A 72089-nucleotide genomic window follows, 5' to 3' on the forward strand; every position below is an offset into this window, starting at 1 on the left:
TCTTTAGAGGTCTAGACGCAAGAAAAAATGAATTTCACTTTTTTAAAGCTTTAAATTTTATAATTAGAGATAAAAATAATTTTTTAGCCCATCACAATTTCTAGTTCTAGAACTACATCATTTGACACTCTTTGACGGTGGCCCTTCCTTTGATTGTTTAGGCCCATCACTACACCTTTTATTTTAAAATACAACAAAGTATTTTACAAAGCTTAAAATACTCATATTTGGCCCAAGGAGTAACTAGATATGATGCTCCCACAAAAACACAGTGCATGTGAGGTGTATTGACATTCTTGTTATCATAATATTTCATCAAGGAGTTTTATCAAGCAAGCACTTTTTATTAGACATTTATCAATAATTTATCAAGGATTTTAAAATATTTAAAAGCTATTCACTATGAATATTTTACTAAATAACAACCAAATATTAACCGAAACTATAACATGCTAGGATATGGATATCTCGGTTCATATTGGTCTACATCATTATGGATGTATAGATATATATCTCCTGATAAGGTTAGGTATCTAAAAGATAGAGACCAAGTTACTTGGTGATCAAGTTATCATACCATATTTTATACTATATTTTTATCTCCTTTAATTGTGTGATTTTTCTCTATATATAGGGGTACTTCTTGATGTAAATATTCATCAAAAAGTAGTGAAGATGTAGCCAGTTGGGCTTTGAATCCGTGGACGTAAAGCTTCGGCCTGAACCACATAAATGTTGTGTTCTCTCTTCTTCTATCTCTATTCTTTATTCAATATTTGTGCATGGGAGATGTATGTGCATGTATGCTCCCACGAATTCTAATATGGTATCAGAACCACGTAAATGTTGTGTTCTCTCTTCTTCTCTCTCCATTCTCATGTTGTGTTCTTTCTTCTTCTCTCTCCATTCTCATGTTGTGTTCTGTCTTCTTCTCTCTTCATTCTTCATTCAATGTATTTGCAAGTATGCTCCTACAAATTCTAACGTTCTATCATAACCATAGACTCCTCGGCTGAGATATGAACTCGCCAACCTGAGCTCACCAACCTTAGATCCGAGGTTAGGAAATTTCACGACCGTCTACCTATTGTTGGCTCATAGTCGTTCCGAAAATTTCGTGCTTTTAGTAGGAGTTAGAAAGAAAAAGAGAGACGGTTCCTCTTGCTGCTGCTGCTTCTTCCTCTCTTCCAGCGGTCAGCCATTCTTCATCAACAACTATGGAGATCAAGCATCGCAAGTTCAAATTTATATATACATTCAAATTCCAAAGAGCATTTACAAGTGGCCAACATAAGAGAAGGCGTGTGCCATGTCATTAATTGACATTGTACGGGTTACCACACCTACTCTCTCTCTCTACTGGAAAAGAGAGATGACAGAGAGTAAAAGGGAAAAGATGCCAGGAAAGAGTCCTCTTCAACAATGCCCTCATTTTACTTTCCCGTGAATCCAGAGGGTTAGAGATATCATAATATTTCATATTGGCAGGAGCAAATGTTAAATCCTTGAGCTTTATCATATGGAGATTTGTCTCTGCCTACGCTTGCGTGTTGAATAAGTCATAGACTAAAAATAGTTGCTGCTAAATATAGTCTTCTGTTAATGTATTAGTGAGTTTAAATTGACGGTGTGCCTTGGGGATGTAGATTGTTATTTTTATCACCCATGAAGCACTTGAACAATTGGGATTATTCTACGTAGAGAGGGAAGGCCCTCAATTTGAACAGTTGGGATTATTTGGTCTTTCAATTGAGTGATAGATTAAAAGACAGTGCAGGTTTATGAAATTTGATGTGAGAGACTAAAAAAAAAGAAAAGAAGAAAGATACAAGACAATGCTCCTGATTGTGATCCGCGCCGGTTGTGAATGATGAGAGTGGGTCTTATGCTCAAAACTGGATCACATGGAAACAACTATTCCCGTTGGTTTATTGTTGCTTGAGTTCTCTATGAACTGTTAATTTCTTTTGGTACTTCCAAGCGCCTCCAGTTTGATGATCGAATTTATCGATCCTGGTTGATGATCAAGGTTGACTATCAAGTTTTCCGTTACTTGATCCCGTTTGATGATAAAATTTTTACTCTATCCTGTGTGATGATCCTTTTATTTTAGAGAGAGAAAGCCTCTAGAAAAAAAAGAAGCCTCTGAGAGAGAAGGTCGTCAGAGAAAAAAACCTTTGTGATGATCTTTTTCTTTTAGAGAGAGGAAACCTCTAGAAAGAAAAGAAGCATTTGAGAGAGAAGATATTCAGAGAAGAAAACCCTATAGAGAGAAGTCTCTAGAAGACAGTAGAGAACCCAAGAAATATTGTTTCTTGGAAGATCCTAGAGAGAGAAAATCTCTAAAAAAAAGTAGAGAGCCTTAAAAAAGTTGTTTCTTGAAAGACCATGGTAACCTATGAATTTATCATGGCTTTGATTACTACTCTTTTTTTGGCAACTTAGTATTGTTCAAACTCCAGCAGCTTTGTGTCAAAGCATCTTGACATATTGAGTTTGAGGGGGAGTGTTAGGATATGGATATCTTGGATCATATTGATATACATAATTATGGTTATACGTATATATATATCTTGATAAGGTTAGGTATCTAAAAGATAGAGACCAAGTTATTTTGTCATCAAGTTATCATAGCATATTTATCTTCTCTAATTGTGTGATTGTCTTTTATATATAGAGGTAGGTACTTCTTGATGTAAAGATTCATTTAAAAATAGTGAAGATGTAGTCCGTTGAGCTTTGGATCTGTGGACGTAAGGCTTCGGCCTGAACCACGTAAATGTTGTATTATCTCTTCTTCTCTCTCCATTCTCCATTCAATGTCTGTGCATGTATGCTCCCATGAATTCTAACACCACGAATTCTATCATTAACAGATAAAAATTATGATAGTGTCTGCTGTATCAAAGATAAATGTTTTTCAAATTGAGTTTGATAATGCATTAATATAAAGCAAGTGAAACAACTACATTGCTTCAATGTTTATTCAAAAGTTGAATTGGGAGGCATCTATTGAGCTGCTAGATGTGATATCATTTCCCAACTCTTGGTCATTATACAACTCAGTGTCTTCAAAATTAATCGGCTCCATGTCCTTCTCTTTTGAATTTTTTTTTCATCTTCTAGGTAATTCAGAGCGAATAACAGTCCCCTACATGTTTTTTCAAATGGTTTAGGAGTTAGTTTTGTGAAGGTGTTAGTAGAAATGGAATCCGCAACGAGGTTATTAGGGTGTCGGGTTGCTACCACCATGATTCCAGCCCCTTTCTCTTCTAAAGTTGGTTGCAGGTAAAGGGTCATCCTTATGACCACAAATCATGCAACATTTGAGGCTCAAGCCTGTTTCATTTTCCAGTGCATGCTGCATTAAACACACTCCAATTTCTTTCACAGACTGATGCACTACAAGTTTGACTCGAGATTCTAGCAGCTATTTTTTTGCAATACTGGAAATGATCCACCACACATCTCACACCGCATTCATGGAAATTACTGTCAATAAATATTGGAAGTCGAAATAATAAAGAAAATTACTAATCGCAAAACAATGAGTTATGAATTAAATACTTCTATGATTTGCAGTAGTCACCATCTCAATGCCTATGCCATCAAAAGCTTCTGGGTCATGCTGCTAGTAATCAATGAGTTCCTAAGATTTAACCCTCTTTTTGCCTGGTTCCATCCTACCAATGACATAATCTATGTACCTTTGATATCCTTATCTAACTTTATTGTTCCATTATGCATGAGATATGGATTTAAAAATGTGACAACTACATGAATTTCTTTAAGCATTAATTCATATCTGGTCTTTAATGAGTTTCCCTAGATGAGCATAATCAGTTGGAATACCTTTGGAGCATTCATGTACAATTCCTTTTGCTTGTTGCATGGATGCAAATACTTAAAGTCTTAAACCATTGTTGACCTATCTGCATATACCATCCATAGAACACTCATTAATGGCTCAACCACAGATATCACATGTCTTGCAGCATCCTAAAATTTATTGTCTTGCATACACTTTGAAACTACAATACCATCCATGTTTATGGTGACAATCAATTCTCTCAATTCATTTGATACAACTGTAAACCTCAAAGATTGTTCTTCTCTTAAAACTGGCTAGGGGCATAAAAATTGGGTAGTGATTCTTGTCGCCCCAAACCTGTGTAATTTCTTCCCTTTGTATCAAATCGGATCCAACATCTATCGGTATTTATAAATTAAATTTTTTATATTTCGGGCCCATCCATTATTGTCTTTGCCCATGATACGTTATCAATATCATCTAACATCAAATCCACACAATGTGCGCACATGATATCCTAAATATGTATGGTGTTTTACTTCAATTATACTCCAAACAAGTAGAAGTTTGAGGCATTATCAATAACAAGTCGATTGAAATTAAGGTCCAATTTATGCAATTCATCATCATCATCATAACCTTTTCCCAACTACTTGGAGTTGGCTGTCGAATTTATTCAGTTATTGATTGTAAAATGTCAACCAAATACTGCCCAAGCCACCAACAATATTAACAGATATTAGGAAAACAATCGCCTTTGGCAAGTTGCAATCACATTAATACATGGTCGATGTTTCGAATCATGGCAAGTATTAGACATTATACTTCACCCACTTAATCACCAAGAGGCTTTTACCTCCTCAACATATTGGCATACTTGACTTTTCAAATTGTTAAATAAGGTGGTTCTCATAGTTTTAATGCTGAGAACATAGACTGGACCATAATTTGAAGTGGCTTCATTTGCAGCTCGATAATCTATTGACTTCAACATATTCAAGGAAGTATTATTCGCAATTAAAATCCTTGCTACAATTAGATCTTATACTTTTTTAATCTTTCTTATTAAATAATGCAGGATCAAATTTTAAGCTTTTGATGCATTTGAAGATGAACCAATATGAGATAAATTATTTTCATTTGTAGAAGACTTTAAAACTGTAAGAAATTTTTTCTACTTGGCTCTAAGTTTTTGCCTCTATTTCTTGGATGATTGCTTCAGCTACCTTATACACATCTTCTATAACCAATAGGAATTGATTTACTTCCTTTCTTGCAGTGCATGCCAAATGACATTTGAATCATGAGTTAGCTTTTTGAATGTATTAGTGGGGTGGTGTTAGTGGTGAGAATGGAAACCACAACGTGGTGATTAGGGTGTCAGGTGCTACCACCATGACCCCAAGCCATTTTTGAGATGCAAATTTTGCATATTGTATCCCCTTGGCATATTTCCACTAAACAATTAATTTCTATTGGAATCTATCGAGTGATTGTTTCAAAAACTAGCAAACTTTATTAGATTATCCGATATCAATAAGAGAAGATGCATATATTTATTTTTAGATGAAAAACCTATTCTAAAAGAGCATGAACAAGATAGCGACATACCTATTCTATGATTGTATTAGAGATAAAAACATATAATCCCCTCTTTGTAATTGTTATCCCAAATGAAATTTCAAGTCCATGAAAATCCTCCAAGTTAAAAGAAAAAGATATTCAATCCTCTAGATCTTTTTCATTGTCCTAATTACAATATCTATCTATTTTCTTATTCTGATCCATGACATTGACACCCAAGAAAATCGCTCTCTTTCTCTCCTTTTTTTGCCTTCAAACACCTATCTCTCTCTCTCTCTCAAACTCCATCTTTCACTCGTCTTGTGAACCTCACAACTAGGTTAAAAGAGGTATCTCAAGTTCCCCTTATATGATGGAGTTATTAGAGAAAAAGGATGATAATTTCAACAGTAAAAAAATTAAGAGATGTTAAATGTCGTTTTATTTTAACTTGGAGTAGGCCCGCTTTCCATGAACCCGAGGGTTATTTTGGATTATAATTATAGAGAGCGGGTTACACATTTGCTCCCTTGTATTTAATATTGATGCAGAGGTTCAATATATGGGCCTTTATTTGTCAACTAGAATGAATGTGTGCTTGAGAATTGAGACATAATAAGCAAAGAAATAAAAAATGGAAGATGGAAGAGTGGGAGACCAAAAAACCATGGAGATGGGGATTAAGAAAAAATGAAGATCGAGGAAGCTTGGTGTCTCCATGTGAATTGGAGACTCATCCACTTTTAGTTAATAATAATTGATGAAATAGTATTTGTGTATTCTTAATAAGGGCACTTATACTAGGGACCCCCCAAAATACACTATTTATGCAACTTACCCCCATCTAAACCTTTTCTCTCACTTTTTTCCCAAAAGTATACTTTCTATGCAAATACCCCCCAACCAAAAAAGTTCATTTTTTTTTTATGAAAATGCCCTTCCCATACCAAAAAATCATTTGGCGCTGACTATCAGACCCAAGTAGCACATTGCTGGAGTGCACTGTCTAGAACATATACTATCAGAGCGCCTTCGGATATTGCCAGAACACTGTGACTCCAAGACAAGTATTGTCGGAGCACACTGTCAAGAACATATACTGCCGGAGCGCCTTCGGATACTGCCGGAGTGCTGTGACTCCAGAAAAAGTATCGTCGGAGCACACTGTCTATAACATATACTACTGGAGTGCCTTCGGATACTGCCGGAGCGTTGTGACTCCCGGACAGGTATCGTCAGAGCGCCCTATTCAACTGTCGACGCGCCTTGTCTCCAAAACAAGCACTGTCAGAGTGCATTTTGCAAATGCTGGAGCGTTGTCATCTCCAGAACATGCACTGCCAGAACGCATGTGTCTCAAGTGTCGGAGCGATGTCTCTCGAGTGCCAGAGTGCCCTATGCAACTGCCGGAGCGCTGTGGCTCCAAAGCATGTATAGCCAGAGTGCCCTTGAGACTGTCGGAGCGCATTGTCTCCAAAACATGTACTGCCGGAGTGCCCTATGCAACTGCCGGAGTGCCCTATGCAACTACCGGAGCGCTCGATGCAACTGCCGGAGCGCCCTATGCAATTGCCGCAGTGCCGTGGATCCAGACATGTATTGCCGGAGAGCCCTTTGAGACTGTCGGAGCGCATGTCCATAAAAAAAAAGGGGCATTTTGTATAGGGATGGGCATTTCCATAAAAAAAAAAAAGAACTTTTTTGGTTGGGGGGTTATTTGCATAGAAAGTATACTTTTAGGAAAAAGTGAGATAAAAAGGTTTGGATGGGGGTAAGTTGCATAGATAGTGTATTTTGGGTTTTTTTTTTTTTTTTTGTAATTTCCCCTTATACTATGCTCATGTGGGAGCATACTATACATTTACTCCTTTAAGCAAAAGCCTTACTTAAGACGATTTTGTCCATCTGAAATTTGGGAACTACCTAAGAATCACTAGATGAATATTTTAAAAATAATTACTATAATTATTTCCAAAAGAAAAAAAATTAGATTTTGAGTTATTTACCTTTATATTTTACCCCCCTCGATGACCTCAATTCAATCTTGATTTCGAAATTTTTTTTATTATGGTTAGTGGGGCTACTAAAAATTTCCTAGATACAATTTAATCCAATGGAGTATATGAATAGCATGTGCTCCCATGGGAGCACAAAACCTTTTGGCATTTGGAAAAGTTCAATAAAAATATATTAAGATAACGCTTAGGCTGAAAAAAATAAAAAAATAAAAAGTAAAGCCACATCTCGAACAAAGTCGAAAAACGTTCAATCCATAATCTTGACGTTGACCATTATGGACATAAAAAAGAATAAGGTCGTATTATCTAGATCGCTTATTTTAAAGTGTTTATAAATCTATGAGATTTGTACTATTTTTTGATCTACAAAATTTATAATGGGCGATAGAAAGAAATTTAGAGCCATCACAAGTGTTTCTCATTCCCCGATATAAGTTTTAGTTAAAGCTTTATTTATTGGTACAAGTTTATATAAGGTTGCAACCTTAAAATGTAAAATCACAGATGCACCTAAAAAATCCATCGAAAATATTGTTTTAATGTTGAAAAAACTTTATAATCACTTATCATGACATTGAGATGTATGACTATGAATTATTATTTTTTTGAGTCCAGAAATAGTGCATCTTGTAACATATCATCTAAACTGTTTATATTCAAGATTTTCATATATTTATAGATCTACTTGATTTTAACCATTTTTGAAATTTAAAATTTTCTAATTGGGTATGAAAATAGATTTTAAGATAATACTAAGAATTTTTTATAACAAAATTATATGTTATGATAAAATTTTAATGTGCGTCTTGATTGGATTGTATAAGGTTTCACCCTCATATAAATCGCACCCTTACTTATTTAGTTATTTATTTGTGGGAAAGTTTTCTATGTTCTATCTTCTCCCACGTTTTAACCTTTGATTTAAAATAGAGGGATGAGATTCGTTCACTCAAGTACGCACCGGTAACCCATTTGAAATAGCCTACAGTAGATAGAGAAAGCGAGAGATGGTAACCCATTTTTAAGTTTAAAGAGAGAGAGAAAGCACGGGAGAAGAAGGGAGAAACACACAGTAAGATGGTCTATTCCACTGAAAAATTATTTCACTTTTTGTTTTTGTTTGCTTGAACTCTGATTATAGGTTTTATCTCCTCGCTTTTTCCTTTGCAATAAAAGCTCTGAATCTCCATTAATGGTGGAATTTACAAAAGGAACTCCCTGTGAATTACAGCTCTGCAGCTTCATTAAAATAAGCCTTCTTTATAGCAGAGCTTGTTCTTTGAGAGCTACTCTGAGCTTCTTTAATGACGGATTTGCAGAGGAAGCACTGAAACATAGGCAAGGGCTGCATTGCGGAGAAGCTGAGCTCTGTTAATGGCAGATTTGCAGAAGAATCTTTGAACAGGGGGGACCAATCTTACTCTTTTGTGGAGAAATGCATTGAGTTTTGTAAGAACAACTTGAAGCTTCATTAATGACGGATTTGCACGGGAAGCTTTGAACAGAAAGGTCCAGGCTCACATTTTTTTGCAGAGAAATGAATTGGGTATGGTAAGAACAGCTTGGAGCTTCACTAATGGCGGATTTGCAGAGGAATCTCTGATCATAGGAGCGAAAATATCGGATTTGCAGAAGAATCTCGTGCTTTCTCTTTCTCTATCTCAAAACCTAAAAATGGGTTCTTGTAGTTTATCTTTCGTCTCCTGAGCTCTCTCTCCTTAAAAATGGGTTACTTTAATCACACTAGTGCCGGCTAATTCAAATGGGTTATCGGTTGATTTATGTTCCTCATTTTGTGACAACTTTAGTGAATGAATATCTGCCCTCCATTTTAAATAGTTAAAAAGGTAGGAGATGATAGAACTTCTATGTAGGGGAAGCATAGAATCGCTTTCCCTTTATTTATTATAAGGGATTGATGTTGTTATAGAAACTGGTTACTCTATAATTGGATGATATAAAATTTTTAAATTTTTTTATATAGTTAGATGATATAGAAATTTTTGTGAACTTTATGACACATCTATGCCATCAAATTTCACATCAAATGTTTGTCATTTTATACTATCCCATCTTCGGATTTTATGACCATTTTCGGTTGCGATTTAACACATACCTAAAATATCATGAAGTTTAATTAGCGAGATTTACCGGGAAAGATCTAAATTATCGCGATTTTATCGGGGATCTACCAAACCCCCGTAAACCTTTGAAACGTAGGGTTTTATCCTTCCAGCTTAGCCGCTTTCAGGGCTCTCACGCTCCAGTTCGATATCATTTTTTCCGGCGAGCTCCAATATTCTGGCGATTTTGGCAACATTTTCCAGCAATGGGCTTGGAGTCTCACAAGAACACAGGTTCTAATCCTCGACTTTGGCTCGCAATACACTCACCTCATAACGAGAAGGATTCGAAAGCTTTCAGTTTTCTCTCTGGTACTTCATGTCTTGAAGCCATAGCTGAGCACAATGCAAGGGTCATAATCCTCTCGTGTTTGTCCTCACTCTGTTCACTTGGATGGGGCGTGATGGCTCCCTCGAGGCTTTTTCGAATATGTCGAAGAAAATGGGGTTTTTGTTTTGAGGATTTGCTATGGCATGCAACTGATTGTTCAGATGCTTGGTGGTGAGGTGAAGCCAGCAAAGAGAAGTGAATATGGGAGAATGAACATAGGTATAGATGAGGGCTCTGTGCTATTGGTAAAGCTATGGAGCAAGAGGTTTGGATGAGTCATGGTGATGAAGTTATTAGGTTACCAGAAGGTTTTCAGTTATTGCAAGGAGTAAGACGAATTCAATTGATTCTTTGAAGAAAAATGAAATGGGTACTTTGAATCAAAATGGAGTGGATTGTTTGCATGAAAACACCATTGCTGCTATCGAGAATCCTTCTAAGAAGATATTTGGGCTCCAGTACAATCCTGAGGTATGCAATTCAATTGTTGATTTTTGTTTTCTTTTCTTCTCTTGTCAAGGTTTGGAATTTATTTTTTGATTATTAATTTGCTGTTTGTTGATGGCAAGAAATCTTTTTATTTCATGGTTTAAAGGGTATTTTGTTTTTGGAAGTTTGGATTCTGATTTTTTTAATATCATTGTTGGAATTAGATTATTTTTAAAAGAAGGTTTGGAATTTGATTATTCGTTCATTATTCATTGATGCAAACCAAAAAAAAAAAAACTTTACTGGTTCAAAGGTTGCGAATGTTTGGAAGCTAAGATTATTTTTAATTGCGAAATAATTAAACATGGAAATTGCAATTTGCGGCTGATTTTATTAAATTGTCTTTCACTTTTCATGGGCAATAACAAAAAAGCTTCCATTCCTTTTTGATGGGGGATGGCCTGAAAATTGTGATCTGGTTCTTTTCCATTTGAACTCTTTACGAGATGAGATAAGGATGGCAGTCATTTGGACACTTTGAATTAGTTCTGCATTAGGCGTTAGATTGTTAAGAAATACGTAATGATAATGTCAAAATTTTCCAAAACTATATTCATTCTTTGGAAAAATGGCCAATATAAATATTTGTTGATCACTTTCACTTTTAATATATTTGTTTTCCATTATACTTTTTTTGGGTATTTGGCCAGTGCCTGAAATTCACAGAAATCAATACAGTGTTTTTTTTTGTGTGGCCAAAACCAGGACAATGGCTTATTACTTGTGATTCAGTACTATAACTAATTTGAATCTATATCTTACGATTTACTTAATTGTGGTAAGGCTCCATCTTTCATCATTTTTTATCACACACACACCTGGTCTTGGAAACCATAGCTGTAGGCCTAGGAAATTAACGGAATGGCTGTGCAAAATTTTTTACATGGCTTAGAAAAGAAAGGTTTTTATTGTGGTAATGGGATATTAGTATTATTATAATTATTAATGTACTTGAATGTTGAAATGAATTCGATACACAGGTATATACCATCGATACCAGATTTCTAAAACTCGGCCGAGGCAACTCGGACTTGGCCTCACCCTATGGGCAAGGCGAGTTTTGGCTGAGTTGGTCGTACACCATTTTTTTTAGTTTAATTATATTAAAACTTGCAACCTAAATCAAATATGTAAAAATGGTTTTTTGGTTGTTACTTACACATAAAGTTGAACCCGTCATGGTTCCAATCCCATTGCTGGCACCTTTTTTACATTGTACTTTGAAAACGTTCTCTTTTTTGGAGTTTAAAAAAAATTGGCCTCCACAAGAGTGGATCCCACGACCTCTTGTTAAGAGATCAATTATAGCGGAAACAATAACTAACACACCCATATGCAGCTTAATGATAAAAAGTGGCACTTTCACTATATATAACTTAATTTTATCTTCATTTTCTTAAAAAAAAAACAGCTGGACTCGGGCGAGATACTCGGACTTGCCTGAGTAAATTGCCTTGGCCAGGGCCCAAGTACTTTGGTCGGTCGATTTTTGGAACTATGATCTATACAAATTACAAAATTAATCCCTCAACAAAATGGGTCTCACAAAATAAAATTGGAGATCACAAGGTATGATTTTTTGAAATCCATCCTTCAGCAGTAAATCTGTAAGTTCGTTGGCCTCATTTCAAGATTGCTGGAATGAGACCCCAACTTTGATAACCATGTCAATAATTTTGTCAAAAATGCAACTTATATCCAAGGGTAAGGGCTCCTGTATTTGCCTATGTAATAATGTTATGGATCTGGTTTTTATGAGTCCCCCTACTCATACTATTCTAATGCTGGCTCCCTCTAACACCCATTTTTGATATAGATCTTGGATCCAAAAGAATATAAAAAATAAAATAAAATTTTAAAACAAATTTTTATTTTTATTTTTTTTTCCTATCCATTGGATAGGAATCTTTAGTGGTGGAGGTTCATCTTAAAGACGGGTGTTTGTGAGTCAGTGGGTTAGTGAGTCCTCTGACTCACAAAACACTTTTCCTAATGTTATTAGGATCCCCTGGAATTTAAAGATCATTATTGGCACATTGCAGTGCAGAAACAAATGTGTCACTGATTTGACATCCCCTTTTTACATGTAAGATATGTGTTTGGGATTTGCATGCACAGTGGATCAGGTGATCTATTATCAATACTTTGTCAAAAATAAGTAGACAACCAAAGCTAAGGTTTAGGAGGAGCAGGAATGCTCCTAAACTGGTGGGACACAGACTTTTGGAGGGGTTATCCTGGTGAGTTGCTTGTCATCATGAACATGCCCTTACTTGCTGGACCCCATGTTAAGTAATCCTCTCCTCTAGGCTTGCAGGAATTCTTGTAAGCCTTACACTAGGCCTGTGAATTCAGCCATCTCCTTGTCTTTAAGAACTCCTCTTCTATGGCACTTGTACCTGAGCCCTCCATGAGATCAACAACTAACACATTGGGGTCAGAGGTGATGGCAAAAAGCCTTAGAGCATCATCATCATTCATCAAAAGCCTCAGATATGTTGCTTTTTATGGTTATGTGTGAATCCAGACATTTGACCAGAATAAGGTCTTCCTAAATCGACTTGACTTCTATCCCATCTCAATCTATGTCTATACTTGTTATTGTTTGAAATCAGTAAAGAATGGGTTCTATCACATTATGATTTGTGAAGAAATCTGTTATGAAGAGTTTGTACCCAATAAATCGTCGGCCAGGGCTGGCTTAAGTCTGCATAAAAACCAAATAAACTTCAGGAAAACCAAGTGAAAATAGGAGGAATGAGTTTTAAAGATTTTAGAAAAGGAGGATAAATAATAATTAGAAAATAAGAAAGAGAATATCCAGAGCTAGTTACAAATCAAACAATAGCAAAGTTAGGGCATCATCTGGAAGACTGGAACTAATATACCCATCAGTTTTATTATAAAGTTAATAGCCCTTAGTCCATAAGGACCTCAAGCAGTCTTAAGAATAACACTAAGTTCTCCATTTGTGTGTGTTCAGGTTCACAAATGTAAGTGTGTCGTCAGTGTGCTGGAGATATGCAATTGTAGGGCCTCTTACAAGAGCCATAAATCCGTTCAGCAACCCACTTCATATCTGCCTTCTAGTGTCTGACTAAATATATCAGCCACCATAGCAAATAGCAAAATGAAACAGGGATAAAGGATCCGCTGTCTAACTCCCTCAGAGCGTTAGAAGTAGCCCTTTGGTGACCCATTTATAAGGACCGAAAATTGGGTTGAAGAGAAGCAACCCTGAGTTTACCTTCTCCACTTAAAAACCGATTCCTGTAATACTCACAATCTAATCCAATAAAGTGCACTCTATGTGATCATAGACTTCTTCTAAATCCAACTTGCAAACTATTCTTGGGGACTTTTCCATTGATGCATTTCTGCACTATAAGCTTGCATCCAAAATTTTCCAATCTATGACGAATGGTTCCTGCTTTGGGAGATTACCTTACTGTTACTAAGCATCTCTCATAGCTAGGACTTTGTTGAGGATTCTATATACATGACCGATGAGTCGAAAAGTTTTAATACTTTCTTATATTTCAGTTTTAGGGATTAATACTGTCAATGAGGCACAGCATTATCAAATGCAGGGTGTTCAGACATTTAGATTTTTTAGTTGCAACTGTCTGAAACATTCTTTGTTGCACACTTACTGCTTCAGCATCTATAACTTCTTGCATAATCTAAAGCCTAAACCCCACCCAACCTTCCAATTGGAAACCATTCCACCACCCTTTGATTCAGCCTTGTAGGCATTTCTTCTAATGATATCAATTCGAACCGAAGTGGGCGGGGATCCTCTTTGTGGGTTCAGTGTCAGTCAGCAGTCAACATAGGGATATGCTTTGATGTAGGTTTCAGGGGGACCAAAAGTTGTTGTTCCTGGGAACTTGGCTTTCCACTCCATGGACAAGTTTTGACAGGATTTTGGTTATCGTGCTTATGTCAGACCATTTGTATTTGAACCCAACTAGCTTAATTTCAATTTGCTCATGTCTCGAGATTAAAGCCTTGAATTGCCTCATGCTGGCTGTTTGCTTCCCTCATTTATTTCTTTCATGTGACCATATTGGACATCAAAGTCCCTTTCCAAACACCATGTGATAGGATCTGAGTTGACCCTCTGATATTATCAGTTCCAACCAGAAATCTTCTCTAGTTCCAGGTGTTTCAGGTCCATAAACTGCAGTTAGGGCCCATTTAAAGTCCTTTCTGAACCCTAGTAGGAAAAACACGAGGAACCCACCCTAATCAGAACTAGTGAGTTACAAATTACATGAAAGCTTACTGAAGCCCCTTGAGCTGCCAAGACAGCCCATTGAGCGGGGTATCTACACCACATTGATCTCACAAGACAAGGTCAGGACATTTAAAATCCATCCCATTACTTCCATTGAGCATGGGTGTTTTCTCCTGTGTTCCTCTGTCACCTCTCTCGGTGACTTTTCTTGCCCCTGGGCATTTTGTAATTGTGTGTGTTCTCTTTTCCATCAATACAATGTTAACAAAATAAAATAAAAAATGGAGGTTCAAACTACGAGAAGTAATTGTTTGACTATCTCAGTGGGGTTAAGTAGCCATGTTCACCATAATTTCAATGCTGTTCATTTTTCTCTTTTTTCAGAATTTTAGAAAACTTTCATGTTTTCTCTTCCAAAGTCTCGGGCTATTTTACTGTCTTTGCCATGGCGTAGGGCTCCATTAGTTGAAGTAGTTTAATCCTGCTATGTCCCATGGGCATGTGGCTCCTATCTCTGGTGTGATGTTTGACTGAGCTGGACCAGTCTTTTCTTTTGAGCCTGCAAACTTGTGAGGTGCATCATCATCCCAGTTGCCTCTGCTTCTCTCCCTCAGCCAATTTCACTTCTTGCTTCTCTGCCGATTCCTTCTTCTTCGCCTAGCGAGCAGCTCTTCACCTTCTGCCCAGTCCATGGTTTCGTGTATATCATCTCTCTTTTTCAGTTTGATAGTGGGACTCCTTAGCACTTTCTTCTGCATCTTCAACATTTATCAGGAACTTGAACCATTGCCCTCTTCTACCATGGTTACTTATTTTGGGATAGGAACACCTTCCTGAGTCTTTATTTTCATGTGGACTGTATCAAATCTTGACCCAGCAGTGGAATTCCTGTCAAAATGTGTTAACCAACAGCACATCATCTGGATTTCACAACACCTCATAAGTCCAGACATGTAGGGGAATTCCCTTGACAGAGATCCACTTGCTGCTTTTTGCGGTACAAGAGCTAGCTGATTCAGGTCTCCAAGGTTTTAGCTTCAGCAGGGTACCCTCGTATCTCCATTGTCCGTGCTTTCAGACCTGCTCAGCATCTCCCAGCGAGTTTAGTTAAAAATGGTATCACCATAATTGAGCCACTTACACATGATTGGTGATGCGGTATTCCAGGTTTTGGAACCCCATGCTACCACGTGTCTGATCTAACGAGGGTCGGAAGTCTCTCTCATATGATCTTGAAACTGACATTAATGATTGACTCAGACACTCTATCAACCAGATTGATGCTGATATTCACTGTGCATGGCAATATTATGCATGCAGTTTACATAACTTTGTTCTAGTGTAGTCTATAATATAGATTGTGGTTTGCTAGTAGAAGTTGTTCTGAACTGGAGATTTAAAATTTGAAACTTTTATGTTTATTTTTATAACTTTTTATAACCAAACTTTTTTTTTCTTAACAAGGTCAGCACCTTTAGAGGTTCTAGATACTTTTGGATATGGGTAACGATTTTTCTATGTTCTGAATGTTCTTATGATTGATGAATTGATGGCAGGTAGCACATTCTCCAAAAGGAATGGAAACACTGCAATGCTTTCTTTTCGAGGTCTGTAAAATAACTGCCGATTGGGAGTTGAAAGATGTGCTTATAGATGAAATTAAAACAATAAATAATGAAGTGGGACCTGAGGATCATGTCATATGTGCTTTATCTGGAGGTGTGGATTTGACTGTCGCTGCTACTATTGTACATGAGGCGATAGGAGACAGGCTACACTGTGTCTTTGTCGACAATGGTCTCTTGAGGTAAACGGAGAAGCTACTTAGTTCATATATTTATTTTTTGTTGAATGAAGAATCTACTAGTGCATCTTTTATTTTTTGATAGGCCTAAAATAGCGCATTAGCAAAATAGTATAGTTTAGGATCCAGTACACTGGGTGCTAATATTTATGGGAAAGTATGCTACCATCCAATAGAGTATGAATCCATTGGGCATTCCTTATCCTGTGAAATGATGGACAATGAAGGAGAGAATGTGGGGCTCACTATTCTGGTCATAATCTATTGTGGATGCTTCCAATCTCTCGCCATAACCATCCATTTCCTTGGACTGTGATGACTCTAATAGACTAACAGTTTTCTGTAGTCCAGTGGCTTCTAGACTTCCAGTATACATCCTGCAATTCTGGGTTTAAAATAAAAGAATCAGATAGCTGTTTTTATGTTGATATTGTTAACATTTGGATGGATGAATGAGAATGCGAGCCCCTCAAAATGTTTAATATCCATTATTTTCCTGGTTTCATTTGTAATGGTTTGTTGTTTTATAGGTTTCAGGAGAAAGAGCGTGTGATGTCTACGTTTCAGGCGGATTTGCATCCATCTGTGATTTGTGTTGATGCAACTGATCGGTTTCTCAGCAAGCTAAGGGTGTGGTAGAACCTGAAATGAAAAGGAAAATTATTGGAAAGGAGTTTATCTCCATCTTTGATGACTTTGCTCATGATTTGGAAAAAAAACTTGGAAGGAAACCCACTCTTTTGGTACAAGGAACTTTATACCCAGATGTCATTGAATCACGTCCGCCACCTGGAAGCGGAAGAACCCATTCCCACACCATAAAGAGCCATCATAATGTTGGGGGCCTCCCAAAGGATATGAAGTTGAAGCTTATCGAGCCGCGTTTGTTGGACAGAGATAATTTAAAGTTTGTTTGCTGTTCATCTCTCTCAATTTCATTTTCTCAAAGATTTAGAGATGTAGTTTTGTGTTGATATGTTTATGCTTTGATGTTTCTCCAGGTTGATCACATATTTGTTGAGGCCATCAAGCAAGCTGGGATCTACGATTCCATCTGGCATGCTTTTGCCGTGTTTCCAAATATTAGGACAGTCGGTGTTCAGGGTGATCAAAGAACTCATTCTTATGTAGTTGCTCTTAGAGCTATAACAAGTGAGGATGGAATGACTGCAGACCGTAAGCTTTTATTGTTATATCTGTGACTTATAATTCATGGGAAAATACATCATCCCTAAATGGAATCAATAAAGCAGACATGATCAGATACTGGCAGTATGCTTAGTTGTATTAACCAAGCTTATGAACTGTATTTTGCATATTTTGTGTGATATCTTTGATTGTTGAAGTAGATCTTTGGCAATATTAACTAATTTTGTGAAATAAATCCTATCTGAAGAGAGTGTTGCTTTAGGCTATGTTTGATTGCACTCAAATATCTGAATATTACAGAATTTGAAGTGATTCAAAATAGTTTTAATACTGAAACTGAAAATACATGTTTGATAGGTCAAAATTGTATCCTCAAGTATCAAGATAAGGGCCTCAAATCTGTATTTCCAAAATTCAAGTACGCCTTCAACAATATCATGTGGCATCTAGTTTTCTCTTCCATCTCTCTTTGAGTATCAATTGGGTCTCTCTTCTCTTTCTCTCTCATCTATCCTGCCCCAATTAAAATCGAAGATGACAAGATGGAAAGGGGTCCCTTTGGGAGACAGTGTTGAATCCTTAAACTCATAGATTGGAATTGGTTCACAAGTACACTTCACCTGCAACTTTCTCTCTCTTATCTTCCAAGCAAAACCCACTCTCATATCCTGGGCCTCCTCTGCAATACCCATTTACATCTTGTCAAGGTTCCTCTCTCTAATACTGAACCAATCCTCTCCTCCTCATTCCCAGCAAAACCCACTTCCATCTTTTAAGGTTTCTCTCTCAAAACTCCAAACCTCCTATTTTCATTGCTTAGATGCGGATCCATTAATGCTCATGGAGACCTCTTGTGAATTCGCTCTTCAAGAACTGGAGGTTGTTAACCATGGATTTGCAGTGGGTTTTGCATCAAGAACTGAAGTTTTTTAACCATGGATTTGCATTGGGTTTTTATCTCTCTCTCTCTCTCTCTCTCTCGAGGCTCGTGGCCCCATTTGTGGCCCTCAACTTTGTCTAGCACTGTAGCTTTCATCACTTATGCTATCATTGGCCATCTTGGTTAAGTTTGATTTTGATGTAAATTGAGTAGGATGATTCTGAATGGACTCTAAGGGGCCGTTTGGATACCTGGAAATATATTGTCTGTGAAATATATTACTGGCGTAATACATTACCTGCAAATGGATTGTCATTGTTTGGGTAGTATTTAGATGCAACCTAGGAAATACATTGTTGCTGTTTGTTTATGTCGAAAAGAAATATGGGAAATGCATTGCCAACATTTTTTTTTTTTGGCTTTATACCCAAAACATGGTTGAGCGTACAATCCCTATTAGTATGTAGTAAACTTTATCCCTGTTAGTATGTAGCTTAAACTTTATCTCTCCAGAAAACTTCAAAAAAAAAGTTTGGAGAAATTTGGCTAGTAACCTAGAAGGCTTTATAACTGAATGAGATGTATTGGAGGAGAAATTATGTTGGGGCATTATAGGAGATTGAAGAGGTAAATTAATTTAAAAAGTTTTGAAAATAAAATCAAATTCAAGCACACTGATTTGACGATTCTCTGTGAGTGAACTCAAGTATTTCGAATTTATCAGCAAACAATAAAGCCCAAAAAATAAACAAACTGATCTTAATAGATAACCTCAAAAAATTAAATCTTGGATATCTAGAAATAAACAATAAATAAACAAAAAATTAAATCTTGGATATCTAGAAATAAACAATAAATAAACAATAGATTAAATCTTGGATATCTAGAAATAAACAATAGCTACAATAGGTTACGAAGATGGGGTTACAGAAGATGGGGCTGTCCTGTTGTATCTTGAGCTAAAACAGGTTATAGAAGATGGTGCTGCCGTTTTGTAGCTTGAGCTAAAACAGGTTATAGAAGATGGTTTACAGAAGATGGGGCTGCCGTGTTTTTGAGCTAAAACAGATAAACAGGGTTATAGAAGATGGGGCTGTCGTTTTGTAGCTTGAGCTAAAACAGGTTACAGAAGATGGGGCTGCCCTGTTTTTGAGCTAAAACAAGTTACAGAAGATGGGATTTTGGGTTACAGAAGATGGGATTTTTGAGATTTAAATATATGTGCGATTCAGTTTGAATTAGTCCCAGAAGATGGGATGGGGCTGCTGTGTTTTAGCTTGAGCTAAAACAGGTTACAGAAGATGGATTACAGAAGATGGGGCCGTCGTGTTTTAGCTGTGATTTTTGAGATTTAAATATATGTGCGATTCAGTTTGAATTAGTGTGTTTTAGCTGCTACTTGAATATTTTTTTTGTGGTTTAGTAGGGGTTGAATCATTGGATTTTTGGGTAGCCGAAAGATTTCCCCAAGAAATCTCGGGTAATCTTTTTCCATTTCCTTACCAGTAAAGTGTACCCAAACAATAGAAATGTCATATTTCCGTGTAATCTATTTTCATGTGATAGATTTTCAGGTTCCTAAACGACCCCTAAAATTTCATGAAGAAGATATCATAGTAGCACGTATGATCAGTGATTTAAAATGATTTAAAAAGCTGACCGTGCAGCGTGTGGGCGGGCGGCTGCTTAGGCGGTCCAGAAGGCCTGGGCGCATCACCCAGGCCTATCCACTAAATTAGGTGGATATCCTTGGGCGCTCGCCTAGGCACCCGGGACCTGGCCTAGGCGGCCGCCAAGGGCTTGTGCCTCGCCCAAGGGCGGAAATGATTCTCGTTGAGGGTATTTTTTGATCATTTTTTTAATATTAAAGTGGCAAAATTGTGAATTTTAGGTTCATTTGAAATATTTACCCATTAGAGCCTATCTTAGAAAGAGAAAACTAGTTTTTGTTGATTTCCATAGGATCGAAGGGTTTTTCAAAGTTACGAGAAATTGATTTAAGCATCACCCATTGATATTAGATTTAGTTTTGGATGTTTTATAAATCCATGAGAGTTTTTTAGAAGATTTTGAGTCCTTAGAAACATCTTAAAGGTGGAAGTTTGGAGATCGAGCAATCAAAGTTATTGATTTTTTTTGATATGGCCTTATGGTTGTGGAGTATGAAGGAGTTGTGCTATGTGGACTTATATATTATACATTTGATGTGCCCTAAACCCCTAATTGTTATGTGTTATACAGTTATACTTATACTATTAGACTATACAAGCATTTTTCTTTCTACTGGGCCACCCAGGTTCTGGGCGCCTACTTATGGTTGTGGAGTATGGAGGAGTGTGTGCTATGTGGACTTGTATATTATACATTTGATGTGCCCTAAACCCCTAATTGTTATGTGTTATACAGTTATACTTATACTATTAGTCTATACAAGCATTTTTCTTTCTACTGGGCCACCCAGGTTCTGGATTCCCACCTAGGCGTTGGGCAGCCTGGACTCTCCTGGCTGCTTAGACGCAGGTTAGTGCTGCTCACAATGTGCTTGGAGAAATGGTATATAGAGATAATCAAGTAGGTACAATAAAGTATATGTCTAGGTAATATATAATCCAAATAAATAAAAAGCCACCAACAATACATTTATTCAAATTTTGAAATATCTAAATATTGAAATTCTATTTTGTCAAACATACCCTTAGTGAATGAGAAAGATTCAATTGTGAAAACTGCAGTACAGGTACCAGGTTGAAGTGCAATGCTGACCTAACCAAAATAAAATAAATTGAAGCAGTTGCCTGTATTTTGACTATTTTCTGTAACTTTTATTACACCATATTTTAGTGAATTCTGATACTGGAAATACTTGCTGAGATGGTTGTTATATACTAGCTATATTACAAGACATAGATACGTGTGTCATCATCTGACATATACAAGTGTCAAAATGCCTATCCCATAATTAGCTTCTTGGACACGACACATCTGTAGATCATTTAGATGAAGAGGGATCCATGATTTTAGGTGATATTAAAATACTTTTATAAGTGAGATTTCAACAAGAAAATTAGTAAGAAATGTTAAAGTTTCTAAATGTCCATGTTTCTAAAGTGTATGACACAAGTGCCATGTCTTTAGCAGCTCAACATGAGCTAGAAACCATTGACATTCATGTCCATGTTATGTAGTGTGCTAGAACCCAATGGACTATGACATAGTCAAAATATGTTGGATTCATTACTGTTCAATACAATACATGATGAGGGAGAGAGATTGGAAGCTACTGGGACTAGGTGTGAACCAAAATGGCGCGCCTTACTTTCTCTCGCTATCATTATCCATCATTTGATTTGCTGATGATGGTGCCAATCCATGAATTTCAATTCGAAAGTAATACATTGCATTGTGGTATACTTCTCCTTACAATTGACGTTCTTGTTTGATTTTAGTGATATGCGGGATCATCGAATGCTATGCCTAGTGAAATTTGAGAGTGGGGTTGGGTACCACCTAAGCGCAAGTTAAAGGTCACAGCCTCCATTCTCATTGACACTTTAAAAAAATTGACTTTTTCCAAGTATGGGTAGGGGCCTATAATCCCCAGTGATCTACAAAAAAAAAAAAAAAATCGTAGTAAATGACTGCTGTTTGATTTGATTTCCTTTCAGGTATAATTTCGCTCTTTCAGGTATAATTTCGATCCCAAGTTCCTTTTGTCTTCAAAGATATGCAACGAGGTTCAAGGTGTTAATAGAGTTGTGTATGACATAACCTCGAAACCTCCATCAACAGTAGAATGGGAATGATATAACGAGCCAAACATCCAAAAAAAGTCCTCCAAAGAGCGAAAGGCGGAAAATATGGAGGGGAAGAAAGATCATTTGGTCATCTCATTCTCTCTTTATGGAACACAAGAAAAATGAGTAGTTTGCCAATGACATATGATGTATTCAGTTTTTCCATGGGTAAAGTCTTCTGCAAAACCGCACAGCGAGATAAAAATATCGATTTTAGATATTAGAAGACCAACAGAAAAGTTTGGAACACAAGAAAAATGGGTAGTTTGCCAATGGCATATGATGTATTCAGTTTTTCCATGGGTAAAGTCTTCTGCAAAACTGCACAGTGAGATAAAAATATCGATTTTTAGATGTTAGAAGACCAACAAAAAAGTTTGGTGGAATTAGTGAGATCTGGCTTGATGTCACAGGTATGATTTTTTATTTGCAGAGTTACGCATAATTATTTTTGATTAATAGTAGTTTTCGTAGGTTGTTAATCATTGAGTTTGGTGTTGTCTCTGCCTCCAATATGAAGTCGCCAGACAAATTCACGAGAATTTCCATTTGGTTTCAGAAAAGAATACTAGACAAATTCACGAGAATTGCAATTGGTTTCAGAAAAGAATACCAGATTGCTTCTAGTTTAAAATATTTCTTGATTGAATTTTATGGATTCTATTGTGTTTTCATTAGACGATAAGTAAAGAGCCTAGATATTAAGAAACAAGTGATTGCAAGAACATGTGGGGCTGGCCACTTATGATGAGTTATGTTTGAAGCTTGCAAATGCCTTATTTTGAGAAGTTGTTGACTTGTATCTTGTGTTGAAGAGGAGTTTTTTGGTATCTTATGTTGAAGAGGGCCAGGCCATTCATGGTGAGTAATGCTTGCGCTACAAAATATTGTTATTTGATTTTCTTTCAAGGAAAACAGAGATCCTTACATGCTAAAAAAAGAAAAAAAATACTCGACAAGTTTGAATAGTAAGGTGTCATTGGGTTTCCTATTGTTTCCTAGCACTTTACAAGTGGATATTTGGGCCTTCTTGTTCCTCTGCTCAAAATCTGATGAATTTCTCGATCGACTTTGCATGGAGGTACGACACTCGTGCAGTCTCTTGTTGACATCTGATGGTTGGGAAGTTTGGAAACTTCATTAGATTTCTCAATTCATTGCTATTTAATGAGTGCTACTATTCTAGGACATGGGGAATGTGTAGTTTCCAAGTTGTATCCCATGGGTCTTCTTCACAAATAGGGTTTAGATGCGTTGAAGGACACACCTACCATAGTGTGTCCACCTTCCAAAAGCCACTTTGGAAATGGGATGAGATCCTAAGCTTCACAGGCTATCACCACGACCACCCGGAAAAAAAAGAACTTGGAGAAAAAAAAAAAGTGTCAATCTTATGCTTTTTAGGGCCATTTGTTTTGATTTTTGAAAGATCAACAGATCTACACTATTTTTGGACCTCCAAATTCATGATGGAAATTGATTTGCTGTGATGTAGAATGTGTTTTGCGTACTAAAATCATTGAAAATCAGGGCTGATGCATAAATTGGACTTGCCAAAACTGTGTATCCAAGTAATATTGGACTTATGGATAACAAATAGATTCATTAACCCCGCCTGCCCCAAACCCCCACTCCCCTGCCCCCCATCTCTCTCTCTCTCTCGGCCCCCCCTCCCCAACCCAACACACACATACACAAAAAGCGCCCCTGGCCTATAAAGAAGCCCAAAAAGAAAGATGAAATTTAAATTTATCAAAATCCATCTAGATTATCAACTATTTAATATTTTGCCCTTTTCAATTGTTCCAATTTATGATCATATATGTTTTCGTCGGCATTTTAAAATTAAATCAAATGGTACAGGTAAAATGTTAAAATACTGCATCTGTTAGGTCTATTTTGATAATTCCTATTTAAAAAAGAATCCAGGAGAAAGCAAGAAAGTCAAGATTCCATCCGTGCCAAGTTTTAGGGTTATTTATTTTTCAAGTCAAAGCTAATGTTGCCATAGTTAAAGCACAAGTTGTGCAGTAGTTTATATCTAGAATGTGTGGTGTATGGTGGAGAGTTGCTCTAATAATTCACTTAAAGGAATGCCATAGTTAAACACAAGTTGTGCAGTACTTTATATCTAGAATTTGTGGTGTATGGTGGAGAGTTGCTCTAATAACTCACTTACGGAATGCCATAGTTAAACACAAGTTGTGCAGTACTTTATATCTAGAATTTGTGGTGTATGGTGGAGAGTTGCTCTAAAAATTCACTAAGAAATCCCAGAAATGGGATGGTCCTTTTGGACACAGGAGTGTTCTATAATATCCGGGACTATGAAAAATAGTAATCCTTTGGGTTCTCATTACAATGGGAAAGCATTGTTCTACATTCCACCTCTTCATCATCGACCACCACTTGAATGGAGGCTGATAATTTTAATGCATGTGAATTCCTCAGATTCATAGCATAATTTAGCCCCAAAAAAGACAAAAAAAGAAGAAGGGATTGTCTACAAAGAGACCATTTATCTTTTGTATATGAATGTCACAATCATTTTTGTCTTTTAAATTTTAAATTTCCATTTAAAAATAATGGAAACTAACAGTCCAAATATTTTCTTACTAGAATTATTATTTTTAGTTTTTAAAATGTATTTATTTTTTAATATTCATGATCACCATGTTAGAGATTACATGTCTTTAAAAATTAAGTCCAAAAATCCATCTCAAAAATAGATTTATTAATAGGCCCGCATTTTTACATATGTGGGCTTGGCCGCATAGAAACCGCAACCATATTCAATATTATTGATACACGTGTGATTTCTTTTCTCAAGCTTGCTATACCACATGTGTGCTTCAATTTTTCTGCGAAAAACACACACAATGTGAATTGTAACAGAAATTCTATCAGAGTTTTGGATTAAAACCAAGTCTCTGCCAGGTTTCAAAACCTTGCTTGGAGATCAAATAACGGCCATTACTTCAAGGAGAAACAGCCTGAAAAAGGGCATTGAGTTGTGTATTAACAAGTCATCATTATTGCTCACCAAGGAATATTTGACCATAATTGATCCACTTGGATGCTTGAATTGGAGGAAACATGAATTGAATGCAAAATCATGGTTGACCATAATACTAGCATTATAAAAAGGATTGGTTTGTTGCTTTTTTAATTTGTAGAGCTAAGAATGCGAGCAAGTTGTGGACACAGTTGCATTTATTGAGGGCTTTATCATCATCAAGTTGTGGACACAGTTGCATTTATTGAGGGCTTTATCATCATTTTTTTTATTTTTCTTTTTCTTTTCCTTGATGTCAAGACCTCTTTGGAGTTTATCCAACAAAAGGAAGCGATTGTGTTAAAATATAGCCTGTTGCACATCTTCCAATTAGGGGTGAGAATGGGTCGGATTGGTTCCAAATCCATCAGGATCTAGATTTGGATTTGAAGTATAAATGAGATATGGGTTCGATCGGATCCAAAACATTTGGATCCGAATCCTGATCCAAATAATATATATTGAATTTGGATTCAGATCTGGACCCAATTGGATCTAAAAACTTTATTTTATATATTATTTTATGTCTATAAAATAATATATAACAAAAAACTACTATATAAAATAACTGGGTTAGATCCACCTATACCAAGATCCAATTCAAATAACTATTGAGATCCAAATTTTGGATCCGGATCCTTCCTGTCGAATCCAAAGCTTGGATCCTTACCCAAGGAGGATAAGTCAAAAAATTGGAGTTTCGGATCCAAACTGGGTAAAAACTCTGCCGTACTTCCTGTTTCTATTTTAGGGTATGTTTTGCCTCTTTCTCTCTCTCTTATTAGAAAATTCTATCCGAGTAAGTGATTAAAAGATTGCTGACTTGGCCTCGGACTCGCCTGGATCACTAACAAACTGAGCGAGTCTGACTCCAGTTCCAAAACCTTGTGTTTTTTTATACTAAGACTTAGTCGAGTTTGGCAGTTTGAGTCCTCCAAGTCGGCATCTGACTTGGGCTCGGGACCCTTGGGGGTCGGTACTTTAGAACAATGGTGTAAATACACGGTAAAAATCACTGCAATACGCCATTCATACTCACTAACAGAAGGTGGCGATTAGTCATCATTCTGATCGACTGTCATCTCCACCTTCCATTGGTAAGGACAAATGATGGCATGTAATATGTACCATGTACTATGTTGCTTATATAAAGAGTAGCAGGTTGCATTAATTTACATTGTTCATTTTATGTGTGTGGTTTGTATAAGCTTGCAACATTAAAAAAAATCTAAGTGCAGCTTCAAATTTTATGATAAGATGTAACTTTGGTGTAAAAAATTATTAGAATGACTATATAATCCATTTTCATCTTTAATTATGAATTTTAAAATTTCAAAAAGAGTTCAAACCAAGTAAATCTATAAAAACATGGAAAATCTTAAAAATAGACGGCCTAATTAATGTGTTGTACGATGCACTAAATTTAGGACTCGAAATCTTTATTTTTTCACATATTCATATATCTATCAATTAGATGCTTTTCCAATATCAAAACAACCTTTTCCGACTTTTGCGGTGCACCTTAATTCTACATTTTAAGCTAGAGACCTTACATTAACTTTTTCTTTTATTTAAAGGGTGTGGGTTCTATAAGGTTGCAACCTTAAACAATCCAATTAAGGCGCACATCCAAAAGTTATTATTGGCACAAAAAATTCTTAGGATTATCTGAAAATATATTTGTATATCTAATTATAAAATTATAAACTCCTAAAATGGTTAAAATTAAGTAGAGCTATAAACGTATGAAAATCTTGAAAATGGACGGTCTAGATAATGTGTTACAAGATGCAGTACTTCTAAGACTTACAATATTTTTCTTTTTCATATTCATACATCTCGATGTTGAGATGATTAATTAGAAGGTTTTTCAACATTAAAACAACTTTTTTCGATGGATTTTTAAGGTGCATTTGTAATTCTACGTTTTAATGTTGCAACCTTATATAAACTTTTTCCTTATTTAAACATTGTAGATTTGATACTGTCTCAAAAGCTATAGCACTTTTTTTACATTGTCTTAAACGTCTTGTCAAGTTTTCAATGTCCAATTAAAATAAACGGTGTAGAATACCATAACCTTACTCCTACAAATGAAATAAAATTCTTATACAAATCAGACCCATCTATATAAACTTAGAATCAATGTTATAAAAACCAAACTGGTTGGCCAAATCAATCGCTGGCTTGTTTCAGCCAGTTTGACTGATTCAGATCTGGCTTTCCGGTTCTATGGTTTTTTTTTTTAATTAAAATTTGTAAAAGTCAATGAGAACCCATACGAACCTAGCTAGTCCAGGGGTCTTTAGACTTGGATTGAGCACTATCGATTCCAAGGCGACTCCCCATTTTTAGAACACTCCTTAAAACAAACCACTCTATTATGTAGTAAAGTTATTTCTCTTAGGGAATAATATAATTTAAGGGGTGGTAAGCCCTTATAAAATTATTAAAGGGTCAAAATGGCCCATTTAAAATTAGAGGTTTTGCATTTTAATTTCATTTCATTTCATGCAAGCACCTCCTTAAGAAGTATTTTCCAAACTGCTTTTGTTCAGGATTGAAAACCCTAAATATGTAGGGCCATTGAGTAATTCTATCCTCCTAAAAGTCCCCAAACAAATGATAGGAGTATCCTTGTTTGTTTGGGATCTATAAAATTACTTAAGTGACCTTGCTTGTTTAGGATTTCAAACCCAAACAAGTGCTGTTTGGCCACATTGCATATAGTTTTTGAAATAGCATTGCGTTAAATAACGCTCAAGTGTAGTTTAGCTGACCTCAATTAGTTGAGAAAAGATGATAGCCTAAATTTAATAAAAATTAAAAAATTAACTATCTAACATGAATTGGGATCTATTGACCCCTTATTAATGATTTGGCAAGAGCTTTGTCCCGTCAACCTATATCTACCCTTTCTTTTGGTTGAAGTATTTGAAACTTATTCTTAGGTACAAAACCATTTCATTAAAACCTATTTTATATGGTTTACTTGCCGTAATACTTACATTATTATTATAAAAGGGGTTTCATTTATTATTTGGGGGTGGCTGTGAGGTCACCCATATGGGAATGCCATCAATATCAAGGCACATTAATGCCTTGGGACTCTTGGCAAAATAAAATTAAGGTTTTGCATATCTTAATACAAGTAAAGATAACAGGGGATTGTCTGCAAAGAGATTCTTTAAGAGTGTTATTGAATAGATATAAAGTTTTTTAAAAAATAAATTCTCCGACTTGGTGATTAACCCCAAGCTATCCAATGAGACATCTAATGAGTGGGAATGATTGTGACATCCATGTATAAAAGATAAATGGTCTATTTGTAAACAATCCCACAATACAGTGTACAATGAGTGACATCAGTGTTTTGTTGGCAATGGAGGTTTGATATTCCTCGTAAATTATTGAATAGTAAAAAAAAAAAGAAAAAAAAGACAATGTCATTCAGTACTTTCCACTAACATAAAGTATGAATTATAAAAAAGTATTTGCACTAAAGAATAAAAACAATCAGAAATGTTTAAGGGAACCATGATCACTACAATAGAATTACAAGCACACTTGATTTCGATCTTAGGGATTTAAATTACATTATCTTCAAATTTTGAGATAATATAAGTGCACTGAAGGTGCGGTAGACCTATAACTTCAAGTTATTGGGGGAAGGTTTCATAGTCTTCTTTACCTGGCTCCTCGGGGAAAGCTTAAATTTCCCTTTTGAAAAGATAAATTTTCTTAAGGAAAATTCATTGAGCTAACCATGATTTATGGCAATGTTGTTTATTTAGAGAAATCTTATTTACAAACTTAAAAGAATTGTCGTATTGAAGAATGGTTCATATTTTTTCGATATTTTATGACGAGGTTCACAATTTTTGTGTTAATATATAGTTACATTTTACTCCAAGACACAAAAAAACTAAGTGTTCAAGCAGTTTGAAAGTGTGTATTGCCCGAACACATAAAAATCGGATGTTTGGGTGGCTCAAAGTAGAACATTCAAATCGCCCAAAACAAAAAAACTGAGATTTTTGGGCTATTGACAAATCTAACTTTTTAACCACTCTTAATACAAAAAAAAAAAAAGATTAATTTTTGGATGGTTTAAGGGTCCAACTTTCAAACTGCCTAAACACCGACTTTTTGTCTGTGCTTTGGTCGGACTATTAGAAAATCTAACTTTAAACCAATCTAAATACAAAAAAAGAAAAGAAGGAAAAGTATACAATGAGACCATTTATCTTTAGTACATGGTGGTTATAATTAATCTTGACCATTGAATGTGAAATTAGATGGCCACATTTATTTTGTTGACCTAACTCAAACTTTAAAAGGAATTTTCTCGAACTTTATGCACATCCAAGCTATTAGATTTCACATCAAATAGTTGTAAGTAATTGTGATATATTTGTATTAAAGATAAATTGTCTTATTGTATACAATCCCAAAAAAAAAAAATTTAATTTTTGAGTTGTTCAAGAGTTCAACTTTTGAAATGTCTAAGCATTCGAAAGTCCTACTTTACACAAGCACTTAATTCTTTTTGCATATGGGTCGTTCAAAGTTGCACCTTCAAACTCGAGTTTTTTTTTCGTGTATTGGGCAGTTTGAAAATTCGACATTCGAACCATGAGTAAATGAGAATAGAAATAACTTATACAGTTTGAATCTCCCATAAAATGTCATAAATCTGAATCATTTAAAATTTATATAAGGATGAGGCCCTAATCCAATTAAGGCACACTTCAAGAATTCACAAGAGGAGGTTATTTCGATGTTGAAAAACTCTAAATTCGATCATCTCAACTTCTCGATGTATGGATATGAGAAAAATAAATTTCAAGTTTTTGAAATTATGCATCTTATACTGTATTATTTAGACCATCAATTTTAGAGATTTCCAAATATTCGTAGATCGATTCAACCTACACTATTTTCATAAATATTTATGATACCGAAACATTTACTGGCATTATTTGAAGGTGCACCTTACTTTTATTCAAACCACACCCTTCTTTAATACCAAAACTCAATTTAGTTTTCTATGTAAATTTATTCATTTTAGAATTCGAAGTTGGGTGCAATCATCAGTACCTTAACCAATCAAACCCAAGCTCCACCATTTCAATTTATCATATTTCTATTCAATTTAAGGTCTCATCCTCGGGCCACTTCTTTTCGTCAACTTTTGAGCACTGTCTTCTTTTGATTATCTATATTGATATTCATTTCTTATTTGCAGAAGATGAATGTTCCAGAACTTTAGCCATGAACTGTATCAGAATAAGTTTGTTTAAGACATAAAATAAGCCCAAGATGGACATTGGATGCCACCAATCTCTCTCTCTCTAAAATATGCATGTAGGTAATCTGTTTCTCTCTTTAAAATATGCATGTAGGTAATTTCTCTCTCTAAAATATACATGTAGGTAATATCTCTCTCTTTAAAATATGCATGTAGGTAATCTTTCTCTCTCTAAAATATGCATGGTAATCTCTCTCTCTCTAATATGCATGTAGGTAACGCTAACGAACTCCAAAACGTGAACGCAAGCACAATTACCCGTCAGTCTTTAACAAATATATAATAAACAAAGGTGAGAAAATTAAGGAGAGACAACCTAGCAATCCATGATAAAAATAAATAAAATAATTCCATGCAACTGGAAAGCAAACATTTCTATTAATTCACATTGTTCCCAACAAACAAACAACCCATCCAAAAAATCCACACTTAATTCCAAAAGCCTCCACCACCCCTCAATCAAAAGGGGAAACTTGTCCCACCATAATACAGTAGCAACCTTAAAGAAATCCCCCAAAAAAAACAAAATCCAAAAAAAAAAGAAAAAATAGGAACCCCCCTAAAATAAGGATGAGAATGGTACAGACAATATGATACAAAAGTATTCTAGGGAAACCCTAACACATGAATGAGAACTACTAAGACTAAATATTGTGCATTATTTGACAAGACCCAACCTAAATAAATTCCTAAAGCACCATAGTCATTGGTTAACTCAAGTCCACAACATCCCCAATCCAATATCAACCCTAGAAAGAGCACACAAATTGGAAGATATAATCAAGAATTACAAGAAACTATAACATCAGAGCTGTCCTTTAAGGGCAGTGCCCCTACCTTGAACAATTAGATGAAGTTCCAACCAAATATTTATTTACAACCTAAACACAAATCTTAATATATACCCCCAATAGAGCAATAGAATTCAATCTGATAAAAGCTTAAAGAATTTCATGAAATAGAAAGAATATAATTAAGAACACAATGACACCATAATCACCATGGCTGATAAGTGAATCTCGGCTCTATCCACACATTTTGTCACAAACCCTAGTTTTTTGTTTTGGAAGCCTGGATACCAGCAAAGTCCATGACAGTCCAGCCTATACTCTCATATCCGACCTTGTCACTTGCTTCTTCTCTAAACCTAAGATAGTCCTTGCATAGAAATGGCCTATAAAGCCTAAAATTCCTCTCCCCTAGTACCTTATCAGGGGCATAGATGACCTTTTCATCCTCAAAGCACCAAAAGAAGGCCAAGGAGAGCCTAGGGTTAGAGCCCCTAAGGACCACCCTATGATGAGATGACTTGAACCTACCATTACTCCAAGCTTGAAGCAAATCTCCTATGTTAATTACCAAATTACCCTCATTAGGGGATATATCAAGCCAATTCCCTTCCTTGCACCTCACTTGAAGCCCTCCAATCTCATTTTGATGCAAAATGGTGATACAACTCATGTCAGTGTGGATCCCTAGCCCTTCATTCTCCTCTTGGTTATTTGGTGCAGTGTAGTTGTTGATCCTGAGGTAGCCATGGCTATTTTGGAAGTCATGTTGAAGGTGCTCGTAGTCTAAGCCATCACCCAAGCATCTCAACAAGACTTCCATGATTCTCTTAGATAATTGCACCATCTTGGTCCCATACTCTTGCAATACTTCACTGCAAGAAATGAAGAACACAAAACATGTGTGTGTGAGAGAGAGAGAGAGAGGAACACTCAAGTAATTGGATTTAGAGAGGGAGAGAGGCCATTCAAATAAGAACACTTGGATAATCTACTTACGCAAAAAAAACATTGGATCACACACACACACACATCTTGGATAATCTCTCTCTCTCTCTCTCTCTCTCTCACACACACACACACACATTTGTACATGCACGCACACACACAAAAACACCCAAAAGATGGAATATGCAATTGGATTGATTCTCAAAGAGAGAGAGAGTGGATATAGAAGGTAGTATAAGCCTACCAAAGAGCCAATTCAGGTTCACCCAGGAGTACAGAAGAGGAGCTCATGGCTGAGGCAGCAAAGTCAGGGCCCCAAACTCGAAGGCTCTCGAAGAAGGGGGAGACAATGAAATGTGGTGTGTAAGTCTTGAGGGTGGAATTGGGACCAAGGAGTTGCTTCGAAGAAGAGGGGACGTTGAAGAGGTTCTTAGAGAGAGAGGAGATGCGTGCGATAAGGTCCAGAGAGATGCCATGGTTGGAGATGTAGAAGAAGCCCCAGTCTTGGCAAGCTTGAGAGAGGGAGGGAGGGGCAAGGGGCTCAGAGATGTCCAGCACTGGGAGCTGGAGACAGGTTTGAGGTCCAGCCATGGATTCAGACTGGTTAGCTCAAGAGGGTTAAATGAGAAGCGGGTTATATAAGGCTGTATTTATGGAATCCAGAAGGGGGGAGAGAGAGAGGGTTTAAGTTAGGTATCGTTAATGTTTTGAGGTTTTAAAATGGTAGATTGCTCAGAGAGATAAGTGGGGGTTGAGGAAGAAGTTTTAAGCTGGGTGTCCTTCTGGTTTTCAAGGATAAATGGTAGAACAAGGTGTTAAGTTAGGTGTCCTTAATGGTAAATTGCCATCCTTAGAGTGATTTATGTGTGAACATTAAAATTTTAGGTAAAATACAAATGCTTCACTTACAGTGGAAAATATAAAGAATGTTGGTTAACTCACTTTTTTTAATTTTTTTTTAAAATTGCCTTTTAGTTGACCCGAATTTTTATTTTGATTTTTTTTAGTTTTTTTCGTTTGTAAGGGAGTGTCTTAATGTTTGGGGCACGGCTTTGCTAAAAAAAAATAAAAAATACAATTTTAAAACAATAAAAAAAAATAGGTTGACCGACCTTTGTAATTTCTTCTTATAAATAGCATGTTTTATATTTTACTTAAAATTTTAGGATCCGCATGTAAAGCACACTTACTTTTATGGAGAGAAAGATCGTGAAGGAAAAGAAGTTATCAGATAGAGTTCAATGAGATGTTTATGTGAAAGAGAGAGGCCTTACATGAAATTTGTATGTTACGAGAGAGAGAGAGAGGCCTTAAATGAAATTGATATTGTATGAGAGATCGAGAGAGAGAGGCCTTAACGACAGAGAATGTTTAAAGTGAGACGTTTGTGTGAGAGAGGCCTTGCATGAAAATGATATGAGAGGGAGACCTTAAATGAAATTGCATCAAAAGAATATACCTTAAATGAAATTGAGATGTTTGACTTTTTTTTTTTTTAGGGGAGGAAGAGGAGGGGGGGGGGGGGGGGGGGATGAAATGTGGTTGTAAGACAACTGCATCTAGACATATACAAGAGGACAAAAAGGATGGATGTTTTTAGAGAGATAGAGAGAGAGATGGGATTTTTTCTTTGGAAAAAAATTTATTTGTGGGAGTTTGTCTCAATTAGGTAAAGTCAATGGGGACTGGTTGTTAGTGTGTTTGGCAAATGGGTAGCATAAGGCAGTAATGCTGCTGGAGTGAGAGAATTTTGATGTTTAGATTCCGTTATTCTTGGGCTCAGATCTATGGACTCTTTATCTTCTTAAAAATACAAATGATTCTTTCATGGCCTTTTGCTATTTAGTCCTGTGTCCACAAAACAAAAACAAAGTTGCCCCTTGTAAATGTTCATAAAAAAAATTACGTAGGGACCATATTAGGCGAGTCAATTATAAAATGGGAACACATTGTTCTCAAATTACGGGTGCCCCCCCCCCCAAGAGAGAGATGGAGAGGAGAGAATGATAGCATGGTGGGTGGCTCAATCTTGGATTTTGCTCGTAGGGTAGAGAGGAGAGGGAAAGAGCGAGGTTGGGTAATTCTCTCCGGAAGAGAGAGATGGTGAAAGAAAAAAGAGGGGAATCGAGGGGAGTTTGAATGTTTAGAGAGAGAAGGTGTCCGGTATATTGAACACCGGACATCAAATTTTAAACTTATAAAACTTAAAGGAGCTGTCCGGTATTTCGAACACCAGACAGGTTCTTTTCATTTAAACGTGGACGTGGGTAACTTGGAAAAATAAAAATAAACTGGGTAAGGAGGTGCCACCCATAATTTGGTAACAACATGTTCTTATTTTGTAATTGACCCCACCCCAATATGGTCCGTACGTAATTTTCTCATGTCTTTAATTATCTATGTGATTGTATATTAGGAAAGTTCTCTATGCTTCCCCTACTATATGGAAGATGTATATTTCCCCCATCCAGCCATCTAATTTTGATCAAGTGAGCCATTGACTATTTGATTTAGATATGACGATTTAAAGTATTTTATTATTATTATTATTATTATTATTTTAAAAAAATTACATCAGTATGAAATTTGGTACGTATCATCATCTCAATGAGGCGTACCTATAACAAATAATTAATTTATTTTTATTTGATAGGATAAAATGACTAAAATACCCTTGAAATTTTTAGGGCCATTTTGGTCATTTTATTTTATGGATAATATTTTTTTTATGTTTTTAATAGGTGCAAAAAAAAAAAAAAAATATGAAGGCCTCAATTAGGGTATGGCCTTAAATAGAGCAGAATGACAGCCCGAGATTCGTGTAGCCGAACCTAATTAATTGAAAAAAAGCTATGATTATGATGATTTTTTATAGGTGCAAGCTTAAGAGAGGAGTGGTCCCAAAATTTAGTATCCAAATATTTTATAGAAAAAAACTTAAAAAAACAAAATTAGTGTAGATGCAAGACTTTGTGATTGGGGCCATCTCAACTGTCCATTTAGAATGGACGGTTGGATAGGGGGAAGTATATAAGTTTTATACATTAGGGGATATATAGAAAGTTTGCCTTTGTATATTACGGGACTATTTTATTTTTTGTATAAAGAGGTCACAATTACTTTTGATCATTGAATGTGAAATCCAATAAATGAAAATATGTTACAACGTTCAAGATATTTATTTGGAACTTTGTGTACAAAAAATGGCATATATGCAACTACCCCATTTCAAATCTAACTAACTGTCCATGATAATTGTAACATGATAATTGTAACATCCTTGAATCAAAAGTAAATGCTATCATTGTATGCATTTTCTATTATCTATGAAAGATTGTACAAAAGATTCATAGTCAATAATCCTTGAGGTCATTAAGTGGACGGTGATGAAGAGATGGCACTGGGACTTCCACTAGGGTCATGCCTTAATATGGAAAACTGTCACAATCAATCTCAGTACCAATTAAAACTGAAACATATAAAATGTTGAGTCACAACAACAATCAATAGGCTAATCATCGTCCAAACAATTGGTTAGACATCAACAGGAGAAAGTAGGCCCACACAGCAAACTCAATGAAACTATACCATGGACCCCACCTCAACCAATAGGGCTGGCATCGGGTCAGATCCCAAATCAAGTCTACCCCTTAAGTCCCAGTTTGGATCCATTGCCACCCCTATTGACCAATGTCTTTCATGAAGTTATTATGGATCCCCTATTGACCAATGTCCATCATGAAGTTATTAGGACCATGTAGATCATATTATACTAGCCTGATTTGGAAAGCAAGACCATATCAATCATTCTCATTCTCCTTCATTAGATGCAATATTAGATGTCAAACTTGAGGTGAGTCATGAAATGCTAATTTTTTTTTTTTGGAATTTTGTCTATTCAATGACAGGCCCTCAAACTTAATTACTTCTTCGTCTCTACTCCTTTTATTACTAATTTTGTATTCCACCATATACTCTATTTTAGTCCGACTAATTTTAACACTTTTGGATTCTAGAATTTCCCTCAAAAGTTTTAACTTTGTATTAACGTCATTTCGAGTCTTATGAACTTGAAGATGAGTAAAGATCAAAATTTTAAAATCTAGAATCAGGGTCCAAGATTCCCCCCCTCTAGTGAACTGATTAAGATCAACAATTCGGATCCAGATGGTACATTTCTTTAGACTCAAAAAAATAATAAGTAAAGAAAACAATTATTAAAAAAAGAAATTAACCGGGGGGATTCAATTCAATTTGGTGGGCATTGGAGATCACTTATTCTGGCTGTGGGACCACCCAATCCTTATTTCAGGAGTAAATGAAAGGAAGTGGAAGAGAGACTCGTACAAATGGAAAAGCACATAGAAGCTGTGTTCAGAACCTCAATCAAAATACACTAAACACCTCTTTATTGAGAATTGCTCAGAGACTAATATCATACAAAGCTAAATGAAACTCTTTACTTCAGCCTGCAATGACTACAACAAAACAAGAGAGTAAGCAAGAAACCATTGCAAACCATCCCTAGCCCCAGCCTACAATTCTCGTAAGGGTTTGCTTGAGCTCCCCAGCTGTTGTCTGCACTTTTCTCCTTAACTGCAACCAGGTTATAAAGTCAAGAGACGGAGAGAGAGAGCCAACAACTGGAAATAAGTAAAACAAGCACTGACTAGTTAAACAACATGATACATTGCCATATAAGGATCTATTTGCGAAATCCAGTGAATCATTAAGGAGTTCACACAAAAGAGTTCTACCTCATGGTGGCAGAAAATTTTAAAACTCATAAGAAACAACGAGCATGCTATATATACCTTTGCTTTAAGTGATAATGTTAGCATGTCATTGTTGGTTGAGGATTTGATGGAATGTGCATCTAACTGGAGTTTGCTGAGTCCTTGGACTATCTCTAGCAGCAAACTCTCTCTCCATGGACAACACATCTCCACTGAGATATCTCTTTCTAAAATGGTAACCTCAATGCCATCCAAAGGAACTCTACTGGAGTCGAGCTGAGCTGGATCAAGTACACTTGCTTTCCTTTTATTTCCTGAATATTTCTCAGTAATTGCATAATTATCAGAAGTTCTTTCTGAAATGTCAGCCTGCTTCCTCGTACCCCTTGCTTCCAGTTCTTTTACCCTCCTCTCAAGTTCTTTTAGGTACTCTATAGTGTCCCCAAGTAGTGAAGCCTTATCGATCTGCAATATGTGTAGAGAGAGAACTGGGTTCAAGGATAGCAAGCTGTGAACTTTTTCTGGTGCCTTGTAGTGTATGAGCATGAGTTCTATCTTAAAAGAGGAGAACAAATTTAGGTGAATTATAGAAATATGGAGTGAGAGAGAGTTCTAAATATATGGAATGCTCCATCAGGATTGATAAATACAATTTTTCTGAAGCAACATGATATTTGCTTGAACATCAAACTTCGAAAAAGTTGAAAAAGTTTCAACAGAACCATATCAGAGCAGAACTTGTAAGTTCCCCTCAGTATCACTAACAGAAAAATTGAAGTCCTCCCCCCCCTCGAACTGCTTCAACACTGTTTTCAAGGAAAAATAAGCAATATAATAACGATATTTGTGAGAGGAAGGGGGTCAGTCAGCATCTTACATACCTTGCTAATAGATGGATCCAACAACCTCAGAGCCAAAAACTTCTCATTCAGCTTTTCTCTCCTCCTCTCTGATAAAACATGACTATGATTAAGATCTTCCACATCCTTCTTCCAAACCCCAAATTTCCCAACATCGCATTCTTGGGTCATAGGAGAATTCTCACTCCTAAACCTCCCCACAATGAATAGAACTTTCTTCAACATCTTCTGAGGCATCTCAATTTGCCTCCGAGGAAGCTCTGACCCTTTCTTCCAAAGCAAAAAACTCGACTTGGAAGAACAACTTTTAATAGAGAGCCTTCGTGGAGCCTCAGTAAATTTGAAGTTTTCACCTCTTTGAAGAATAGAAGAAAGTGTCCTCGAATAATGAGAATTATCAGCTCCATTTACCCCATAATTAAGTGGAGTACCATCCCAACTATCTTGGGCATCTTGCATAAAAGGCTTTAGTATCTCCCCCTTAGGTGAAGCTTCAACAAAAGTCTGAGATATGCAATCACTATTGTTAGGGGAACCATCAGCCCCATTCTCTTCTTCAATGAATGGACAGCTTTGAACTTGGCATGTATTCGTTATGCCATCAGGCATGTATAAATCGTCAAGTTGCTGACTAGAGCCATGTTCACTGAAGTCAGGGGACCTTGTTTTGAAATCTTCACAAACTCCATTCAGTTCCTTGATTCCTTCCTTTTCAAATTCCACCCCTTCTTCGGGCAAGTATGAGATGTCAAATGAAAAAGCGTTATGGGTATCATCTTGGTAATAGTTGAAGTGTTGAGTTTCGCTCTCGCATGTATCCTTTCCAGGCTGCCGATTCAGAGTGGTAACATTGGTCATGAGAGAGAGAGACAGAAAGAGAGAGAGAGAGAGAGAGAGGCCTTCCCAAACACAAGCAACCAGATATATAGCATTTGTATTGATTAGATTAACCAGGAACGACACGACTGCTGTCCCTGATTAACAACCTAAATCAAAGTAATCAATTTCCAAAATTTTCCTTTTCACAATAAGGCTTCTCATACAATACACCTGTCAGCTATCTGATGTGTAATTATGTATACAGTACACATCAATAAACCGATTTCACGCCCTGTAGAAATTTTTTTCTAGTGATGAATATCCTTCTTAAAGACATTTACAGCCAGATATAAAGAGATGAGACTGCACCCAGTGAATGAAAAGATGGAAAAATGATAAAGTCATGTCCTAAGAGAGGCATGTGACTTACATTCTCGTGGCCAATTTTGGCAAAGTCGAGATCATCGTAATCATGGTCTGAGTTTTGAGGACTGGAATGAGATTGCTCGGAGCAAGCAGGCTTTGTTAAGTCCAAAAAGAAAGTCATCATGCGTTGAATTGAAGTTGGTTCCTCCGTAACCTTAAAACAAATCATTAAACAAAGAACAAAAATTCTACTTATTAGTTGCGTCCAAATAGGTTCGGCACATTTAAATTACTATGAGGAAAGTGATGTTCTAAAATGGAATTTTACCAGTTCAGTCACCCCCATTTCTAGCACCCCATTTGGGACTGGAAAGCATACAACTGTCTGCAAATTAAAAGTGAAAAGGCAGTGACTTTACAGAGTCAGTCCAAATTAAATTTCATTATCACTGATCTTTAATGCTTTTGTATCTTACACTCATATTATAATGATATATGTATCAATACGTGCATGTGTGTGTGGGTGTTTTTTTTTTTGTGTGTGCACGTGCACTGGCGCAGGTGAGAGAAGAGCAGCAGCAACCATGAAGTGTAATAAATGCAAATGCCAGGATACAATACCTGAATTGAAGCGCTCTGGGGATGCAATACAATGCCATTCCATTAAACAAAGCGGCACACAAATGAAGGAAGTGAAAATGGAGTCAGAATTCTAAGCTATTATAATCTGGACTTAAAGTAAAGCAAAAATATACTGTAGTCCAGTAGATCGGTGTATTGTACTATGGGCCTACATCCCCCATCTGTTCACACAGAGCACAGACAAACGGTTGGAGATTAACTGGAGTGGGCCTAGAAAGGACATCCATTCTCGTAGATTTAATCGCCAACCACCCATCAGCATGAACAGACAATGTATGTAGGCTTGAAGTATCATATACCATGCCGCATTGTACTACATGGTATACTTCAGATTGGCGTCACAAAAGTAAATTGCAGTTTTTGAAGAGGAGAATGAACCTTGGCAAGAAGTGAGCGTGAGAAGAATTTGCTATCAGCATTGTGAGCATTGCATAGCCAGATATGCTGACCTCTTGATAATGTTCTTCCAGGCAATCTATACAAAAAGGATGTTTTTTGCATTGTTAAAAAAATTAACCAAGGGAAAATAGAAAAAGAACATCTAGGAGTAAAATGATAAAGACCATATTTTAATAGAGGAGCATTTGATCAAAAAATAGAACGAATTACATCAGGATTCATAACTGCATATCATAAATACATTAATGCAATTACCAGCAGACTCATCAACTAGCAATGATCAATGTTCAAAAAAGCGGTCCGCCCAGTGCCTAGGCGGTCCAAAAGGCCTGGGCACATCGTCCATGCCTAGGCGGCCAAACTAGGCGGTTGTCCCTGAGCGGCCGCCTAGGCGGTATAGAACCCACCTAGGTGGCTGCCCAGCGCCCAGCCCTGGGCAGCCGCCCAAGGCATGTGCCCCACATAGGGGCGGAAATTAGTTTTTTTTTTATGTTCTATTGATATTTTTTGAATTGAAACATAAAGGGTTTTAAGGATGGATTTTAGATTCATTTGAAACCTAAATCCATTTCACAAAAAAGAAACCTCAAAAAAACTAAATTTTGTGATTTTGATTGGATCGAAGTATTTATCAAAGTTATAAAAAACGGATCCAAATATCCCCAGGTAAATTAGATTTAGTTTTGGAATTTTATGATCCTATTAGAGGGTGTTTTTTATTATTTTAGCACCAGAAAACATCTAAGAGGTGGGAGTTTGGAGTTCGAGCAAATCAAAGTAAGTGCAAAACTTTATTTATAGTTTGCTTGTTTTATTTTGAGATATCTTTCTTTACTATCTAGTCGAAGTGGAGATCCGGGTTGGAAATATGGATATAACCTGAATCTAAATGACAAAAATTGCATTAGATGCAATTATTATGAAAAAGATACAAAAGAGGGTATAACGTGTAATTTTTATGAAATTACGATTATTGTATAACGTGTAATTTTTATGAAAAAGATACCAATAGGGATATTAACCGATTCAAGAAACACCTTGCTGGTATTAAAGGGAATGTTGCTTCTTATAAAAAAGTTCTTGAAGCTATTTAAGATGACAATTTCTGAATTTAAAAGAACCAGAAAATGATGAAAATGAGCCTTGTTCTATGGAAATATCTTCTCCAGGTTCTTCTAGAAATGGTGAACCGGTTTGGAAGTATGGTCATAACCCGAATCCAAATGACAAAAATCATATTAAATGTAATTATTATGGAAATGATACTAATGGAAGCATTTATCGGTTTAACAAACACCTTGTCGGTATTAAGGGGGATGTTGCCCCGTGTAAAAAAGTTCATAAGGCTACCAAGGAGGAAATTATACAATATTTGAGTTCAGGAAATTACAAAAAGATAGAAAAGGGTAGAGCAACCTAGACTCTTAGGGCCTCATCTGCACATACTGGTAAGAGGGAGGTAGAAGAAGAGGAGGAGGAAGATGCAGATTCAGAAGAAACAAAGGAGGACGAGCGTTATATTGAAGAGGGAGATGACTCTGATGATGATAGCTTCGAATCTGATGCACATGACGAAGCTTACCCTATTCCTTCTTATGATGATTGTGATGACTGAAGACACTCTTGGTGTTGAGTGCTGACTGTTGTTTTGAGTATGTTGAGTGTTGACTATTGTGTCCTAGACTGTATATTTTCTGAATTTCTGTATATATATATATATATATATATATATATTTTAGTTTCTACTTTCTAGTTTCTAGTTCTAATGTCTAACTTTTGTGTGTATAGTCTACAATGTATCAGACTATTAGTGTATGCATGTAGCATTGTATGAAAATATGGATTATGGTTTTATAGATTATCAAAATTCTCTTCTCGACTTTATCTTCTTTTTTTTCAACTGGGATGGATTATCAAAATTCTTATGGATTATGGTCTTATAGATTAATCATTATCAGACTATCTTTTTTTTTCTTTTCAACTGGGCCACCGCCTAGGAGCTGGACGGCCTGGACCCCCATGGCTGCTTGGGTGCCGCCTAGCGCTTTTTAAAACACTGGCAATGATATTATACTGATACAATTAGCATATTGGTGTATTGAAGATATAACCATTGAAATATGACCAAAATCTATCATTTAGACTAAAGAGGGAGAACATATGTTTTTCTCCTTTCATGAACCCATGATGTTGTTCACCAGTATACCAGCTGATATACAGAACAACAAAATGATATTCCTAGGTAAAAATATCACCATATTCTTCGCACTATTTTTTCAATAAACACAAGTTTTAGAAACTTTTCTCATCCATATACCTCTATAAGCATGCACTTTCATAAAAAGGACACTTTGAAGCCCTTGTGGGGTTCAAAATTGATTATAATGCGAAAGATAGTGAAATTCCTATAGGTCTGGTCAAGACACTTTTCAGGAGGTAAACTTATCCTACCACAATCTTTTGTCAAAATGCCCAACAAATGTTACTCAGCTTAGCAATGCAATATTGGATCATTATATCCTGTTAGAGCTGCTATCCTAGACCTGAGCCATATAAGATACTGTCTAGCTTCCATTCAGGTAAACTTTACCAAACCTCTTTTTCCAAAAGTTTGATCAAGTAAATCATTTTCAGCAATTATGTTATAAACAAGGAATCCACAAATTTTAATGCAAACATTTAATGAAAAGCTTCTCAAGACTATATTATCATGTAAATTCCTAAAATAGGTAATGTACTTGCTCGGACTATGTGGCTTTCATGGAGCCCCTAGTAGGATGTGAGGATTGTTTTTCTTTAATAAGGACACTGGGACAAATTAATTTAGCTTCAATCAAATTGATTAAATTTTCTATCACTCCTTTTCCTCAGAAAAAAGTTGAGATTTTCCTATTCTCTCATATATATGCTTATGCTGCTGTCTCATGGATTCTTTCTAGAGCATTAAGTAGTTGCTTATGCTTAAATAGAGAAGATGTCTATTTCAATCCTTGATTTTGGCTTACAAAGGACAGTAAAAGGATGCCCCTTAAATGGGACCTCATAGGCATTTATAGAACATTCCAAATCAAAATACAGGAAAACCAAGAGGCAATAGTTGGGATAATTTAGATATAGCTCTGTCATGCATCTCATCAAGGTGGTCCATTTGGAGTTGTGTTCTTTGGGCTGTGTCCAGATAACTACTCATCAACAGTTTCAGCTCCCCTGTCTTCAGTAAAGAGAGGCATGTTGGTCATGACCAACCCAATATATGAGTCAAATTCATGAACGAGAAGCAGGACATATCTAGCATGGACCCTAGCTACCTCATAAAATATGAATTGGCATGGAATGAGAATTAGTTGTTAACCAGATGAGAGCCGACTAGTGATTATTTGGATAAGAATGGTTATGACCTTTGCTTTGGCCATTGTTGACTAGGAATGACCTTAGTGCAAGCCATTGCCATTATTTGAATAGGAATGGCTATGGCTAGAGTCTTAGGCATTAGTTGAATAGGAACCACTATAGCCTAAGCCTTTAGCAATTAGTTGAATAATAAACAGAACTGCAGCACAATCTTGTTTGGGCATGGCCTTTTTGCCCCTCATTGAAGAGGGACAAATGTGGGCTCAAGATAATTAACTTGAGGCAAAAGACACTAACTTAAAAGTATGCTTTGGGAGCAAACTCACCATGGTACCAGCCTTAGCTGTTAGTTGAAGAGGACCAGTAGCAATTACTACAAGCATTTTTCATGGTTTGGAAAATAATTTACCACAAGGGACTGAGCTCCGAAGTCTTTTCCTACTACCTTAAAAATCCCACTTTCATCTCTGCAGTCAAAGGCAAGCTTGGAAAGTGTTGCTAAGAGAGGTCATACCCTTTTCACTTGCTTGGTTATCCCCAGCATTTACATACTCACCTAAGTCACTCTCATCACACAAATGCAGACAAGCATGTATGCACTCCTGTGCACAAACACATGCACAAATGGTCGATAAAGTAATGGATAAGGAATTAATGTGTCTTCCCAATCCCAAAGATAATATATGGTAACTTGCAATTTGTGGGACCACAAACTACATCATAATTTATGAGTCTGAGAAGAACTTTGCCCATAATTGAACCACCATAACAGGATACAGAGACATTTTAAAATGCTATTATGGCGGTGGTGAGAATGTAAATAGAAATCTTTAAAAAGCAGATACAGATAGAGTAGAAATTGTGCTTCGATTAAAGACCTGAACAATATTTAGGAAGTAGAGGTTGCTCAATATAAAGACGAATGATGGTTGTGGCAGTGCCACCACCATTAGAAGTGGAAATGGACATGGACATGCTGCTCGTTGTATAAAAGAACCACATTAAAATGTGTCTTCAATTGTAGACAGGCCATAGAGAAGGTGGTAAGTGAAAAACAAAACATTAATAGTTTATATAAAGAAGAAGATTGAGACCATATATGCCAGTACATAACAAGGTGTATGAACAAGGCTGAAAGAAAACAAGAGGCCAATGATCTTTTGTTAAGAGATATACAATGTCTAATCTTATGATAGCGCATAAGAGAAGATGATATTACCAAGATATCAATGTACATAGACATGGCCAAAACAATATGTAACAGAACTTAAAGAATACTTCAGCCATGAAATGAATGAAGGGAAACCCCTTTACACATGAGGGTGAAAGCACAACCAACAACAGCGAATACAATGACAACAAAAAAATGCAGTGCACAGGCAAACTACATATACGAGTAGACTAAGAATAATAAGGGCAACTATGTTCACAATATCTTGCAAATTTTCTTATATCTGAAATAATTTTGCCATAAAAACAAATAGTTTTTTTTTTGGGGGTAGTCCAGTGGTAGGAATCGAATTTGAGATGTAGCACAGTTAAATGTCAGCTGCTAATTATTCAAGCCCAACCCAATTCCTAGAACTAAAATTTTCAGATCTAATGCTCTTTGCAAAGGTCTCGTCTATAATAATGTGCCAACTAAGAGCTTTCGAACAAATGCAAACATCTCAGCTATATTAGGCATGAAGAGTTCAGGTTAAATCCTTTTTTCCATCCCTTTTCCATCTTGGAAATGTATACAATAAGGCGATTGACTTTTGCTATAAGTCACAATCATTATCGACCATTAGATGTGAAATCAAGTCGCTGTGGATATCTTATTGATTGGGCACAAAGTCGAAAATATAATTGCTTGAACCATATTACAAGCTTTAAGTTATCATATTTCACATCGTAATGGCTAAGGGTGATTATGATCTCCTAATACCAAAATTGAACGGTCTTATAGTATATAATCCCCATCCACCTTTACTACCAAAACATACTATCTTTTGGTATTGGAAATTTCCAAGGTTACTAGCAAATTAGAAATGGTTTTCTCACATATTTTCGTTTATATTATGATTAATAATTCCACAATATGGCCTGCAATTCCCTTTATTTAAGAGATTAAAATTTGATCTCAAAGACGAACTTTTCTCTGTCTGTTTTAACATAGGTAAATTTTTACCTGCATCCTAAGACCACTTTGATATCGGGTGACTTCTCTAACATTATTTGTTGAATAATATCTCTTCAGATTTTCTCAAAAATTTTCTAGTTCATTTCCCACAATGTGCTTTCATCACGGAAAAGGGACCGTGGTGGTAGCCCCCCATACCCTAGTCACCACATTGTGGTTTCTATTCCCACTGCTACCACCTTCAAAAAGCTAACTCCTAATCTACTTGAAAAAACATGTAGGGCCTTGTCCTCCCCACTGAATTATCCAAAAAAAAAACTCAAAGTGCTTAGATCTCTAAGAACCTTACAGCCCATTTGAAGAAAGAGAAAGTAATCACCTTAAAGAAAACCAAATAAACCAATCAAAAGAAAAAAGAGAGGAATTAAGCTAGAAATATGTAAAGCATATGATGAGAGATAGAGAGAGAGAGCATTATGTGAATTGCAAATGGAAGAGAGAGAGAGCAAAACAAAAATCCGGAAATCAAGCCAATAATACTTCATGCATATGCTAAAAGAGAAAATGCATCACATTATATTTTGGATTGGGGGTAGAGAGAGAGAGAGAGAGAGAGAGAGAGAGAGAGACCCTTGACCAGGATTGAAAGTGAAGGACATGCATATGCTAAAAGAGAAAATGCATCACATTATATTTTGGATTGGGGAGAGAGAGAGAGAGATACCCTTGACCAGGATTGAAAGTGAAGGACATGCAAACCAAGTAGAACCACTCTGTATCAGTGAGATCTTCCGGAGAGAGAGCAGCACAAGGCCTTCGAGCCTGCTGACTACTCTCACCCATCGAGAGCGACGCGTAAAGCTCCCGCAACTGAAGGCTTCTCTGTAAACCCATCTCTTCAGGGGTAAGCTCCATTGGTTGAACAGTCTTCCTTGTCTTAATATCACCATTGTAGTACCCATCACCCCATTCCAAAACCCTACAAGAACCCCAATTCTCTTCTCTTAAAAAGCTACAAAAACCCAATTCAAAATAGCATTTCTAGTACTTTAATAGAAAGAAATTGATCAGAACTTGCAATGAAAACTTTTCTGTTCTCCATCATGGTTTAAGTCCAAATACCCATTTCATTCAAATGAAAAACTATAAATGGCAATTGCATCTCTCACTTAGGAGCAGGAAATTCAGTCCAGAATTGTTGTGAAAAAGAATGATATGAAGAAAGAGCGAGAGACAGTTTGGCCAGAGCCCAAACTCAAAATCACAAATTTAACTTTTTAAGTTCTATTCAGGAACAGAGATAGAGAAAGAGAGTGTATGTGCCGGAGCCCAAAAGAACCATAGCCAAGAGAGAGAGAGATCATATGCACATTGCCTAAATTTCAAACTATTCCTTTTACAAAAGGAAATTGGATTGATCGGGCTGCAGCCCCATCAAAATAAGTAAATCCTCACCTCATAGCTCATTTAAAATTGCAATTCAAGCATTACAACAAATTTACATCAATCATCTCTGCTTGAAAATGGTCCCGCAAAAAAAAAAAAAAATTTCAAATTCTAATAAATTGTATTTTATAACAAATTATTTAAACGGTCCATTTCACCCTAAAATAAGTGTCCACATTTCTACTATACCAGTTTTTTAATTTCAAATTTTATTGTCGATGTTGAAAATCGATTTCTAAGCCATCATGAAAATTTCTTGCTGAAAGTACTTTCCAGACAAAATTTGAGGTGAGGGCTTATTTTGTTTTCATAAAGCCCACGCCTTACAGAAACTTCATCCTTTACAAAAAGGTAACCGTAGAAATGCATTGGAGAGAAAAAGTAATGGCTGCAACTTGATAAACTAAAGCAGTAAAAAAAACTACAGAGGTAAAGCATAGGACTTTTTCATTACCCCTGGTGTTGAGAAGAGAGTGTCCAAAAGATACCATAACTCCATTGAAGGCCCTGAACAGCTGATCCAAGCCGTCTTCTAAGGAGGTTTACTTGAACTCCTCGCTGGTTTTGGAGCCCAGAAGCCATAGCCCAAAAACATTAAACCCTTCTCTCCTTTTTCTTCACAAAAAAGGACTAAAACCCAGATCCAACAATAACGCCATTATTGTTTTCTGAAGGTTTGAGTTTCCGATGGAGGTTTTCTCAAACTTTTATCTGGTTTTGAACTAATAAATGCCATGACCAAAATCCCAATTTTCTCTCTAGGAAACAAGACTTCCAATCCTGGAGAAACAATAATAGCTTCTCTCAAAATTGGTTTTCTGGGTTTTTCTCAAAAGCCATGAAAGAATCTAAATCTTGGTTTTTACTGAGTAATGAGGAAGCTCAACAGGCAAAGCTCTGGATTTTAGTCAGAGAAACTGATTTTTAGAAGCAGAAACAGTACAACAAGCATTCTCCAGCGGTCCTGAAATTTATTGTTAGGGAGATACAAGTCAAAAGCTGGGCCTGCCATATTTTCTAAGATAAATAGGAACCATTAAAGCTCAGAAAACAAGTAACAGATACAAGATATATAGAAAATATAAAAGTGAAGCTATGTTTAAAGAGGTTTTCTGGTAATTCTCACTGGTTTTCAAGAACATATGCAGTAGCTCAAAACCCAATAGTTCAATAATTTTGGTTCCATATTCTATCAGAAGCAAAAATTAGCGGTTTTCTGGTTCTTCTTCCTGGTTCTGGACCAAGAAAACAAAACCCAAAACATACACGTTTTCTCTAATGCTTGACAAACTTCTCTTACTTTCAAAAGTTAAAGAGTTTCAAAAAATTGGTTTCCTTTTTCCTTGTTCTGGACTTTAAAGGCCCAATCCCATCACCAGAAAGATCAACTTACTCTTGAAATGACAGAAATCCAGTCATGCAAAACCACATTAATTGTTTTCTCAAGCGGTTTCTAGTTATTCGTATTCATCCATAGATTTAGAGGACTCCAAATCAAAACTCAAAACTCCTATCTCTAAATATAACATGAAAACCACTCATACAAATACATATCTGAGTTCTACCCATTTCTTGAACGTGATTTTTTCTGGTTTTCTTTGAATTCTTCATGGTGTTTTACATTGAAAAACAAAACCCAACTAGGAAAATCCCATTTTTCACTGAGCTTAACAGAAAACAACCCATGAAAGCTCAATTTTAGCCTGTTTTCAAAGAGATTTTCTAGCATAGATCCATGGTTTCAAGACCAGTAAACCAGTTTTACAAATAAATGAACCAACGATACCGAAAAGAAAGTGAGAGACACCTCATGTTCTAATGTTCTCCTTCTGGTTTTTGGAGAACCACGAATTACAGGCGAAGCGGCGAAAACCTGGTTGTTCTTTGGTACAGAGAAGCATGGTTCTTGAGAACGGAGGTTCCTCGTAAGTAGTTTAATGGCGGTTTTTATATCTTTTTGGTAGTCAGAAAAGCTTTAGGGCCTTAGACCGTGAGTAAAGTAAAGGCCAAGAGTTGCAGAGGAGTACAGTGTACTTTGCCAGACAGCAAGAGAGAGAAAGAGGTAGCTCTGATGGGAAGAGAGAAAGAAGTGTAACTCTGGCTTGGAGAGAGAGAGAGCTTCGAGGTCTAGAGAGACAGTGCGAGTTCAGAGAGAGAAAGAGGAGAGAGAGGTTAGAGTTCTGCTAAGAGTGACAAACAGTTGTATTGGCTGGAAGGAGAGCTCAGAGTGCTTAGAGAGAGAATTCTGTGTTCTAGAGAGAGAAAGAGCACTGTGTTCTAGAGAGAGAAAGCGGTCTGATTTCTACAGAGAGAGGAGGGAAGAAAAAGGTCGTAAATGTTTTGCAAAACGCAACGAGGTTTTAAAGAGCAAGGATGCAATCGGCTTGACTCAGCTCGGCTTGGGCTTAGTATGGCTTGGTTACTAGGTGAAAATGACTTAAATACCCTCAATGCGTCTTCAATTATAATTCCTATCGAAATATAAAATCCACGTGCTGCAATTTTTGTTTTTTTAGAGCCAGGGAATTAAGCCACGTGTTTTAATCAAAATTTTAATCTGCCCTATACTGTCATGACACCCGTTAGAAAAGGCCACAAGGGTAAAAATGAGAGGGTGCAGTGTGTACAGAGCGGACAGTCTCGATCCGTGGTTTAAGAAGTGAATCGACGCTTCGATTGAGCATCCCAATAACCCATTTGAATCGATGAATTGACGATACAATTTGGAAATCGATCCAATTTGTACGATTCAATTTAAAAAAATTATTAAATTTTATTATAAATATTATTTTTTAATGATTCAATAAAAAATAAAAGTACTCCATCAAAGGCTTTTTTTTTTTTTTTTTTGCATCAATATGAGAATATAGAGATGTTTTTTTTCTAATGAATTACTATTAACTATTAAATTTGCATCTTATAAAAGATAAAGTACAAAATTATGATGGATAAAGTATAAATCTCGAAAAATAGTGTTATTTTAGTTTCTAAACATAATTAGGAGTGAAATTATATATTTTCATTATTTTGTAAAAATAGTTGAATACTGATATGTTCTTTTTGTTTGGATGTCTATATAATTATTAATTATAATATAGTATTATAATATTATAAAAATAATAAATTTTCATATAAAGTGAAATTAGAATCATCTCAAAATATTAAATATTTATTAATTCACTTTACTCATCCAAAATTATCACAACCTAACTAACTATAATATTATATAATGAAATTAAACTTGTTGGTTTATATTTTATAATTATTTTACTATACAAATAAGAACAAATCTAAAATATCTTAAAATATCATCTAATCTAAAAAATTTATTTACAACTATAAGAAAAATAATACATTATATAATTTATAATGTAAATAAAATAATAAATAAAATACAATATTTGGTTATCAATGTATAATTATTAATTATAATATTCTAGTAAACATGATAAAAAATTATTAGAAAATACTTCCATATCATATGATTAAAAATAAAAATAAAACCCCAATAAATTCTAATGCTGTGATATTAAAAAAAAATTAAAAAAAGTATCCAAAAATTAAAAATAAAGATATCAAAATTAAAAAAATGCCTACCGATAACATGTACAATAGTTACAAAAAAAATAAAAAATAAAAAATAAAAATGAAAAGAAATCTACCAAAAAAACCATTTTACTAATAAATAACAAAAAATTTTATATGCCAGTTTTTTAATGTGGCAATCTAATTAAATCATGTAATTAAAAAAAATATGTTGATGAGGCTCATTGCATACGACACACTAAATTAATTGACACGCTCGTTAATATGATTAAATTAATTGACATGCTCATTAATTAATTATTTATAATAGGATTAAAAAATAAAACCCCTTATACATTTTTATATTATGACATTAAAAAAGAATTCAAAAAAACATTTACCTTGAAAATTGAAAAAAAAAATATTAAAATTCAAAAAAAAGAAAAAATGGCATGTTCAATCCCCTAAGTTGCCCCACTCAATTTATTGTAGTAAAAAAAATAAAAATAAAAAATAAAAAAATAGCATAGAGTAGAAAAACAAGCTAAAGAGAGAAAACTATTTTGTAGCATATCATGTGGTTATGGACCATCAAAATGAGCCGTGTATTAAATACACACTCCCTGTTTACACTTCCAAATTCTTGACGACTTTGGTAAACCTCTTATTTAAATTCAAATAGGGAGGTAAATTTGGTATTTTGGGGCCAAGCGTGACTCAACGATTCTCCCTATCATTCAAGTTGAAATTATCCCACATCTGATGATGGGAGGGTACAGTGCCCTATAAAAGCCATGAGCTTTAGAGTACAACTATTGGATTGTTGAATTTAAGGGGAGACCGACGGCAATTGCTGTTAGACCAACATTTCAGGTGCCGTGCTCATAAGGGGTTGGATATAGGGTCCTAATGGTCCCCCCAACCTTGCCGATACATGGCGAGGGAGGGTAAAATGCGGCAGGTGCCGTGCTCATACGGGTTGGGTATAGGGTCCTAATGATCCCCTGACCCATGGGGGGGTTTGGGTATAGGGTCCCAAATTGCCGGTACATGGGGAGGGTAAAATGTGGCGCGTGTGATAGGGGAGCAAATTGAAGTTTTTGGGGAGTGGGTATAGGGTCCCCTGCCTGACCCATGGGGTGGGTGGGTATAGGGTCCCAACCTGCCGGTACATGGGTAGGGTAAAATGTGGCAGGTGCGTCCCCTGACCCATGGCGCGTGTGATAGGAGCAAATTGCAGTTTTGGGTCATACCAAAATAGTTTTTATTATAAATTAATACGAAAAAAATTCGGTTCTTAGGGATCCCCGAATATTCACTCCCCAATATTTCTCTTTCCCTTATATTTATCAATATTCTCATACATATATTAAGAGAGAGCACAGTCTCCCTTTCTCAAAATCTCTCTTTCTCATATCTATCAAAATTATCGTTTAAAATCTATTGTTATTATATCTTTCCTCAAATACCTCTTCCCCTTATTTCTCTTTTCCTTGTATTTATCAATATTCTCATACTCTATATTAAGAGAGAGCAATACTCTCTCTATTCTATATATTAAGGGAGAGTCATGCCCTCTCTATTCTTGCGCTAGGTGTTCTCTCTTTCTTACAATCTCTCTTCCGTTAGGTGTCTTTCTCTCTTTCTTACAATCTCTCTTCTTTTGTTTCCCTACCTACAGTTTCTACCCATGTAGGATTTTTTCAAGTCTCTCTTTCCTAAAATCTCTCTGCCTTGTATTTATCAACATTTTCATTTAAAATCTACTATTATTATATCTTTTTTCAAATATCTCTCCCCTATATTTCTCTCTCCCTTATATTTATCATTATTCTCATTTAAAATCTCCATCTTTCCTCAGGTTTCTCTCTCTCCCTCTTACTTAAAGTCTCTCTCCCTCTAAAACTCTCTCCCAATATTCGTTCGGTCTCTCCCTCCAATGATTTTGTCTCTCTTCTCTTTCAAGCGTTTCTCATGTTAACTCTTTACTTTTCAATGTAGTATTTATTAGTTATTTATATAATTATTACGTATCTATTAAATTCTCTCACTATTTATTCTTTCTATTTCTCTAACTCTCCCCTCTCAACAAACTCTATCTCCTCTCATTTATTTTAATGTGGTCTTTCTCTTCCTTGTGATAGCCTTAAAATATATTTTTATTTTTAATTATAGAATTTAAAGCTTCAAAAATAGTGTTGTAGATCGAGCAGATATTTGAAATCTTGAAAATCTTGAAAATTGACGGTCCAAAAATGTATTACAAAATGCACTATTTTCAAAACTTGAAATCCATTTTTTCTCATATCCATGCATCTTGATATCAAGATGATCAATTTGAAGGTATTTGCGTATCAAAACAACCTCTTCTAGTGATATTTTTTAGGTGGGCTTTAATTTGATTGTTTAGAGCCTCGGCTCTATATAAACTTTTTCCAATTCTAAATACTTGGTGGCAGGTTTGATAACTGGAAGTTCTAACTTTAGAAGCTAGTACTTCAATGAACTGTAGGACTTCCTAACAGAAAGTGTTACATGAAACTGGTTTTAGGAAGTTTTGGGTTCTCAAGACTTCCCATCTTTGCAAAAGGAAGTTTTGGGTTCTCAAAATCCACACGTGTAAGATAATCTAGGATTCGTCTTGATTAGTCCCATCTTTGCAAATCATGGACAAACCTTTCCTGAATATCAATAGCATTTCATTAGCTATAATTCAAATTGGAGTTAAATAATAAGAAACCAACAAAACTTTCATGACCATTTTCCTTGTACAAGAAACTATGGGGTTTACTCATTATCGAGTAGAATCCAAAAGAAATCGAAAATAATTTTAAATGTATAAATTAATGTTCAAGAAACCGATATCAATGTGTTATGCGCCTGGGCCCAAACTGATTAAAAAGGAAAAATAAATTATAATTAAGAGTAATGATTCTATGAGACCATACCACACCTACGTGTGCAAGACCTCAAAGGATCATCATTAAATTTGACACAGATATCTAAAAAAGTTATCACATGGGTGTGGGACTTGATTTATCTATAGATCAGTGCCAAATTTCATGGTAATCCTTTAGGGTCCTATACACATGAGTGTGGGAGGGTCTCACAAACTCCTTTCCCTATAATTATTTGGCTGAAAGTATTTCGAAATATTGGATATCAAGGATTTTATTATTGGACATGGTGGTTGAATAAATTCTTCATTACTACTATATTAGAAAAATATTGGCACCAAATTGGATGTGAGAGCAATTGTTTAAGAAAAGTAGGATATAATGGGGCTTATACTAATCTAGCGTTTGTTTTGGGTCTTCGAAGGTCTTTAAAAGCTTCATGTTTAAGTCCATGTATATGCTTATGATGGTTAAAATAATATAAACGCAACCAAAAGTGCATAGGGAAAGTATACAAAGAGACTATTTACTTTTGATACAAGAAAGTCATGATCACTCTTGTCTGTTAGATTTTGAATTAGGTTTTCTAAAGTGTCATTAGCTAGACTCAAAAAGTTCTCAACCTTGGCAACATATCCCAAGCTATTTAGTTCAATGGGTAGGAATGATTGTGACCCACTTGTAGCAAAGATAAATGATCTCATAGCATACAATCCTACTTGCATATCCGTGGTCAAAGTGTATACCCATGGTGAAATGAGGTTAAAATGAGCAACCAACTTCTGTGATAAGTTTAACGTCTAATCGAGGCTCCAAGTAAGCTCATTAAGTCTGAAGTTAGTGAGAAATCTAACCTCTCTGTCTTAGCCTCAGGTCATTCAATCTTAACTATGATGAGAAATTCAACTTCTCTTTCTTAAGGGTCCGTTTTGGTACATGAAAAAGCTTATCTTGGAAATAGGCTTCTCCTCGAATTGGGTTATCCTGGAACTACAGTTAAAAGGTTGTTCAGAGGTTTGGCCATTAAAAAGATAAACTTTGGCCTAAACCTCAACCTGCATAAACTGCTTGCGCGTAAATTAAAAGCACTTTGAAAGTTCAAATCTCGATATTTCTCATCCAAACCTAATAGGTGAAATATCCCACAGAGAAGTTTGTCTCAAGGCAATAATATAGGACTAGAACTTTGATTTTATGCTATATTTTTGCCTTAAGTTTTAAAAATATTGTAACAAACATGCAACCCCATTATTTAATTTTTTACAATAGCAAAATAATCGTCACCCTCCGATTATATTTTTGGAGTAGGCAGCGGAAGAAACACTAATAGGGAAATTGATCCAGATACCCATAACAGATGAACTATTCCCCATTTTACACATTTGCAACTATTCTAACCACCAAGAATGTGGTTTTTTATGGGCATTTTGAAATTAATTCAAAAGATATTGGGAGAATGTTAAATAAATCATCTCTAATGGGTATTTGGATAAATTTCCCATATTAGTTAGCGGGATTGTCTACAAAGAAACCATTTATATTTGAAAAATGGAAAATTATCATAAATATACTTTTATTTTCGCATAATTGAAAAAAAATAAACTTTCATAAATCTCATCCACACCCTTTATAAAGCATTTTTTTTTGCCAAAATAGCCTTCACAATAGTTGTAGTATTGTGAAGCCCTAGTATTAATGACTACCCCATTTTCTACGGCATTTTAAATGTTGTGATAACTCGAAGTATTTTAAATGTGAAAACTGAGGTGAAAGGGTGCGGACGAGGTTTATAAAAGTTGAGGGTATTTTTTCTAATTTGTCAAAAATTAAGATATATTTCTGATAATTTTTCTTGAAAAATTGTTTCATGCAGGTTGGCCCGCATTTTTACAATATGCAATCCCAAGGTATACAGCATCCATTTTAAAGATGGATGCAAATAGGTGGTCCACCAAAAAGCAATTGAAACTAGCAGCCCAGATGTTTTCTTAATAGAATTATTATTTTTGAGTTTTAAAATTTATTTATTTTTTTATATTCATGATCTCCATGTTAGAGATTACACATCTTTAAAAATTAAGTCCAAAATTCTATCCCAAAAATAAATTTTTAAGTGGTTACTCATTTCCATATGGATTCATAGAAATCGTGTCATTTATCTTTTTGTATATGGAGGTCACAATCATTATCACTCATCAGATGTCAAATTAGGTGGCTTGGGGTATATCACGAAGTCTGAGGATTTTTTGAAACTTTGTATTTATTCAATGACACCCTTACAACCACCGATTTTGAAATTTAAGAAACAAAAATGATTGTGACCTCCATCCACAAAAGATAAATATTCTATTTGTAGACATTCTCAGACTTCGTGACTCACCCCAAGAAATGTTTCATGATGTTTATACGTGATGTCAGTTGAGCTACATGCTTTTGAATTGGAAAATTGTTTCATGTGGGCTGGACCACATTTCTACATATGCGGTCTAGAAAGTGTAAAGCATCCATCTTAAAGATGGATGCAAGTAGGTGTTCCATCTAAAAACAATGGAAACTAACAGTCCAAATCTTTTTTTTATTAGAATTAGTATTTTTATTTTTTAAAATTTATTTATTTATTCATATTCATTATCTCCATGTTAGAGATTACATGTCCTTAAAAATTAAGTCTTAAAATCCATCTCAAAAATAGATTTATTAAGAGAGCCGCATTTTAACATATACGGGTTTGGCCGCATAAAACCGGGTCCTTTTGAATTAGATACCACAGAATGACATTGCACATGATGTTTGATGATGTTGTGAGCATGTTATTTTTGAAATAAAAATATGCATACTGTCTCATGGGAAGAAATATCTCATGATGGTTGTGCTTGACATGTATTGAGAGAGAGATATCTAATGTCTTTTTGTATTTGTGGGTAAGAGAGAGAGAGAGTTGTCCATTAAGAGAGAGAGATGTCCAATGTGCTTTTGTATGTGTGTGTATGACAGAGAGAGAAGACAGATGCCTAATACCTGTATATGAGACAGAAAGAAGTGAATGTATGTGTTTATGTGCATTTGTGAGAGAGATGCCCAATGCTTTTGTGTGAGAGAGAGAGCTCCAACATGTATGTGAGAGAAAAATCACACACAAAAATCACAACCAGTACTAACAAATTAGTATAACACAAAAAAATATTTTCTTTCTTGTTTCTTCCCAAAAAATCATAAAATGAGTATCAAACTTTATGTGAAAGTATGGTATCAAAATCAGTATAAAAAACTAGTCTCAAAATTAATGTCGATAGACACTCAGACAAGAAGCGATATCTCAATATCCACGTATTTTTGTAAAATATTGAACGTCTTAATGCACTGTTATCTTTTTTGGAAAATTAAAAAATCATATTAAAAATATTTTTAGTACTTTTGCTAAAATATTTTTACAGCTTCATCAAGCTGATCCATTAGTCCGAACCAATTTTTGAGATGAGCAATCGGAGTCACATATCCTTTGTTTTTTTTTTAAGGGATTGTATAATATAAGATGATTTATTTTTAGTCATTGGATTATAGGGTTATGACAAAAATACTGAAATATTTTTACAGCGTCATGGGGCTGATCCATTAGTCTAAACCAATTTATGATATGAGCAATCTAAGTAATGTATCCTTTTTTATTTAAGGGATCGCATACTATGTGATGGTTTATTTTTGGGAAAATATTTCCATAGACCTCATTTTCACCTTTCATTTCTTCATTGATCTTAGGTTGTAAAACCTATCTTACTACATAGAAGTTCACACTATTGTATCTCCTAACCCCCTGGTCATATTTTATTCATTTTTTATTAATTTTTTTGACCCAAACAAACTTAAAAAAGACCTGGTTTCTGAACCCCTCTCTCTTTTAACATGATCCCTTTCTCTCTCCCCCATCAACCTCCCAAACCCCTCTCTCTCTGTATCTCTCCCCTCACCTGGTCACTGGAAGCCATTTTTGGCTGGCCACCATTTTGGGCGGAATCCTGACAGGGATTTGTAGGGAGAACCCACAAATTTCAATCTTTTTGGCTGGCCACCATTTTGGCCGGAAACCGGGATTTGCAAGGAGAACCCACAAATTTCAATCTTTTTGGCCGGCTACCATTTTGGCTGGAATCTTGACCGGGATTTGCAGGGAGAACCCACAAATTTTCGATTTAGGGTTTCACAGACTAAATCTTTTTGGCCAGCCACCATTTTGGCATCTTGATCGGGATTTGTAGGGAGAACCCACAAATTTTCGGTTTAGGGTTTCATAAACTGAATCTTTTTGGCCGGCCACCATTTTGGTTAGAATCTGGAACGGATTTGCAAGGAGAATCCCACGCCCTTGGCGATCTCGGTGACCTCGTCCTGCCTCCTCAGCCCTGGCAAAGCATTCCCCCTCTCGATCCCCTGAACTATCTCCAAGCGAGAGTCGGAGTCTTCGAGTATTCGCCTCTGAAGGGCCAATGCAGAGGTGCAGCAACTCATAGCATCGTCATAGCGAGAGAGGGCAAAGTGCATGTCACCCAAGCAGATGAGGCTCGAAAATGAGGCATGGGCTAGCTCTGGGTCAATTCCTGAATCAAGAAGAGGATTGGAGGAGCAAGAGAGGAAGTGGTTTACAACTTGAATTGCTTCTTCATAGTTCCCATGCTCCATCAATTGTAGTTGTTGTGATGTTGATTTTCTTCTTATGCTGCCTGGGATTGACAGTACTTATCATCACTCACTGTCTCCTCCATTACCAGGCCTGATGTTAATCTTCTTAAGAGGAGGAGAGCAGCTGCAGGATGGTGATGAAGTTGAATGCTTGAGATTCATTTCACAGCGTTCATTGATATAAAAAAGCGGCTAAAACGCAAGGTTTCCGGGGAGCTCTTTGACAATCTAGAGAGCGAAACACATGAGAAAAGGGTTTGAAACACGTGAGGAGAGGGAGAGAGAGTTAAACAAACAGATGTCTTTTTCAAATTGTTTGGGTTAAAAGTTGAGATAAAAATAGATAAAGTTATTTGAGGGTTAGCAGATATGTTTTGAAGTTTTGGGTTCAAGAAGAAATGCAAGTTGAAAATGGAGGTCCATAGAGATATTTTCCCTTTATTTTTTATATAAGGAGCTCACAATCACTTTTAATCTTTGGATGTGAGCCAAGATATAAAGTGTAGAACAACATTTGAAAAGTTTTATTTTGGACTTTGTGTCCAAACAGTGACACAACCTCATGGTCACGAAAAAAAATACTAAATTTAGATAATTGCCAATTATCAAAGGGTGCGGTTTCCATAAGGTTGCAACCTTAAACATTCCATTTAAGGCGCACCTTCAAAATTTTTCATAACATATAATTTTTATGTAAAATATTCGTAAGATTATCTCAAACTCTATTTTCCAATCTAATTATAAAATTTTAAACATAAAAAATGATTAAAATCAAGTAGATCTATAGACATATAAAAATCTTGAAAATGGACAGTCTAGATGATGTGTTGTAAGATGCACCATTTTTTTGGGGGCTCAAAATCCTTTTTTTTTTTTTGTTATAGTCATACATCTCGATGTAAAGATGATCGATTAAAGGGTTTTCAACCAATGGTTTAAAAAATAGATCTGTGGCCCGGATCGGGCACCTCAAAAACCCATCTGGTTCGGGAATCGGCTGAATCGATCGAATTAAGCTTTTAAAAAAATATAAAAAAATTATGAAAATTCATTATAAATATTTTTTTTTAGGAATCCAATAAGAAATCGTGGTACTACATTATTAATTTTCATTTTTTTCATAAATATGTGAATTTTGAGATATTTTTTCTCTGTATGAATTTATTTTAATCATTAAATTACATCACATAAAATAAAAATCATGGAATTATCATGGATAAAATATATAATCATACATAGACTACAATAAAGAATGGTTTTTTTATGAGAACCTTTTAGTTTTTTTGACAAAAACCTTTTATTTTTTTACAAGAAATGTTTGTCGTATTACATTTTCTTTTTTTTTTTACCAAGAACCTTTTTTTTGACAAAAAATACTTGTTGTATTATTAATTTTTTCTAAGAAATTTTTTTTTTGATAATAACTGTTTATTACTTTTTATTTTTTTGACAAAAAAAAGAAATTTGACAAGAAAAATAATTGATAAGTACCTTTCATTTTTTTTTTATAAGAAAATTTTTATTTTATTGATAATAAATTTTTTTTACAAAAAGCGAAATTGATAAAAAAAACTTTCATTTTTTTGATAAGAAAAAACTTTGATAAAAAGCGAAATTGATAAAAAAAAACCTTTCATTTTTTTATGAGAAAAAAATTTGAAAAAAAAAAAATTTGACAAGAAAAATAATTGATAAGAACCTTTCATATATATTTTTTTTATAAGAAACTTTTTATTTTATTGATAAGAAAAAAATTTGACAAAAGGCGAAATTGATAAAAAAACCTTTCATTTTGATAAGAAATTTTTTTTACAAAAAGCGAAATTGATAAAAAAACCTTTCATTTTTTTTTATAAGAAAAAATTTGACAAAAAAATGTTTCTTCCCAAGAGGGGATTCGAACCAACGCCCTCCACATACAAAAAGCATTTGATATACCACATGCAACTTAATGATATTAAAAGCGCAAACAAAATATATAATATATTAATGTTTCAAGTTAATACATTTTCACATTATCCCACATCGAAGAGGTAAAAGGAAGTTGTAGTGAAAAAATACCTCTTTGTACCCAATGAGGATAATACGAGCGAAATAAAGAGAGCTGCATAGCGAGGTGTGTGGACATTAGGTTTTTGTAAAATTTTGAAAAAAAATATGGTGTTTTCAACATTAAAACAATATTTACCGATGGATTTTTGAGGTCCCTCCGTAGTTCTACAGTTGCAACCTTATATAAACTAGTTCCACATTTGAAGGTTACAACCTTATATAAACTTTTCCATTATCAAACTCTAAAAGTTTTAGGTTCTATAGATTTTAAGGTTGCAACCTTATATAAACGGGTTGTACATTTTAAGGTTGCAACCTTATATAAACGGGTTCTACATTTTAAGGTTGCAACCTTATATAAACTTTTCCCATTATCAAACCCTAAAAATTTTAAAACAATCTTTACCGATGGATTTTTGAGGTGCATCCGTTGTTTTTAACATTAATACAATCTTTACCAATAGATTTTTGAGGTGCCTCCGTGGTTCTACACATTTTAAGGTTGCAACCTTATATAAACTGGTTCTACATTTTAAGGTTGCAGCCTTATATAAACTTTTCTCATTATCAAACCCCAAAAATTTTGGATAGAAATTATTTTTGAGGTGCATCCGTTGTTTTCAACATTAAAACAATCTTTACCGATGGATTTTTACATTAAAATAATATTTTTCGATGGATTTTTGAGGTGCCTCTGTGGTTCTACACATTTTAAGGCTTCAACGTTATATAAACTGGTTATGCATTTTAAGGTTGCAAAACTGGTTCTGCATTTTAAGGTTTCAACCTTATATAAACTTTTCTTATTATCAAACCCTAAAAATTTTGGATCGAAATTACGTGATATGTTTCGGAGGGAGACCGCGCAAGAATAAGTAAGTCGGCCGACTCACCAAATACTTTATGAAAGGACAACATCAGTCCAAATCAAGGGAGGGTATTTTTGTCTCTTTTTTCGTTTCAAATCACATTTAACGCATACGGATGATGGCTCGGCTGAAGCCGCGGACTCAGGTTAGTTGAGCAAGGTTGGGACCACTGTAACACCTACCTACCGGTCAAACTGCAAAAATCCTCGATCTGCACGCATCACTTTCTCTCTCTAAAAAATCTCCACCTTCTTCTCACTTTCTCTCTCTAAAAATCTCCACCTTCTTCTCACTTTCTCTCTCTAAAAATCTCCACCTTCTTCTCACTTTCTCTCTCTAGATCGATGTGCTGCTGTCGGTCTCAAACTCTTTCAGCGCCCAGCTCTATGTGTGTTCCACAAACTACCATGCAATTCTCTCTCTCTAGCGTTTGAGCCCCAGTGTCTCTCTCTACACCACATCTTGGACTCCCCTCCAACTCTTGCTCCCTTATTCTCTCTCATCCCCCCTCTCTCTCTCTCCGTTTGAGTCTCCCTCTTTACTTGAAATCCAATGGAGCTTTCGTTTCCCACCAACCCATCTCTCTCTCTCTAAAACCCCCTGTGCACCGCTGCCCATTCTCTCTCATCCCTCTCTTCTTCTAACTGTCTCCGAAATCCAATGCAGCTTTCGTTTCCCACCAACCCATCTCTCTCTCTCTAAAACTCCCTGTGCACCGCTGCCCATTCTCTCTCATCCCTCTCTTCTTCTAACTTTCTTCGAGTCTCAGGATGTTTTCGCTTTCAACCTCCTTATTCTCTCTCCTCTCTTTCACCCCTCCTCTCTCTCTTCTAACAGCCCTCTCTCCCCTACGATTCTCAGCTCTACCCAACTCTCTCCCTCTCTCTCTCTCTCTACAAATATGAGGTCTTCCCAACTCTCTCTCTCCTTTTTCTCTCTCTAAAGAAAATCGAATACGGACTGGCGGCTGCTGTTGCGACAAAACAATGTATCCCATAATAAATTTCGTAAAGACAAGGTTTCGTAAAGCACGGATTTCTACGAGTCCATATAGAAATGAGCCTCTTCTTATTTTTAAGACTGGATTTTTAACCTAATTTTTAAGGACATATTCCCTAACATGCAGATCACGAATACACAAAATAAAAAAAAAATTGAATTTTTTTTTTAAAAAAAGGTTTATAAAAAAACTTTAGACCAATAATTTCAACTATTTTTAGATGGGCTATCCATTTGCATCCATCTTTAAAATCAATGCTTTATACCTTGGGAGACACATATGTAGAATGCACACCAAGATGCATTTGAACAATTTTCTAATGAAGTAAAATAAATAGAAAATTGTCCCATGCAAGTTCAACCGCACGAATACATATACCGTCCAAAAAGTATAAAGCATCTATCTTAAAGATCGATGCAAGTAGGTGTTCCAACTAAAAACAATGAAAACTATCTATCCAAATGTTTTCTTACTAGAATTATTATTTTTATTTTTAAAATTGTAAATACCCTATTTTAAAAACAGGCAAATTCAATGGTTTTTTAAACCATAGACAGCCTCAGGACCACACTATCCCATTAAACCCTTAGACCGTGTAACACCATAGTTCATATTGTTTGCCATGTGATCCAGAATCCTACAGAATACCATGTTTTATTAAAAATTTTTATTAAAAATAGCAAACACCTCATTTTGACCTAAATTTTGCCCGGCAACATTACAAGAGCACTTAGATCCCCAAAAGTTGGAATCTACCGATTCTAGCCAGCCCAGACTAACCCGAATGGTTAATTTTTGGCATGCAGCATCCCAACAGTCCCAAAATCAGCTCAGACAAGAATCTGCCAATTCTGGGCAGATTTGGTATAGGTGACACTAGCCTAGACTGACTCAAATCAACTGATTTTTAGCAGGCACCATCCCAACAACCCAAAAATTACCTTAGACTAGAATCTACCAATTTTGAACAGATTTGGTCTTGTATCGCCCAGCTCCGACTGCCCCAAATTAGCAGTTTCTGCATGCCAAACCCTCATGAATCGTTTTTGGCTAGGGTCATTGAACCTAGATTATGGTTCGTTACCCACAAAAATGGCAGTCTAGGCTCGAAAATCTTCTGGTTATGGCCCGTTACCCATTCGAGACAATTTTTCAGCGTATAAAAATGTCATTTCGTGATCATTTTAGGTGGATTCTTCAGACTTTATTAGCTTCTGTGCCCAAAGAAAAGTTTGAAATTATGAGACCTGAGAAAAACCTAGATCTAGGAAAATCTTAGCTTTAGATCACCTATAGCCCTTAGATTAAGAATTTCATCTAACCAAGTCAAGGCCTGGTCAAAATGTGAAGAGAAACAAAGATGATGCACATCATAAACTCTGCCTGTCCTAATACGGGCGAGGTCTCGAAGCCTCGAAAGCCCTAGGCCAATTGGCCCGGTCTGGTATATTTTTACTCTTTCTAATATTTCTTTTCATTTTTGTTGATTTTATTATAAATAAATTAGTTTCATTGCATATTACGTAACATTTCGTGCTTTTGGATCAACATTGGCTCTGCCACTGATCTGAGAGCATATCTGTTCATTCTGAGTAGATCTTACATCATATTAAAATTTTATTGTTTCCACTCTCTATCACTCACTTTTAAAATCAATTTGTTGTTCGGATCTGGTCAAATATCATCTTGAGATCGTCCCGATCTGCATCATGAACAAAAATTTACTTATTTTTTCATATTCATGATTTCCATGTTAGAGACTACATAACCTTACAAATTAAGTTAAAAAATCTATCTCAAAAATAAATTTATTAATAAGCCCGCATATGCGAGCTTGGCCTCATATAAAGTCGGTCCAAAATAAATAAGCCTAAATAGGTGGGCGACAAAGCTAATAATTCCTAATAAAGCCAGCAAGGACAAAGCGTGCTACACAAGGACAAAGCGTGCTACATGTAATCCATTTCATTACGTGGATAGATCCAAACTATTAGTTTGGAAAAGCACAAACGACCAAAGAAGTTTACTCCATGGACCCATTGGGAACATGCCGTGTAAAGGAGAATCTTTTGGACTTAAAGTGTTTTTGCTGGTAACCATTTTAGGGGTTTCTAGTTGGCAATGGATCCGGACCGACGCAAGACCAAAAATTAGACCTGGCGAGTTAGCTGTGGGTATGGGTCCGGTGACTTTAGGTCTGAGTCCGACTGGACCTAGACTTGACCCCACCCATCCTATTGCTGCCCCAAACCTCAACCTAGCCATCAATTTTGGAACTAAAAAAAGTGAAAAAAATCGTCAAATTATAGTTTTTTTTAAAAAAATAGTATTGGTTTTTAGTATAATAAGATTGCAGTCACTTTTAACCATTGGATGTGAAATTCAATTGATAAAAGTGCATCACAACATTTGAGAAATTTTATTTTGGATTCGTGTCCAAACAATGGCACATCCCTAACCACCATATTTCAAATCTAACGATAAAGAAGATTGTGACCTCCTTGCAACAAAAGTAATGGTTCAATTGTATACATTTGTATTATATTTCTTTCTAAAATAATATATTTGAGTATTGATTGAGAGACTATCAAATCAAATATGAAAAAGTTTATATAATGTTGCAACCTTAAAATGTAGAGTTACAGATGCACCTCAAAAATCTATCACACCTCAAAAATGTATCGGAAAAGATTGTTTTGATGTTGAAAAATCCTCTAATTGATCATCTCGACATCGAAATGTATGAATATGTAAAAAAAAAGATTTTGAGTTCTAGAAATGGTGCATCTTGCAACACATTATATAGATCGTCCATTTTTAAGATTTTTATATGTCTATAGATCTACTTGATTTCAACCATTTTTTTGGTTTAAAATTTTATAATTAGTTTGGAAAAGCACAAACGACCAAAGAAGTTTACTCCATGGACCCATTGGGAACATGCCGTATAAAGGAGAATCTTTTGGACTTAAAGAATTTTTGCTTGTAACCATTTTAGGGGTTTCTAGTTGGCAATGGATCCGGACCGACGCAAGACCAAAAATTAGACCTGGCGAGTTAGCTGTGGGTATGGGTCCGGTGACTTTAGGTCTGAGCCCGACTGGACCTAGACTTGACCCCACCCATCCTATTGCTGCCCCAAACCTCAACCTAGCCATCAATTTTGGAACTAAAAAAAGTGAAAAAAATCATCAAATTATAGTTTTTTTTAAAAAAATAGTATTGGTTTTTAGTATAATAAGATTGCAGTCACTTTTAACCATTGAATGTGAAATTCAATTGATAAAAGTGCATCACAACATTTGAGAAATTTTATTTTGGATTCATGTCCAAACAATGGCACATCCCTAACCACCATATTTCAAATCTAACGATAAAGAAGATTGTGACCTCCTTGCAACAAAAGTAATGGTTCAATTGTATACATTTGTATTATATTTCTTTCTAAAATAATATATTTGAGTATTGATTGAGAGACTATCAAATCAAATATGAAAAAGTTTATATAATGTTGCAACCTTAAAATGTAGAGTTACAGATGCACCTCAAAAATCTATCACACCTCAAAAATGTATCGGAAAAGATTGTTTTGATGTTGAAAAATCCTCTAATTGATCATCTCGACATCGAAATGTATGAATATGTAAAAAAAAAGATTTTGAGTTCTAGAAATGGTGCATCTTGCAACACATTATATAGATCGTCCATTTTTAAGATTTTTATATGTCTATAGATCTACTTGATTTCAACCATTCTTTTTGTTTAAAATTTTATAATTAGGTATAAAAATAGATTTTTAGAGAATTCTAAGAATTTTTATACTAAAATTAAATGCCATGATAAAATTTGGATGTACGTTTTAATTGGATTGTTAAGGTGCAACCTTATAGAAACCACACCCAATCAAAGTTAAGATTTGAACTCATTTCTTTGAAAGGATTTTCTTATATTACTTTGTATTATTCACTTAACCTACTCGACATTCATCATCGGAAGTTTACTACTTTTAGTTTTTAATACAAAAAAAAATTCAAGTAAGGGCATTTTTAATATTAAGAAGGATAAAATAAATGTTTTTCTGAGAAACCGATAACAATCTATCAATTGTTAAAAAATAATTAATATTTTGTCTGTGATGTTATCTCCCATAAAGATAATATCACATAAAATGTAGGTAATGTCGTTCTCCACCATAAAAGTTACTGTATTATAGAGCAAATATCAAATATATAAAAATATTGAGTAGATTAATGAAATACTTTCTAAAAAAAAAAAAAAAAAATTTTATGTTCTCCTTACTACATAGAAGTTCTTTGTTCCCCTTAGCATCCAACTGTAAAACTTTTAACAAAACTACATGTAAACATACCCATAAAACTTTAAGACGAATCCCAAAATGACTTTATTTGCGTGCTCTTACTGTACTAAGTTGGGGTGGCAATGGGATCGTTTGGGTCGGGTCGACCCAGAGACACTGGACTAGGACTTATACCTAACCCACCAAGTCTAATTTTTGGACCAATAGATAAATTTAGATCGCGTCGGGTCTCTGGTCGGGTCTGAGTCATTTGCCAACCTAAAAGTAAGCAATGGTCGTTTAGAAAAGACACCTATTATTAGGCTCCAGACGAGTGACCGACTCGTTTGCTCAAATTTCAAAGCACCACTTTATATTTGGGACCATTTTGGCCTTCGTATACTTTTTCCTTTTCACCTTCTCTTTCTTTGAAATTTCGGTGGCCAAAAATTCCCCATCTCTGTAAAAATGTCATCCGGCAACTCTAAACATCTCCAAAGTCTTTGTGAATTTTTTTTTTTAATGAATTGTGACAATTGATCCCCAGTCCCAATGTGTAAAATTTCCAAATTGCCTTTATTTGGAATTGGAAAAGCTGAATAATAATGGGTATTTTGATAATTTTATCTCAAATGAACAACAAACTTGTTATTTGATTAGAATTAGGTGACTCGAGAAAAATTAATGTGTTACCCTTCTTTTTTTTGTTTTTAGAAACATAGAACTATTATTCTATTTAAAAATACAAGTTTTGTTGTCCTAATACTAAACATTCAGGACAATTAGGTCTTTTCGCTCATGCTAGTTGCATGAGTAAAATGACCATTTTAACCCTAATTATTCCGTCTTAAGAAAGTAAAACAAAAGTTTGCATAGGAAAATTTTAATTTCATCTTCCTAAAATGAAAAATGGGTATTTTGCTCAGGGTGCCCCTTAAAGTTCAGTAATTAGTAAAAAAGGATTTTGTAATTTATTAAAAAAATCTTACAAGTTTCTAAAACAGAATAAAGAGGGGTAAACAATAATTTTCCTAGGGCTTCAAAAATAAAAAAAATGAAGTTACCCCTTATTGTTCAGTTTTTCCAATATCGAATAAAGGGTAATTTGGGAATTTTTTGAAATTTATTTTAAAGAAGTATTTAGTTGTAATTAGTAAAAAAGGATTTTGTAATTTATTAAAAAAATCTTACAAGTTTCTAAAACAGAATAAAGAGGGGTAAAAAATAATTTTCCTAGAGCTTCAAAAATAAAAAAATGAAGTTACCCCTTATTATTCAGTTTTTCCAATATCGAATAAAGGGTAATTTGGGAATTTTTGGAAATTTATTTTAAAGAAGTATTTAGTTGTACAATGGGTTTTAACGGGTTTTTTTTTATTTTATAATTTCCCTAAGTTGTTTTTAGTGTAAAGGTGAAGTCAAATTTTGGAGGTTTATGCTTTAGGAGGCTGCTAAGGAGCTAAGGAGCTTCTTTTTCTATTTGAGCCATCGTCTCTTTGGTTTTTTCTCTTGGTTCCATCTTACATCACTTACTACCCACTTCTATACGAAGAAATTCAGAAGGAAGCGTCTTCTACATAAGAAAATTATATTGTCTACGTCGACCACCAAATCAAATGATTTAGACTCCGAATAAAGTAGTTTGGGTTTTTCTCTTATATGAAGATTTTTTAGATTCATGCACATATATATATATATATATATATATATATATATATATATATATATATATATATATATATAGTTTGGGTTTTTCTCTTATCTGAAGATTTTTTAAATTCATGCGTATGTATATATATATATATATATATATATATATATAATTTGGGTTTTTCTCTTATTTGAATATTTTTTAGATTCATGCGTGTGTGTGTATATATATATGGAAATGTTGATGTAGGGCCACTAGCCTACATCAGGCCAATCTGACGGACACGACTTATTTCGTATTTGAATTTTAACTTTGTTTCTACATTCCGACGTGGATTCTTGAGAATCTCAATTTGGTCCTGAAGGCATCATGCTTCGGGGTGTTGGTTAGGGCATAATCGAACCGACAGTGGAAACGGACATGGGTTTAACCAAGTCTAAATATCGCCCAAGCCATATCACTCTTGGACCTTAAGGCTCATGAGGCTTTAATATGTTTTAAGAATTTACCTCAATATATCATGACGATGTTTCATTTAAGCTCCATCAGTCAAATGGAGAGGCTGTTGGATTTGGTGCTATCCAAAATCACCAATATTGAGAAATTCTCAAATTATGTGGAATTTAGATATTTTTATATTTTGTAGGATCGAGATATTCTCATATTTTGTGGGATTGTGATTGATATTGATAAGTTCCTAAAAGAAATAGAAATCCAATAAGATTAGGACTCTTGGATTTATCTCTTGGGTTTTGAGATATATGTAAGATCTATAAAAAATTTCATATTTTGTATGAATTCTTAAACTTATATATATGGGATAAAAGCATAGAGAATTTGTGTGCACTATTTGGGTCACCATATGGGAATGATGGTTCTTCTAGAGAGAGAGAGTGAGCTAGAGCCTCATGTGCATAAAATATAATTTCCTCTTAAAGAGAAGAAAGCTTCATTTGGACAGAAACATTGCGTTGGTGTCTCTTTTAGACTCCCAAAGATTGAGATGTTTGTTTGTTTTTTGTAGAGAATCTGTACTCATAGAGATTTTGGGTTGTTCCCCTTTTAGTAAGAGAAAAAGTCAATTTCTCGTTGCTCTCGCTTCTCTATCTAGTGTAGTCGATATTGCAAGAAATAAAGAGAATGAATAGAGAGTTGTTTAAAATGGTTTTCTCGACTTGGGATTTTTGTCGATGTTTGACCCAAAATCTTTGATGTAACTTTCATTTGTATAGTGGATTTCGGTTTGCCATGCCCATGGATGTAACCCTTTTAGGGTGGACCACGTGAATATTTGTGTTCTTGTAGTATGTATTTCATACTTTATTTGCCAAAAAATTAACCCATCGACTTTAAAGCTTTTGCACACAACAAATGGTATTAGCGCACAACAGAGGCATTTATATGCCAGGGAATAGGTGCTTTTCGATCCCCAGTTGCTATGGGGAAAAAAGGACAAAATACAATCAATTCCTTCATTTAAGTGGTTGTCGCTTCTCCTTGTTCCTGTTCCTAACTCTTCCCCGGGTAGTTCCCAATCTTTGGCACTTTCCATACTTCGTGGTTGCAACATCAACAAATTCACTCATGATCAAGTTACAACCAAAGATCTATGACCATATTATGTTAATTGTTTGTATTTCGTTCATGACTTGCGTACAAAACTACACTTTCTACTTAGATTAGATGACATTTTAGTTGTTTAGTTTTTTTTTTAAGTTAGCTTAGGAGCAAAATGGTATTGTTGTGAAGAGTGGTCCAGATCTCATGAGCGCAGGGAACTGTGCCCGTACTACGTCAGAAAAGGAGGAGTTAAAGTTGATCCTTACATATCCAGTCCTCATAAGCTGGATTTAGAACTAATGGACTATTACAATGACATTCTTTTCCAGTCGTCTATGCATTCTGGAGTCCTATATCAAATAGAGATGTCTTTATGATATCTTATCATAGGTCATAGCATATGTGCATAAAATACTCGTCTTTTAGTCATATTTATACAAGCATCATAGTAAATCAACCATTCATAAGATATCACAAAATTTTTTATTTTTTATTTAAAAAGAAACCACTGAGTAAATCATCATAACTTACTTTATCATTAATCTTTGTAATTTGAAAGATTGTGAATTGTAGATTACCTCATATAGATATATTTTCCTTTGAAGGGCCAATTCAAAGTCAATCTTTCACAGGGAATTGATTTAAGGGAATTTGATAAAATCATACATGAAAGATCAACAACTTTAACGTTTCACTTATCTAATGATTTCCAACAATTTGCACTGTGTGATTTGATGGGCTATTGAAATTTGTTAAAACAAATTATGAGCTATTTGAAATCATATAAACAGGAAATGAATGAGACGTTAAAAAACAAAACTGTAGTTGTGATTTGATAATTTTCCCTGAGTTTGATGTACTTTTGAGGTGCAAATCAAATTTCTTTTTTGGCTTCTTATAGAGGTGATTATGGCGTGACAAGTGTTACATAGAAATGGATACATGTGTCCATTTGTGAGATGGATGCAAGTATAAGAAATATGAACATTAAAAAATATGACACTTCTATTTTATTTTTTTTTCATATTTTAAATTTAGGGTTTAGTCGATGACACGCTTACAAACACCTAATTTAATATGTCATGGATAAATATGATTGTGACCTTTTTAGTCGATGACACGCTTACAACCACCTAATTTAATATGTGATAGATAAATATGATTGTGACCTTTTTGTATTATATATATATATATATATATATATATATATATATATATATATATATATATATATATATATATATATATATATATATATATATATATATATATATATATATATATATATATATATATATATATATGGTAAACGTTACAACAACTGGTCAACTATATAATGAATAATATATAGGTAGAATGGGAGTTGTCCGATCTTCATCATGTGTTTTATAATGCACATCACTATTTTAATTTTAATTTTTTTATATAAGTTTGATCAATATGAAAATTTGGATGTATATACCTAACTTTATTGCGCATCATATATAAATATAAAAAAAATTATTTTCAATAATTTAAAATGACCAAATTAACCCCATCATTTTTCAGGGGTATTGCGTTCATTTTATATTATGAGAAATATTTTTTATTTGTACGCCTTATTTTTTAGTATATATGTCCAAAATTTCATTCTGATATGATTTATAGAAAAATAATTAAAATTAAAACAATGATATGCATTCTGAATCATATGATTAAGATTTGACGGTTCTCATTCCACTTATAGCACTATTCATTATAGCTGGCCAGCTATTGTTAGTTTTATATATATATATATATATATATATATATATATATATATATATATATATATATATATATATATATAATCAATGCAAAAGACCATTGGTTTAAAAAACGGATCGATGACCCGGATCGGGTACCCAAAAAATCGATCCGGATCGGCGATCCGAATCGGAAATCGGGTGAATCGGTCAGAATAAAGCTTAAAAAAAAAATCCGAAAAAATTATTAAAATTCATTATAAATATTGTTTTTTAGGAATTCAATAAGAAATGAGGGTACTCTATTAAGAGTTTTCATGTTTTTGAATGAATATGCGAATATGGATATGTTCTTTCCCTACATGAACCGCCATTCAGCATTTAATTTATATCACACAAAAGGATAAACGTAGAATTATCATGGAATAAGTATATCAACATACATGGACTACAATAAAGCATAAAATTAGTAACATATGATCTAAAAATAAAATGATAGACGACGTTATTGTTCTTTTTGGTCACGCTGGTGCCATTGATTGAATTCGTTTAACAATTCATTGATTCGATCTAAAAACGAATCATCGATATTAGCAGGCGTCTGACTATTCCCAAATCCTTGAGTGTTAGTGTTTTGTTGTGTTCCCAATCCAAAATCCCCGAAGCTTGTCCATCCTTCATGCTCACCTGCACTGTCGTGCTCATCCCTACACTGTTGCTTTTGAGACTCGATATGTGAATAATATGGCTGGGATAGAGTGGCCTCAGAATCATCATCTCTCTCATTTTCTC

At 35.1% G+C, this 72089-nt stretch overlaps 2 protein-coding genes and 1 pseudogene across 13 annotated transcripts; 1 reads left to right on the forward strand and 2 right to left on the reverse strand.

The window, feature by feature from the left end:
• Positions 1-9605: 9605 nt before the first annotated feature.
• Positions 9606-22990, forward strand: LOC18422875 (uncharacterized; annotated as a pseudogene). Its single transcript, XR_016058749.1, has 6 exons — positions 9606-10065; positions 10098-10181; positions 10253-10317; positions 16132-16382; positions 16910-17568; positions 22094-22990. The product of XR_016058749.1 is annotated as an uncharacterized LOC18422875 (transcript).
• Positions 22991-31537: 8547 nt separating this feature from the next.
• Positions 31538-32953, reverse strand: LOC18422876 (2-oxoglutarate (2OG) and Fe(II)-dependent oxygenase superfamily protein). The gene is made up of 2 exons (XM_006827557.3): positions 32549-32953; positions 31538-32231 (listed from the first exon to the last, which is right to left on the reverse strand). The coding sequence occupies exons 1-2, from the start codon at positions 32893-32895 to the stop codon at positions 31619-31621; spliced, it is 960 nt and encodes a 319-aa protein (XP_006827620.1). The 5' UTR covers positions 32896-32953; the 3' UTR covers positions 31538-31618.
• Positions 32954-36696: 3743 nt separating this feature from the next.
• Positions 36697-49381, reverse strand: LOC18423009 (transcription factor EGL1). 11 transcript variants are annotated; one of them, XR_016058978.1, is made up of 10 exons: positions 48856-48994; positions 47503-48012; positions 46327-46581; positions 40106-40202; positions 39707-39721; positions 39414-39470; positions 39150-39299; positions 37922-38728; positions 37119-37846; positions 36697-36900 (listed from the first exon to the last, which is right to left on the reverse strand). XR_016058978.1 is itself a non-coding variant. In XM_006827558.4 (10 exons), the coding sequence occupies exons 2-10, from the start codon at positions 47628-47630 to the stop codon at positions 36829-36831; spliced, it is 1968 nt and encodes a 655-aa protein (XP_006827621.1). In that variant the 5' UTR covers positions 47631-48012; positions 48856-49381; the 3' UTR covers positions 36697-36828. The 11 variants fall into 11 exon arrangements, 9 of the variants coding, with proteins under 9 accessions (XP_006827621.1, XP_088727467.1, XP_088727468.1 ...); XM_006827558.4 differs by having other exon boundaries at positions 37119-37505; positions 48856-49381; XR_016058979.1 differs by lacking the exon at positions 39707-39721.
• Between the last annotated feature and the right edge of the window lie 22708 nt (positions 49382-72089).

This window comes from Amborella trichopoda, chromosome 7 (assembly GCF_054954075.1).
Source record: "Amborella trichopoda isolate Santa Cruz 75 chromosome 7, AtrichopodaSantaCruz75HAP2 v2.0, whole genome shotgun sequence".
Classification (NCBI taxonomy): domain Eukaryota; kingdom Viridiplantae; phylum Streptophyta; class Magnoliopsida; order Amborellales; family Amborellaceae; genus Amborella; species Amborella trichopoda.

Coding starts and splice junctions, on each gene's coding strand:
- LOC18422876 (XM_006827557.3), bottom strand. CDS start 32,895: ATGGCTGGACCTCAAACCTGTCTCCAGCTCCCAGTGCTGGACATCTCT. Junction 32,232..32,548: donor GAACCTGAATTGGCTCTTTG/GTAGGCTTATAC, acceptor CATTTCTTGCAG/TGAAGTATTGCAAGAGTATG.
- LOC18423009 (XM_006827558.4), bottom strand. CDS start 47,630: ATGGCTTCTGGGCTCCAAAACCAGCGAGGAGTTCAAGTAAACCTCCTT. Junction 40,203..46,326: donor ACTTTCAATCCTGGTCAAGG/GTATCTCTCTCT, acceptor CTTTTTGTATAG/ATTGCCTGGAAGAACATTAT. Junction 36,901..37,118: donor CATTATCACTTAAAGCAAAG/GTATATATAGCA, acceptor ACCTGGTTGCAG/TTAAGGAGAAAAGTGCAGAC.